General features: G+C 44.7%; 1 protein-coding gene and 1 long non-coding RNA gene across 2 annotated transcripts; both read right to left on the reverse strand.

The window, feature by feature from the left end:
* Window positions 1-831: 831 nt before the first annotated feature.
* NINJ1 (ninjurin 1) lies at window positions 832-31582 on the reverse strand. Its single transcript, XM_073574197.1, has 4 exons — window positions 31412-31582; window positions 4239-4458; window positions 3800-3966; window positions 832-1583 (listed from the first exon to the last, which is right to left on the reverse strand). Exons 1-3 carry the CDS (start codon window positions 31475-31477, stop codon window positions 3815-3817), a joined length of 438 nt encoding a protein of 145 aa, XP_073430298.1. The 5' UTR covers window positions 31478-31582; the 3' UTR covers window positions 832-1583; window positions 3800-3814.
* Window positions 31583-68099: 36517 nt separating this feature from the next.
* LOC141088344 (uncharacterized) lies at window positions 68100-69464 on the reverse strand. Its single transcript, XR_012231909.1, has 3 exons — window positions 69292-69464; window positions 68989-69039; window positions 68100-68724 (listed from the first exon to the last, which is right to left on the reverse strand). It is a non-coding gene; the product is annotated as an uncharacterized lncRNA (long non-coding RNA).
* Window positions 69465-72089: the final 2625 nt, after the last annotated feature.

Consider the following 72089-nt stretch of genomic DNA (forward strand, 5'->3'; position numbering starts at 1 on the left):
TATGGCACATGTGCCCATATTTCACAGATGGGTGTAAAAAGACAAATGACCTACTATGAGAAAATGGAAACGGTCTTAGGAGCGCAGGAAAGAGACTCAGACAAGAGATGGGGTTAAACCACAACGCGTTTCGACGGAGGATCCGTCTTCATCAGGTGAAACTTCCTCCGTCGAAACGCGTTGTGGTTTAACCCCATCTCTTGTCTGAGTCTCTTTCCTGTGCTCCTAAGACCGTTTCCATTTTCTCATTGCTCCTATCCTCCATTGGAGGTTTTCGGCTGGAGCTGCGGTGGAGACCTGACATTTTTGTCTGCCCCTGGGTTGCTTCTTAAGCACTCCTCTATAACCGCTTATCACTGACTCTTAAATTACCTACTATGACTTCATTCTGACTAGAGTCGGCCATCTTAGGCTAGTTTCACACTAGCGTTTATGAGCGCAGCGACGGCCTGCGCACGGCCGCCGCCAAGCCCCGCCCCCTGCCGCGCCCCCGCCGGTAGCTCCGCCCACCGGCGCATGACGCTGCATGCGCCCTGCGTCCCCTATCTTTATCACAGGGGGCGCAGGCCGTGCGCAGTATGCGTTTGGCGGCGCATGCGTCCTTTTGACGGTGCGCCGACCTGCGCCAAACGCAACCTGCTGCAGTTTGGTTGCGTCGGCGCACCGTCAAAAAGGCGCATGCGCCGCCAAACACATACTGCGCACAGCCTGCGCCCCCGTGATAAATATAGGGGACGCAGGGCACATGCAGCGTCATGCGCCGGTGGGCGGAGCTACCGGCGGGGGCACGGCAGGGGCGGGGCTTAGCGGCGGCCGTGCGCAGGCCGTCGCTGCGCTCATAAACGCTAGCGTGAAACTAGCCTTATCCGCACATTCGCTGTTAAATGTGGATGTAAAACTAATTTTGCAAACTGATGAAATCGTGAAATTTTCACCAATAATTTTGCTCGTAATTAGCTCCGTCTATGTTCTGGAATAAGAATTATTATCTCACCCTGTACCTGAATAACCATGGAAATTTTGCATATTTACTTCTCTACTTTTACCTGAATTTAACTACTCAGAAACAGCATTGTTCTTCAGTACAAAATGATAAAGAAAATTAAAAAAATAAAAGTTTAAAAAGAAATCCTCAAACTGACGTATTAACATCCCGCTGGTATAACGGCTACAGCACAGTGGATAGCGGTATTGTAGTATTTCCGGTCACATGGTCCATCCCGTGTCATCTCCCGTAGAGTTACACTATTCACAGATGAAAAGTGTTTGGTTTTTTGATTCCGCTTGATCGGTATTCCAAAAAAAATCCAGTCTTCTTACTTTACAGACCTCTGTATCTTCAGAAAGGACACAAAGCCTCATACATTACGCCGACAGCAAAAACTAAAGAACTTCCATTTGTCTTACAGTCTATCCAGAGAAGCATCAAAACTTTCTAGATTTTAGTCCACATTTTATATCCAGGGGAAGAAGGTAAATGGGAAACTGAAATGCCTCGGCGACCGTAATCTTCATGACAAATATATCTACAGTGCGGTATATGGGTGCGATAACTAAATCTTCTCCTTTTAGCCCTTAAATATCTGGAAACAGAAGGATAAAGTATGATGAATGCAGGGGACTTAAAATATGCAAAAAAAATGTTTTATATGATTAATCTGCTGTCAAAAAGTATCAGCCTGACACCTGATTTCCTACATTTTTGCCAATTTATCACAATTACAGAATAAGTAACCTTTATTTATTTTTTTTTTTTTAACAGCTGGAAAGTTATAAAACTTTGCAAATCACTTTACACTAGGGGATTTGTCTTCATTCCTGTAAAAATATTGAGTCTGAATGGCTTCCAAACCTCTGCTTTTCCTCACTCTATTCACCAGCCTTCAGCTGCACTGATATCAGATCGTACTCATGTGGAGTACAGATGATGGCAGTGATGGGTCAGCTCTAGTCATGAGCGAACATGCTTGGATAAGGTGTTATCCGCCCATACTCAGGTGCTAACCAAATGACTTCGGCGAGCTCAAAAAAGATGTTCGAGTCCCCACGGCTGCATGTCTCGTGACTGCCTGACAGCCACAACACATGCAAGGCTAGCCTAACAAACAGACAATCCCTGAATGTGTTGCGGCTGTCCAACAGCGACAAGACATGCAGCCGTGGGGACTTGAACATATTTTTCGAGCACACCGAAGACACTCAGGTTAGCATCCGAACATACTCACATAACACCTTATCCCAGCACGCTCGCTCATCACTAGTGATCACCTGTCTCCTCCTCATTAGTATTGTGCTTATCAGGACACAGGAGCTGATCTGACCCTTCACTGCCATCATCTGTACTCCAAATGAGGATGTTCTGATATCAGTGCAGCTAAAGGCAAGAAAATAGACTGGGGAAAAGCAGCGGATTGAAAGCCGCTTACATGCATTTTTTTTTTTTACAGGAATAAAGACAAAATCCCCTAATAAAGTGATTTGCAAAATGTCACAACTTTCCACGCTTGCCAAAATTATAAAAAAAAAAAAAAAAGTACTCTTTACATATTTCAGATCATCAAACTAATATATTATAACTTGCTGATTGGTGGTTCAATAGCTAGGATCCTCACATATCAAAAGAACAGGGCTCTGAAATGCCCCATCTGACTAGGGATGGCCAAGCATGCGAGCCTATGCTCCATTCCCTGTCTATGGGACATCTGAAGGTGACAGAGTCCCAGCACATGGCTTTCTCCGACACTCCCATAGACAATGACGTAGTAGCACATATCCCATATACAGTATGTGGTGACCGTTCTATTTACATGTGCATTTTGGGATCAAAGGACAACCAAGCAGTCGGTCCTCCACCCATCTGCAAGATAGCACCTATCGCTAATAACATGTAATGGTGGGAATAAGCCTTTAACCTGTAAATTGGATTTAAGGTGCACGAAGAGGATCTGCCCGCTCACCGGATGACTAACATTCCTTAAAGGGAATCTGTCGCCCCTTTTTTGAGATATCATATAATGATATCATTCAGTTGTGTGTCACATAAGGATTCTCTTAGTACTTTTGCTTCCCCCTGACCCCGCACCTTTCATGCATAAATACCTTTTTTATATCGGTTCAGATGTATGTAAACTGCCGCGGTCCAGTCCAATGGGCGGGGCTTATTCACCTGCTCCCCCCCTGTCTTGCTCTACGCATTTCTTCTCATGTAGAGCAAGACGGGGGGAAGCAGTTGAATTAGCCCCGCCCATCGGACCGGACCGCGGCAGTTTACATACATCTGAACCGATATAAAAAAGGTATTTATGCATGAAAGGTGCGGGGTCAGGGGGAAGAAAAAGTACTAAGAGAATCCTTATGTGACACACAATTGTATGATATCATTATATGATATCTCAAAAAAGGGGTGACAGATTCCCTTTAAGTCAGGTATTTATAGGGTTTACTAAAGCAGACATAACAATGTTACTCCCACTGCATCTAAAAAGAAAAATGGGATGGTGTCAGCGCTAATCCGACAGTGAGGGAACATGTTGAGTCTCAGCCCTTCCGCGAGAGGACTGGTAACATTCCTCCTTTTTATTAAAAACGGCACCAAATCTGCCCACAAGTTGGTACTGCGGCACAGTCTGATGGCAGACTGATGTGAAGGTGAACCCCTTCACCATTTGCCAAGCACTCTATATCTTTCAGAACAACGACCGGCTATCCAGCCCTCCATACATGGAGCCTGTAGACCATGCGTCTTCATACGACCTATAGACTACGTTGTGATGATGCATCGAGTAGCGCTCCCGTTTACCTCTTTTCTTTAGTCCTATACATTTGTAGGTCCCACCATTGGTTTCTGCACCCCAAACGACGTAATGAAGACGTTGACCACCACGATGATGAACACAAGTCCAGTAGCAGTGTTATTAAGGTTGTCCAGTTTGGCGTGTTTCTCTCGATTATTAAGGTCATACTTTACTGAAGGAAAAAGAAAAAAAAAAAAGTTAATTTCTAAACTTATTAGAAACTCAAAAACAATCAGTTCTGTGGCACGAGAAATGATGAGGTTATTATAGATATCATCAGTCTTACAAGCTTATTGACCATTTTAGAAAGCCAGGGAAAAAAGGTTCATATCTGAATAATAAGCAAAATGGAAGGAATTCAATGGGCTGTGCATATAGCAATGGTCAAGAAATATAGAAAAAGAAACAACAAATTGTGCTAAAAAAAATCACAATCATACAAACCAATGAAGATGAGGAGCACCCCGACCACAATCTGGAGGATGAGGGATATGGAGATCAGGATGATGAGTGGGATGTAGTAAGTGAACGAGGGTCCCTGGTCAATTACGGCCTTCAGCTGTGACGAGTTGGCCATCAGCAGGGCAATATCCAGCATGCTCTCGGCAGCACTCTTCTTATTGGCATAATGATTTATATTCAGCTTCTTTCTGCCACGTCCATTCTGTAGAGAAAATTCGCAGGAGGTTGGTTACTTTGCGTATTTAATTTCCTAGAAGAACATGCATGGCTTATAAGTCTCCTCACTCTGACACGCCAGGCTTGGCTTGTCACCTTGCACAAGGTGAAACGTTACCTCTTAGATCCCAGTCCAGAGCCTCTCACCTAGCCAAATCAGATCTCATACTTTGCACTGATGCGGGGCAGCAAAGTGGCTGCAAATTGAGATTCTGGTTTGACTTTTATCCTAAGTCATGTGACAAGGCTCGCTAAAGAGTCGATATTGGCTTGAAGGATCACTGCTTACAATAGGTGGCGCTACAGTTTCTAGTTCTCTTCATCTCTGAAGACACAATTTGCATATTTAATTTCCTAGAGAAGCATAAGTCTCCTCACTCTGACATGCCAGGCTTAACTTGTCACTCTTCACAATTAGAAACGTTACCCCTTAGGCCTCTTTCACACTTCAGTTATTTGCATCAGTTACAATCCGCCAAAAAGGCAGACAAGCGGATCCGTTCTCAACTGATGTGAACGGATGGCACAGGATCCGTTTTTAGACGGATCCTGAAAATGAGGAAATTTAAAGGAATCGCTGGCCACGAGAGAGAGAGAGAGAGAGAATTTTTTTTTGTCCGGCACCCAGAAAGAATTTCGGGTTAAATGAGTGTCTGGAGGATCCACCACAGAAAAAAATGTTGCAAGCTCCGTTTTCAAATGTTTGAGGATGGTGACGGACAGGAACTTTTGGCGGATACGCAAAAAAAACGGATGCAACGGACAGCAATCCGTCACAATCCGCCAATAATGGAAGTCAATGGGGAAAAAAACGGATCCTCAAAAGAAAATTGCGGATCCGTTTTTTTCAAAACCTGGCGGATTGTGACTGCTTGTAAAAAACAAAAGTGTGAAAGAGGCCTTAGACTAAAAGGTTGGTTGAAATGTATAACAGTATTTGTTGTCTTATATTGGTAACATATTCAGGCATACACATATACCAGACTTAAGAGACTCAACTCAATATGCAGACCTAATTTCAAGGCAAGGCTCAATGAGAAAAAAAAACATTTATACAAGGTAACTCACACCTTAGAAAGCACTGTTCAGGGTTTTTTGCCCCTCATCAATACAGATCTGAGTAATAATTGGGTTAATGAGTTTATTCAGGGGAATACTCTCCTATAAGAGGCTTATTTTCAAAACAAAAAAATATTATGCAAAGTAGCTCAAACATTAAAAACATTGTTTAGGGTTTTTTACCCATCATCAGTACACAGCAGAGTTTTAGTTGGCTGAATGAGATTTCTTAGATGTAGCTCAGAGGATAACTGACACTCATTTAAGAGACTTATTTACCGTAAACAAAAATTATGCAAAGTAGCTCAAACCTGAGAAAGCACTGTTTCTGAGTTTTTGTCCCTCATCAGTACATAGCATATTGCTAGTTGGCTGAATGAGATGCCTTAGATGTAGCTTTGGGCAATAAAGAACCTCATTGAAGAGGCTTATTTTGAAAAATAAAATGATGCAGTGTAGCTCATATCAGCCAAACCTGCTTCTAAGATGCATCTCTGTTAGCTAACTAGTACCCCGTTTTGTGCTGATGAGGGGCAAGAACCTTGAAACAGCACTGTCCACAGATGTGTACCTTGTTTAACTAGTATGAGTTTCTTTGCATAACCTTTGTAATTTACAAAAAGACCAGTGTGCAGGGTCACGTCTGATTGTCACTGGGAGAAGGAGAAGTTTCAAAATATGAAGACTAAGTCCTAATTGCGTAAATGCTTCTGCTATTATGACACAGACTGGGCAACGCTGGACAACCCAAGCTAGTCATGAACAAATGGCCCATGTATTTTGTATAACACTGAAGAAGCTATATGACCTGAACATACATAGCCATGCAAGGATGGGGGTCATTTCATATACTGTAAAATGAATATTCTAGACCAAACCACACTTTCTGATAATGTTCAGTGGTTTATCCAACTTATTGTTATTTGACGTGGTTCAAAGTAGAGCGATACGTCATACAAGGCTGCATCTGATCACCATTTCTCTTCAAGTTATATGAAGAATTTATTTTCAGGAAGGCTGGACTTGCCAAAAAAGAAGGAATCAAAATTGCTGGATGACTCATCAGCAATCTTAAATGGGTGTCGGTGTTTTCCTATGTCAAAATAAAAACACCGACACCTCCCGTGTGGGCGCAGTTCCAGCCATGTTGGCACTTGCTATCCCGGGGCACACGTGCGGTGTTTAGCTCACGTGAGCCCCGCACCCAAGCAGCGCCGGCTACTCTTTCCCCACCGACGGACGACTAAGTAATTGACCGGATGTGAGCAGCAGGTATAAGTTGTTTTTATTTTGACGGGGAAGACACTTAGATTGAGAAAAGGTTTTCCTAGTAGTAGACTACCCCTTTAAATACACAGATGATACAACATTGATAGCAACAAGTGTAGATGGAATGAAGGACTCATAACGGGGTGTCAAGATGGAAAGTTAAAACATGGGACCTCTACTCATTACAAAGGAGACAAAGATATTAACTACCGCCAGGTATGACCAGGACACATTTTAGATGGACGACAGCAAACTGGAAATTGTAAAAGGACTTCAACCTTCTAGGATTAATGATCAGTCAAGATGCAGCCATGACACCAGAAGTCAATAGGAGAATAGCTATGGGCAAATCAACAATGAAGTCACTGGACAAGGTCTTCAAATCGAGGAACATTTCACTGGCGAAAAAGATATGGCTCGTACATAGTTCAGTCTTTTCCATAGTAATATATGGATGCGAAAACTGGACTATAAAGAAACAAGATAGAAGAAGAATTGACGCCTTCTAAATATGGTGCTGGAGAAGGATGTTATCAATTCCACTAATGGCAAGAAGAACAAACAAATCAATCTTGGAAGAAATCAAGCCAGACACGTCACGGAAAGCAAAGATCAACACAATAAGACTTGCCTGCTTTGTATGCAAACTGCCTCTTCAGACACAAAAAGGACTAGAACTCTAGTGCCACCTATTGGAAGTACTTTGGACACATCATACGAAGAGCACAATCACTGAAGAAGGACATCATGGTCAGAAAAATAGAAGGAACAAGGCGAGGATGAAGACCAGCAACCCGATGGCTTGATACTATCAAGAGAATGATGGAGAAGACCCTAGTGGACCTATCTAGGCTTGCACAAGATCTATATTCCTACAGATTGTTCTACCATTAAGTCACCATGGCTCGAGATTGAGCCAAGGGAGTTCAATAAAATAAATCGTTATTTGACCAGATGTGTTGGGGACATGATTTTACAGTACTTACTACTATATAAATATTACAGTAACTCCTCCTTTTCAGAAAAGTCTTAATTAGTGAAACCTTTCTCACACACGGCGCAGCTCTCCCGCTCACGGAATTTTGGCTGATGAAGGATCATGTGACCAGACCTGCCCATCAGCCTCCTCCAATTGAAAAACAACTTTGCATGCATAGTGGTTTTTATTGGAGAAGGCTGATGGGCAGGTCTGGTCACATGATCCTCCATCAACTTTTATTCCGTGAACAGGAGAGCTGGGCAGGGTGTGATGAAGGAAGCATTAATGAGCAGGCATCACAATCGATAAAACAAAGCTAAAGTGTACTATGCCTTTAGTGTGACAATAAAATCTTCCATTGTATGGTGGGGTTTCCAATATTGTACAAGGATGACAATTTATCACTTTTCACAGAGTTTTTACTTAAAAGTATTGAGCAATTATGTGGAAATCTCTACAATATTTTCTTCTCTGTTCCTGTTTAAACTGAGAATTCTGCTGGTTTCCAGTTAGAGAGACTTGCATTATGGAAGCACAAATAAGCAGCTTAAAGGGTACGTTCATAATGGGTTTTTGTTAATGCAGATCTCTGTACAGAAAATCTGCTGAGTATTACAGAATATGTTAACTGAGAAAAGCTTGAAAAGTAGATGGTGGGCAAGTGGCCGCAAGTAGGAAAATCACACATAGTGTCAAGTAATGACAGCTTGAACCTCCCAGCAGAGCCAAATCTCTAAAGTGTGTTCACACCGTTAAGATTCGGCTTGCTGAAAATTTTCTGTCGGCCTGGAAAACCCCTTTCAGTAAGGAGCACTTGTTTTAGGAACACTGATCTCAGTATTTCTTGAGGGGAACGCCCATACAGAACTGAAAGTCCAGTTTTGTGGGGAATCTTTCTCTTTTTCCAGAGAGGAATTTCTTAGATCATCTAACAGATCTGGAAGCTAAAGACTGGCTCCACACGTCGTACCCGGTAATGGGGCGGCATTTCAGGGAAAGTATACCTTGAGAAGCCGGTTGGAGACTATGGGGGTGATTCTCTTTCCAGTCATGATGAGGGGGTACTTTGGGGCACATGCCTCTTAATGAATCGGTCAAGGCTCGGAGTGGGGTACGTCCCTATGTGGGTCCCACCACAAATCTCACAGAGGCTTTGCTGCAGTAAGATTTGTGGTGTAGTGAACGCCGTCACTCGTCTTGAATTTGATGAGTAGGGGTCGCCACGCCCCAGCACTGCCTACCTTGTCGGAGCTGGGGCGACAATGGTATGAAAATACCAGAAGTCACATCTGTTGCACAACCTCAAGTTGTGGGGGGAAAAAAAAGTGAGTTTTCAAAGGGTTTTTTTTGCCAGAAAGCTTTGATGAATCGCCCCCTGTGTGTGTCGGCTGACTAGTCCAAGAAAGGTCCTCAGCAACTTCTCTCAGCCCAGATCTCTTTGACTCACAGGTCTCACCCTAAGTATATTGGGAAAGACCTGTCAGTGAAAGGAATCTGGGCTGGGAGAAGCTGCGTACAGACAGAGAGAGACCCGTCAGTCAACTGGAACGGTCAAGGAGAAGCCACCGGGAGCCTACTTTGGACTAGCCAGCCAAGACCCATATATTGAGAGCTCCCCATCTAAAGCAGAAATTTGGCCAGGGCTTATCTTCTGAACAAAGGACAAAGGGCGACCGGATATTTAGGGCATTGCCTGCCCTTATGAACTATATTATGTCCGATTTAGGTGTATACACTGTATAATGCATAGGAACACATAATGTAACCGTACACATGTCAGGCACACCGCTAGTGAAATATTAACGTGGACACTGGATCTCTGTACATGTGAGTATTTATAGAAGTCTAGGCTGTGGTTTCTGCTCTCCTATCAGTAGTCACACATTGTTTAGGCACAGGAGGCCCCTCGCTGCAGGCCGGGCCTGAAAGGACAAGGCGAAATGCGACAGGAAAAAAAGGCTCATATTACAAGTACGGTAGTCTGCCGTGAAGACGAAATGCAGAATCGCACATAGCAAAGTACAAAAACTCCAAAAATGTCTTACAAGGGAATAGCTACTTAAAGGGATTGTCTAGTTTATAGAAGACTTTTACATATACAGAATTCTCAGTTAAAACAGACTTTGAATAACCCCCCCCCCCCCAATTCCCGGTTCAAAAATAAAGAACTACCATTAGTATTATTATTGTGATTATTAATGAATAATAATAAAACTATATATATTTGGTACTTCCGTATCCATAAAAGTTTGAGCTATGAGATTATAAAGTTATTTAACCCTCATTAGAAACTGTAAAGACGTGAAAAAAAGGTTGAAATAAGCCAAAATTGCTGTATTGTGGTGGCCGCACTTCCCCAGAAAAATGCAACATAAAGTGATGGAAACAAGCACTTATATGGCTACCTCAATGGAGGAATAAAATAAAATGGATCTTGGAAGAAGAAAAAAAAAAAAGAAAGAAATTGCAGAAAACACAAATTGCCTGCATCATCAAGGGGTAAACCTTTTTTTTTTCCAATATTTATATTTATTTATTTTTTGTCACCTTAGGAGACCAGTCAATCATTTATACTAAATACTGCAATAATACCACAAAACAAAAAAAAATAAAAATTGCCCCATCGTGAACGATTTGAGGTCGATATTGACTTATAGGGCTCCTGCTTCCACAGGTGTCATCGTATACTGTGCTCCCTTCCCCCATGAATAGGCGATTTCCATAGATTACATGGTGCAGCAGAGCACTCCGTTGTGCACAGCATCCGCCCTTATTCTTTACTTCATTTCTTCCAGTTCTTCATTTACTCAGCAGCCGCCACCAGTGGATCAGTGACGGATTCTCCTCACTTGAGGCCTTCAGTAAATGAGCCCTGCCTGGGAAATGTGAGTGTCCGGGGATTAGAGGAATCGGATAGTGGAAGGAGGGAGAGGTGGGCATGTGACTGGTTCCTGCACCGGCCCCGTCTATTCAGGAGCCTCTGTACTAGAAAAACCTGTCTAGACGGATTAATAACACAGGTTTAATGTCTGGACAGGTTTTCGTGAAGCCTGACTGTATTGTAGGACCTTGTAGACACTTATAGAGGTGACATAGAATTTGCACAGTCAAATACATCATACACTCCATTAGGCGGAATTCAGACCTCCATGTATTTCTATCCAAGTAGGGGCTGGCCAAGGGTCTCCCGATTCAAAGTTGACAGCTTCATAAACATATAGGTGGATGTCGAGATCAAGTCAGAAGACCCACACCTAGTCTACACATCACTGTTACACAGCTGTCCCCGGGCTTTGCTCTCTTCCCCTGGCTCCGTTGCCTTCTGTTGCCTTCTGTTGTGCTCCACATCGGGTTTTGCAGGTTGCCCAATGTAGATCAATGACATATTCTCCCTAGACCTATTTAAGACCCATTGACACACACCTGTGTCTTAGTAATGAGACTCTAGACCTCTATGTTTGGTGTGCGCCACCATCTGTGCCTTACCTGTTCCACTTCATCCTTTCTGCTGCTCCTGAGATTCCTGTGTGAGCCTAGTCCTCGCTGCCTACGTGCCTTCTAGCTGCTTCAATGCCCGTTGTCCGTGTGCTCATCCAAACCGGGGGCTTAGAGGATCCACCTCACCTGGTGAGGCTTAACAATCACATTCTGTTTTCGGACAGCAATACACGAACCTCTGAACTGGGCATTACTAGGACCTGGATTGTATATAAGAATTCCTCTATCATATACATAGTGACTATATTAGGATTAGCACATCTCTAGAATTGGAGTAAATCAAGTTTGAAGGACCTGATCCATCAACAATGTCAGTAATCTGTAGCTGTTGGATGGTAGCCCGGAGAACCACCTCCTGTCTCCCGGCATCTGCAGTTCTTTTTTAGTAGACGCCTGAGAAATACTTTCATAAGAAAATTACGAGTGACACCTATAATATAATTTGCACGACACGTGATTAGAGCATTTTCCTGACAATTAGGTTTCTAACCTCCATTAAAAGGTCAGTCTTTATAAAATTCTGACATGTCATGTGCACGTGATCAAAGTTTTCATTGGTGCGTACAAAGGACCTTGCTGTTGGGTCAGAGCTGAAAGTTAGCTACATATTGACTTTGGTCACCAAGGAAAGCCAACTGGACATTAAATGGGTTCTTCAGCATTAGAAAATAAAAAAGTAAATGTAATTAGAAATAAATTCCAAAAATACCTTTAATTAGCAAATGATTACCATTTGTCTTGGGAGGGTATTACTATAGACAGGCCGCAGTCTTGTTATACTTACACTGACAGAAACATGGCCACTGTGATAATTTGGAGATGCTAAGGGTACAGAGGTAGGAAGAGACCGCTCACACTGCTGTCCACCCTCTCTATCTGATCTAATAATGGAAATACTAGGGGTGCTGAGGTAAGAAGAGGCTGCTCACACTGCTGTCCACCCTGGCTATCTGATCTAATACTGGAGATACCAGGGGGCTGAGGTAAGAAGAGACTGCTCACTCGGCTGTCTACCATGTCTATCTGATCTAATACTGGAAATACCAGAGGTGCTGAGGTAAGAAGAAGCTGCTCACACTGCTGTCCACCATGTCTATCTGATCTAATGCTAGATATACAAGGGGTACTGATGTAACAAGAGGCTGCATCCACCCTGTCTATCTAATCTAATACTGGGGATACCTAACAGGGGAACTGAGATAAGAAGAGGCTGCTAACATTGCTGTGCACCCTGGCGACCTGATCTAATATTGGAGATACCAGGGGTAATGAGGTAACAAGAGGCTGCATCCACTGCTGTCCACCCTATCTATCTGATCTAATACTGGAGATACCTGACAGGGGAACTGATATAAGAAGAGGCTGCTCACACTGCTGTCCACCCTGTGTATCTGATCTAATACTGGAGATACCAGGGGTGCTGAGGTAACAAGAGGCTGCTCACACTGCTGTCTATCTGATCTATTACTGGAGATACCAGGGGTGCTGAGGTAAGAGGAGGCTGCTAAAACTGCTGTGCAACCTATCTCTGGATATAATAACAGACATAGAAGCAACAATGTCCTTCCTTGACGATAAAACCCTTTGACGCAAAGAAATGATGAATGCACGTGTTTCCTTGGTGGTAATCATGGATAACAGAAGACATAGGCCCCAATTCAAAGCTTTTATCCCAGAATTTGAGTGTAAAAAGCTGTAACATTTTAGCACAATGCGAGTCTGCGCTAAAATTTTGTGACAATGGAGGTCTCATGCAATTTTGTCCCAGTTCAGACACATTGGGTGTACCTAGGGCCAGACGAACAGGCGTAAAATTAACGACGAATGGTGCAGTTCCTTACGTCAGTCCCCAATTGGAGTAAGATTTGTGGAAAAGCAAATGCCACTTTTCAGATTCACTGGATTCATTAAGAGGCGTGCACCTTTTAATGAATCAAGGGCGTCTGACTCCAGTACGCCTCTTCATCAAGACCAGTGTGAAAAATGCAGATCTCTATGAATTGGGGCCAATGATTTTAAGAATCAGTTTTCTTTTAAAGTACTCAAGTCTGCTCTTACCACTCTGTCTTGCTGACTGAATTAGATCAGCTGCCTTGATCCGACTAAGGGCGCAGTCACATGGCCGTATAAATCGGACCAAGATCGGAATGCAATGCCAAAACTGGCCGGTGGGTCTTCTGACCCAAGTGTGACAGTTTCATATAGTTCTATGCAAATGTCACCCTCGGGTGAGGAGAGCCGCCGGCCAGTCCATGCACTGCGTTCTGACCTTGGTCCGATTTATACGGCCATGTGACTGCGCCCCAACACTTTCGCTTGAACTAACGAGATCGCTGAAATTATGTAAGCGGGTCAATTTTTTGTAAAAGCTGAAATTTAGTGGAAATTAGTTTTTTTGTGATTGCATGTCATTTAATGGAAAAACATGACACTACAATATTTTGCAATTCATCATGTAGTCGAGGAGAAATGTCCTCATTCCTCATAGGGAGTTTTTATTTTATGACTCTGCAATTCATCTATTAGTTTGGGTGGGGGTTTTCCTGAAAACCTTCAATCTGAACTTTTACTCTCTAAATAAGAGGTTAGAATTGGCTCTGCTCCAATCTGCTGAAATCACTTGTATGTGAGTCACACAGCAGCGTGTGAGCATTACAGGAAATGGTTATAAACAGCATCGTGGTTGTTGCCGCCCGCACCTCCAGCTTCTGCACATCCGAGAAGTACAGTATATGCATCCTCATTCATACAGAAAACCTAGTTATTGTAGAACAGCTGCTTATACATTTTAGTTATTAACTTTCCTTTTTGAAAATAAATATTTGCTTGCTCTAATTAACAATATGAAACCCCATCTACTTTGGATATAAAAAGTCTACACACCCCTGTTAACGTACCAGGTTTTTGTCATATTATAAAAAATGAAAAAAAAAAAATCACACCAAGAATCATTTCAGAACTTTTTCCACCTTTAAAGGGAATCTGTCACCGGAAGTTGGGGGGGCTATGTAAATGCCCTGTGTTCGGTCCGATGGGCGGAGTTTCTTCTTTTTTTCTCCACCCCATCCGTGGCCCTTGTCCACGATTTTTTCCGGAATTAGTCGTTCTCCTCCATAGTTCGCTCGTGCGCAAAACAATCATGCCTCGCGCACGCGCAGTATGCTTTGCCCAACTGCGGGCACAGCCGAAAATCATTACTGCGCATGCGCCAGTACACTATGTCCCGGAACACAGCGAAATACTTCCGGGACATAGTGTTCCAGCGCATGCGCAGTAATGATCTGGAGGAGAACGACTCTAATTCCGGAAAAGATTGCGGACGGGGGCCATGGATGGGGTGGAGAAAAAAAGAAGAAACACCGCCCATCAGACTGGACACAGGGCATTTACATAGCCCGCCAACTTCCGGTGACAGATTCCCTTTAATGTACCCCACAATCTGTAAAATTCAATTGAAAAAAATAAACAGAAACCTTTTCAGGTGAAAAAAGAAAAATAAAGTAATAAAATAATGTGGTTACTTAAATATACACACCCTTTATCTAATAGCTTGTTGAAGTACCCTTTGAATTTAGGACAGCAAGGAGTCTTTTTGGGTCAGAGTCTATCAGCATGGCACATCTAGAATTGGCAAATGTTGCCCACTCTTCCCTGGAGTTGCGCCAAATCTGATCGATGCGTCTGACCAGGACACTTCCTGTGTATAGCACCCTCTTGTATTCAAGTTTAGGCAGGGCCATTCCAAAACTGTGATCTTCTTCTGGCAAAGCCATTCTTTTGCTTGTTTGATGGTATGGTTAGGGTGGTTGTCGTATTGAAAGGTAAAACTCATCTTCGGCCTAAAAAGTTTTGTTGTCAAATTTACTGATATTTTGAAATATTCATAACTAGTTCCACCTTAACTAAAACCCCAGTTTTAGCTGCTCAAAAGAAGCTCCCAAAGCACAATGTAGCCTCCACCATGCTTCACTGTGGGTATGGTGTTCTTTTGGGGTTGGCTTTGAGCTAAACATACGTTTTGGAATTATGACCAAAAAGTTCAACCTTTAGGACGGAGAATAGAAAGAATCGCTTTCTTATTAGTATGTAAGAAGGAAAGCCAATAGTATCTAACTAGGCCCCCCCAACGACTAATATTATTGCACCTCCTTTGATGTTGCCATGGGCCTCCTGGACCAACTGTCTCCTTGTCTTTTCAACAATTCTTGAGGGACGTCCAGTTCTGGGTAATGTTACTGTTTTGTCAAACTTAAGCCACTTTTTTATGACGATCTTCACAGAGTTTCATTGTATATCTAATGCCTTGGAATGGCTTTTGTACTCTTCTCCTGACTGAGGACTCTTAGCAATGAGATCCTTTGCTGGCTTGTAAGCTGTTTACGGACCTCGGCTTTTGTTGTAAAATGACAGGAAAATCCTACTAAAACAGCCAAACTTTATAACTACTATTTAACATGAGCTTAAATGTGATTGGCTAATTTTGAACACAACCACATCCCCAATTATTAAGGGTGTTCACACTTATGCAGTCACATTATTTTAATTTTATTTTACCCTCAAAATGATGATTTCTATGTGTTTCTCAATGGATTTTTTCAGATCATGGTTGACATTAAAGATGAAAAAATTTCTGAAATGATTATTTTATAAAAAAAAATCTGCCATTTTAACATGGGTGTGTAGACTTTTTATATCCACTGCAGAGCTAGTAGTGAGAAATCCTTACAACTGTATCAGTTCTAGACAATCCATTTATATGTGTTAACTTTTTTCCTGTCTTTTCACTATTCGGGATTCTACAGGTATTTGACCGCTACATGTGGACTCATCCTATGAAGCTAGGAGCGAACAATATGCAGCACTTGCCATTACTTCAGATAGTATATAAATAAGGGAAAACAATTACCAGTCATAGCAAAAAAAAAAAAAATTAAGTGACAAAGCCAAGCTCAGAGACAACAAGCCGCCAGATATTAGATTGCTAATTTGTTATAGTTAAAAGGAAACGCTGTGAAATAATGAGGTCGTTGTTGGAGGAGAAGCTAAACACAACACAAAAGGGAGACTTGTTCTCCACTGACATCACTCAAGTATTACACCACAACAGGAACCGAAAAGGCTAATGCCACCTAGACATAAATACAATTTTCTGGGTGTAGTTCCATAATAATGCTTAAAAAACTTACTTTCTACGCCCTTGTCCTTTAGCTTTGTTTTCCTGAAAACACGATCCATCAGAGCACAGATTAATTATTTATTCTTATATTACAACAATTTTGTATGAGTCATCAATGTCAGACTTAAAGGGGTTCTCTAGAAATAAAAAAAAAAATTAATAAATGTCATTATAAATAAATTGTGAGGGCTGCTGATCACCTGACAAAGCAACAGAATGAAATAATTATTTTAGCTTGCTTAAAAAAAAAAATCATAATTCTCGGCAGCACATCATCCTGTGTTATCAGGGCAAGTGCTGCCGAGAACAATGACAATCTGTGTGGGCAAGGAAAGAGCCATTACTGATCCTCTTACTGAAAGGGTCTCATCATTACAAGTTATGACCTATCCACAGTGTTGGTGATAATGTATGATCACTGGGGCTCCTAAAGCTGGCTCCTCTACAAATCATGGTAAAAGAGGTCCTTACCATGGGTGGTCACAATGGTAGTATCCAAGCTGCTGCGTTTTTTTATAGTCTACGGGACAGAAGGGAAAAGCTAAGTCCAGCCCTATGCATGACCACTACACTACTCCATTCAAGTAGGGGACAAAGGAGCCCGATACTCATAATAAGTGGAGGACCCACCAACGATCATACCCTTATCTGCCAACGTGCAGTTGGAATTGTGAGAAAACCAATTTACTCGCCAGCAAGTGGATGGGACAAGCGTCAGTACTCGCCATAGCCACCCGAACCGATGAGCAGCTGAGCCAGTGTAAACCGCGACAGTGGGCTTACTTCACTGTCCCGATCGGCAGGGTCTGGACCCCTAACCAAAGACTGTTGGTCATAAACGTTAAAGTCCTGGAGATTCAGGGACATTTTCTATCTAATGGTCAGATGAAGATGGGACAAGTAGAAATTTACTACTATTAGAGTTTGTTTTTATGTTTTTAAACATTTTTTCTTCTCGAGTCACAAATGTTCTTTGAGTTCTCGATCTAAGCCAAAATCCACAGGAAATTGTTTATCTCTAAGCATCCTGCCTCTGGAGCTTCATCATTTCCCATGGACAGGAGCAAAAAAAACTTCCCGCTCGCCAGCAGCCTCCGTCCCATGATCGGAGATTTAACTGACAGACTAAATAAGAAAAAGGCCAAGTGTAAAACCCCCCATAACCAAGAGGTAGCTGGCCTATCGTATGGCTGACACCTATCTCTGCCGAATCTTTTGATGGCTACCTATACAACCAAGAACAAAAGGCTCAGCAATCCAAAATTGGATATCCCGTTCCTTGTCTCCCCCGACATCATCTGATACGGAAGAGTCAGGAGATCCCATACACATTAGACTTCTACCGACACCGAGATGTCTGAAACAACAAGTCTCCAGACCAGAACTTAAGACGTTGGCCACTATTTTTTTTTTTTACTTATGGACTATGCTTAGGATAACCTATCAATATTTGAGAGTTGTGGGTGTGACTCCCGGCACTCTTGCCCGTCATCTGTTACCAGCATCGGCAACAGACAGTAATTCTCGGCTACTACCGGATCACGTCAATTCAGTCAAAACCATAGCAACCGGATGCTACAGATTCCACCCCAATTCATGGATCTGCAGGACCCACAGGTAACAGCTGATTGGCAGGAGTGATGGGTGTCGCACCCACCACAGATCAGATATTGGTGACCTATCCCAGGAAACCAACTGATCTGTTTCTGGAATCAGTGTCTCTGACCTTACATCATGATGCTTTCAGATTACATAGCAAGACTGCTCACAGATTCCCTCTAAGAACTAGAGAAAAAGGCTAAAGTTTGTTTGAAACCGGTAACTGTGGACACACATAATTCGGCCTATGAGCTGTATACTCAAAAACAGTAGCATTTTCTGGATTCCACAATATTTGTAATGTTGCTTCATTCTTTAAATTTAGATGCAAAGGACCAAAAATATTATAATAATATTGTTGCTTCAATTCTTTAAGCCGCAAAACATCCGCTAAAACAGGAGGCTGCATAATTGATGTCTACGAGGAAAACACAACCACAAGTGCCACGGCGTGCTGCATTCCAAGTACACTGACAAACATTAGCTCCTTTCATGTACGGTATATAACTAAGATTGACATGAAACACATGTAATGGAGGCTTTACAGGCAACGTGTCAGCAGGATGTACCCTTATACAAGCCTCTTCCAGCATTGTTTGTCTCCTGAAAAAATCCATCAGTCAACCGTAGATCTGCATACCGTAGGGTCCTTCGGAAAATTTCTGCAAAATATTCCAATAAAGGCAGAAGTGTTGACCGAATGTAATCTAATAGGACCACTCGGCTCTAAAACGACAGCAGATTGACTAAATACAAGTCAAGCCACACTTATTTGTAAAAAAAAAAAAAAAAAAAGCAAAATAAAAAAATGACTCTGGTGCCGAGACATTTAGACTGGAGTCTTAAACTCCAATGTTTTACAGATAGTGCTGGAGTAAAGGTGCGATGAAATAGTGAGTCTCTTTAGTGTTTCACGCTTTTCAGCTACCGTCACTATTTGTGACATAAATTTTGATGAATCTGTCGGCCGTGATTGCCCATGACCTGTCCGAACTCCACCCACTGTGCAAAAAGTTGGGTCGATTGTAAAAATGCCAAAAGTCACAATATTTCAAGAATTCTGGATAAAACTGTCAATACGTGTCACTATCTGGTTTGCATTACTAAAAGAGAATTTAAGTGATACATTCTCTTTAAAGGGGTTGTCTTCTTTTTCAAAGCATTCTTTCATATGCTAATATACAGTGGGGAAAAAAAGTATTTAGTCAGTCAGCAATAGTGCAAGTTCCACCACTTAAAAAGATGAGAGGCGTCTGTAATTTACATCATAGGTAGACCTCAACTATGGGAGACAAACTGAGAAAAAAAAATCCAGAAAATCACATTGTCTGTTTTTTTTTTCATTTTATTTGCATATTATGGTGGAAAATAAGTATTTGGTCAGAAACAAAATTTCATCTCAATACTTTGTGATATATCCTTTGTTGGCAATGACAGAGGTCAAACGTTTTCTGTAAGTCTTCACAAGGTTGCCACACACTGTTGTTGGTATGTTGGCCCATTCCTCCATGCAGATCTCCTCTAGAGCAGTGATGTTTTTGGCTTTTCGCTTGGCAACACGGACTTTCAACTCCCTCCAAAGGTTTTCTATAGGGTTGAGATCTGGAGACTGGCTAGGCCACTCCAGGACCTTGAAATGCTTCTTACGAAGCCACTCCTTCGTTGCCCTGGCGGTGTGCTTTGGATCATTGTCATGTTGAAAGACCCAGCCACGTTTCATCTTCAATGCCCTTGCTGATGGAAGGAGGTTTGCACTCAAAATCTCACGATACATGGCCCCATTCATTCTTTCATGTGTCCGGATCAGTCGTCCTGGCCCCTTTGCAGAGAAACAGCCCCAAAGCATGATGTTTCCACCACCATGCTTTACAGTAGGTATGGTGTTTGATGGATGCAACTCAGTATTCTTTTTCCTCCAAACACGACAAGTTGTGTTTCTACCAAACAGTTCCAGTTTGGTTTCATCAGACCATAGGACATTCTCCCAAAACTCCTCTGGATCATCCAAATGCTCTCTAGCAAACTTCAGACAGGCCCGGACATGTACAGGCTTAAGCAGTGGGACACGTCTGGCACTGCAGGATCTGAGTCCATGGTGGCGTAGTGTGTTACTTATGGTAGGCCTTGTTACATTGGTCCCAGCTCTCTGCAGTTCATTCACTAGGTCCCCCCGCGTGGTTCTGGGATTTTTGCTCACCGTTCTTGTGATCATTCTGACCCCACGGGGTGGGATTTTGCGTGGAGCACCAGATCGAGGGAGTTTATCAGTGGTCTTGTATGTCTTCCATTTTCTAATTATTGCTCCCACAGTTGATTTCTTCACTCCAAGCTGGTTGGCTATTGCAGATTCAGTCTTCCCAGCCTGGTGCAGGGCTACAATTTTGTTTCTGGTGTCCTTTGACAGCTCTTTGGTCTTCACCATAGTGGAGTTTGGAGTCAGACTGTTTGAGGGTGTGCACAGGTGTCTTTTTATACTGATAACAAGTTTAAACAGGTGCCATTACTACAGGTAATGAGTGGAGGAAAGAGGAGACTCTTAAAGAAGAAGTTACAGGTCTGTGAGAGCCAGAAATCTTGATTGCTTGTTTCTGACTAAATACTTATTTTCCACCATAATATGCAAATAAAATGAAAAAAAAAACAGACAATGTGATTTTCTGGATTTTTTTTCTCAGTTTGTCTCCCATAGTTGAGGTCTACCTATGATGTAAATTACAGACGCCTCTCATCTTTTTAAGTGGTGGAACTTGCACTATTGCTGACTGACTAAATACTTTTTTTCCCCACTGTAGCTATAAAAAAAAAATAAATTGAGTCTTATCCCGGATTCACCCTTCCAAGGGTCCTGGTCCAAGTATGGACTACAACGCATGGGCTGGGCATGGATCTTATAGCCTCATACACTATATGTCTACAAAATGGTTGAGTTTGGGTCCGGAGAGTGTGAAGCACAGACATGACACACGGATGTATGAATGTGGCCTTACTTACCCTCCCTGGGTCTTTTGGAGAGCAGTGGTGGAGCAGAAGAAGAGCCTTCAACCCTGGACCCAAAGAGGGAGAGTAAAGAATGAAAAACGGACCTGGGTCATGCAAATAGATTCACTCATCGATCCTACCGGTGATTTTTGCCCTAGAGCTGCACAGAATACACATTCTAGACTTCTGCTATCCTTTTTCCCCCTTTTTTTTTTTGATCCCGCTCCAACATGAGAAATCATTCTCTTATACATGGGTTGCTGAGCTGACCCACCACCAATCCTCATGTGCATCTGAAGACCCTCAATACGGAAATCACATTCAAAATGCACAAAAAAATTTGAAACGGAAATCGAAAAAAAAAAATATTTATGTCACATGCTAGGTCAAGTGGGGAAAGTTTATCAATCTATTAAAAAAAAAATCTCTATTTTTTTATGAAGTGCTGCCACAATAGGAATTCATCCTAGGTAATACAATTGTGCAAGTCCCAAAAACAGGAACAAAATTATTCACATTTCTCGTTGAAAACACCTAGCGCGGGCAAAGTACGATTTTTAAGTAATAATAATTTAAAATGGCCCCAATGACCATTGTGTGGGGGTCTCAAGTCCCTCATTTTGCCTGTATGTCCACAGTGAGAAAGCGAGCAGCCGTGGAGCAAGTGCGCTCTGCTTGATAGACCTCTAGCGGGGGTCTTAGCAGTGGGCCCCCCCAGTATGTGATATTTCAGGTTTAGCTGATAAATGTGGCTTGTGGCAAAATTTAAATAATAAGTTTTGAAACCAGGCAATCGTAAGTCGTCCAAACCGATCTGGTATTTAATTCCACAATACTCATTTTCTTAAGAATTTTTTGGGGGGCCTGGAAGAAATTACAATAAGGGAGACAAAATGGGGCAGGTCCTGACCTGATGCTCAGATTCTTGTCTAAAACTACAAGTGACCTCTCTGCCGGGCAATGAAATGTCAAAATCAAGAATGGAAGCCCCAAATCGGGGGGGGGGGGCGTATCAGCGAAACAGAACAATGCCAACATTGTGATCCAAGGGCAAAACTAAAGTGTTTGCCGTCACTCACTTCAAAATAAAAATTAGGTCAAATCTTTTCTGATCTTGACCATTACTGAATGTTCACAAGAGCAAAGGTGCAATTTAAATAAAAACGATGTAAGGAAAGCTGACATGTGGATTATATCTGGTATTGCAGCCGCATCCCATTTATTTAAGTGTTGCCATACTAGATATGTCCTTTTTGGGGCTGTTGCTGGACGAAATTGAGTTTCAGCTCCCTTCAAAGATTTTCTATTGGGCTCAGGTCTGGAGACTGGCTAGGCCTCTCCAGGACCTTGAAATGCTTCTTACGGAGCCACTCCTTAGTTGCTCTGGCTTTGTGTTTTGGGTAATTTTCATGTTGGAAGACCCAGCCACGACCCATCTTCAATGCTCTTACTGAGGGAAGGACGTTGTTGGCCAAAATCTAACGATACATGACCCCATCCGTCCTCCCTTCAATACGGTGCAATCGTCCTGTCCCTTTTGCAGAAAAGCACCCTCAAAGTATGATATTTCCCCCACCATGCTTCACGGTTGGGACAATGTTCTTGGGGTTGTACTCATCTTTCTTCCTCCAAACACGGCAAGTGGAGTTGATACCAAAAAGTTCTATTTTGGTCTCATCTAACCACAAGACCTTCTCCCATGCCTCCACTGGACAAATTAAGATGGTTATTGGTAAACTTCAAATGGGCTTGGACATGTGCTGGTGTGAACATGTGGACCCTGCAGGAGTTTAATCCATGACGGTGTAGTGTGTTACTAACGGTAATGTTTGAGGCTGTGGTCCCAGCTCTCTTCAGGTCATTGACCAGGTCCTCCCGTGTAGTTCTGGGCTGATTCCCATTATCCCCGCTGAGGGTAGTGATTGGCTGCAGCAGACACAACACATAGGACCACTGGAGTGGCTGCAGATTATCAGGTTATTTTTATTTTATCATTTAACCATAATTCATAGTTTGCAGCAATTTTAATAAAAACTTGGATAACACCTTTAAATTATCACGGGACCATACGTTCTAATCACAAGATGCAATCACAGCTAACAGGTACTTCTTAGGAGGGGAGAATTATGTTTTTGGAAATGTGGGTTCCAGCCATAGCAAGTTATGCAATAAGGCTACAAGGGAAAAAAAACACAAGGAAAAAAAAAGGTCTCAGGCACTGAAGCATTGCAGTACCTGCACGCGGTGCTTTGAAGGTTGAAAAAAGAAAATTCCCGAACCCCAACGATAGTGATCACAAAGCGATGGCAAATCAAACCCAAACAATCGTCATTGGCTTTGCTTGGATGGCAGGTACAGGAATTACTTTCCAGGCAGGGAACATCCCAGTAGCAAATTGCTGCTGGAAATTCTGATTATATATTGGCAACTGTGTGCAAAATCCACAGGAAACTGGAAAATCCAAGCCAAGGGGTGATGTCAGGTCGAGCTGAAGGAACCGTCAGAAGCGATCACTTCAACTCCTTGCTCGTAGGTCTCAAAGCATTACTAATGAAAAGGGCGAAACAACAAACTCGTCATCACGTAAGACCATAAGCGGCTGAAGCGCCGACAGCTTGGCATATGCCCGGAAACTGCAGCTGAAAGGGTTCTTTTGTACGTTCACATCACAGTGTTAGAAACTTGGGTCACGTTCACGGAAAACGGACTTGTGACAAATGTAGGAGATGTTCTCCTGTAGACAATGTTCTTTTGGGAATGGTTCCTTGAGGTTACCATGGAGGTGACTATTTTTCCGAGATGCTGCTCTATAGACCAGTCTACTGTCCAGATTGGACACGCTTGGCCTCGTTGTGGCTAATTTATCCTAATGGACAGATTTGGGGCTAAGCGCACATCGCTAAGGAAATGTGAACATGGCCTCAAACTAAGAGACCACTTTGGACTTTTAACACTTGTTACTGCGATCCGTCATCATCCATTTACAAGCTCTTCTCTCGTGAAAGCTGCAGTCCGATTTCGAAGAATTCAACGAGAAGGAATGCGGGGAATGCGACCTTCGGACCACCGATTACAGCAATCCCCTCGAAAAACTACAGCAGCCTTCTCACACAGAAAACAGTTACAAGGGTACATCGGAAATTGTGCAAAGAAAAAAAAAAGTGGACGGAGTAACGATAGACCCCATTACAATGGAAAATAAATAACCATCATCAACAGCGCCACCCTTGTCCACAGTCTGTGTCAGGTACTAAAGATCACAACATTTTAAGGGTGTTGTGTCATCAGAAAGTTAGCTTCAATATTTTTAACATTAAAAAAATCTGATTTCATTTCCGGTTACTTTTTGTTCTTCAATTATAATTTTTCATTACTAAAATAACATCTTTTCATTCTCACTCTGGCCACTAAGCATCATAATGGAGTGAAAAGTCCTGCTCTGTGCAGAAGTCTTTTCAGCAGTCTCATTATCGTGACGACAGGCACAGATAAGGCAGGATCCACCATTCATAATAAATAATGGTCACAGCTCAACTCCTCTCACTCCCTGCACAGATCCCTGAGCATGCCTAGAAAACACTCCCAATGGAAGTCAAAGAACATCTCCGGACTATCGTTACCCAAGATCCATGTAACTGCTGTAAAGACGATCTCTAAATGCTGGTAATGGAAGCTCAGACAAGATAATCGCCTACGAGTCCAGTAGATATTTGATCTTCTGATATTAAATGGGGCCAATCCTAAGATTGCTGTCTTGCGCTCTATTGTTGCTGAAAAGGTTTCTCACTTTATGGCACATCATTTATCCCTAACAATGCACAATGTCACAAGACCTAAGTCCAGATAGGACAGATGACACCTCCCGCATGCGGTACAGCTGCTCCGTTACTTAATCAGGGGCGGATGGCAAACACTGATATTTCCATAGTGATCTATGTGTTCTATTCACATCTGTGTGCAATATGTAAGGAAAGAAATAATGCCCACACTCTGCGCAGCTGCAGCCCCTGCGCCCCGGAATACTGCCCACACCCTGTGCAGCTGCAGCCCCTGCGCCCCGGAATACTGCCCACACCCTGCGCAGCTGCAGCCCCCGCGCCCCGGAATACTGCCCACACCCTGCGCAGCTGCAGCCCCCGCGCCCCGGAATACTGCCCACACCCTGCGCAGCTGCAGCCCCTGCGCCCAGGAATACTGCCCACACCCTGCGCAGCTGAAGCCCCGGAATACTGCCCACACCCTGTGCAGCTGCAGCCCCGGAATACTGCCCACACCCTGCGCAGCTGCAGCCCCGGAATACTGCCCACACCCTGCGCAGCTGCAGCCCCCGCGCCCCGGAATACTGCCCACACCCTGCGCAGCTGCAGCCCCCGCGCCACGGAATACTGCCCACACCCTGCGCAGCTGCAGCCCCCGCTCCCCGGAATACTGCCCACACCCTGCGCAGCTGCAGCCCCTGCGCCCAGGAATACTGCCCACACCCTGCGCAGCTGCAGCCCCGGAATACTGCCCACACCCTGCGCAGCTGCAGCCCCGGAATACTGCCCACACCCTGCGCAGCTGCAGCCCCGGAATACTGCCCACACCCTGCGCAGCTGCAGCCCCGGAATACTGCCCACACCCTGCGCAGCTGCAGCCCCGGAATACTGCCCACACCCTGCGCAGCTGCAGCCCCCGCGCCCCGGAATACTGCCCACACCCTGCGCAGCTGCAGCCCCCGTGCCCCAGAATACTGCCCACACCCTGCGCAGCTGCAGCCCCCGCACCCCGGAATACTGCCCACACCCTGCGCAGCTGCAGCCCCCGCGCCCCGGAATACTGCCCACACCCTGCGCAGCTGCAGCCCCCGCGCCCCGGAATACTGCCCACACCCTGCGCAGCTGCAGCCCCCGCGCCCCGGAATACTGCCCACACCCTGCGCAGCTGCAGCCCCCGCGCCCCGGAATACTGCCCACACCCTGCGCAGCTGCAGCCCCGGAATACTGCCCACACCCTGCGCAGCTGCAGCTCCTGCTCCCCGGGGCCTAAGCCTAACAATTAGTATATTAACTATGACGTACATAGCTCTCAGTTAATTCCATCTTACATATTCTGGAAGGAATAACACATAAGTGGACCATTACGGATGGCTGGAGCCGTAAAGAGGCGCCGTGATCAGTAAGGGACATTTTTCTTCACTTTCTCTGTATCTTTGTCTAGTGGAATAAATAAACAAACAATAAATAGTCCATGTTCACACTTGCAGGAAAAAAAAAAAGCAGCATTTTTGCAAGTTGCTGCACCAAAATATGCAAAGCCAACCTGCTCTGATTATTGTGTTTTTTATGCTTTTTTTCGGTCTTTTTTTATGTTGTTTTTTTTTTGTTTTGTTTTTTTTACTTTCAGACACACTGGAATTTTACCCTAAAAAATACAATTGTTTTTTACATGAATTTTTCAGACTCAAAAGAAACGCACAGCTCAACAGTCTTTAAAAGTACAGTGGAGTTTTCATGAAATCTGCACAAAAAAAATGCATAAAAATAAAAACACCGAGTGTATTGACGGATAATACCTCCAAAATATGGCAGACGTGCTCTAACTTTTTTTATTTTTAGATTTTTTTTTATAGATTCCTTTCAGATTTTTTTAGATTTTAGATTGGAGAAAAAAACAACCTTGTGTGACCGTATATGAAATCAGATGTGAGCGGAGATACATAGCCTAGGACAGCGATGGCGAACCTATGGCACGCAGAGCCCTCTCAGGTGGAACGCGGCATCGCCTGATCCTTGTTCCAGAGCTGCATCTTCCTGCCTCACACACTGAGCGGCGCGGCCGCGGCTGCATGACATCATCATTCAACTCCGCGGCCGCTGTGCCAGTAAGAGGAAGGAAGCTGCCGGCGCGCGGAGATGTGAGTGTGGCCGCTGTGCCAGTGAAGCTGCTGTGGTGTGTGGGTGTCAATGATGGGGAGAGGGCCAGTGATGGGAGTGATGGGGAGAGGACCAGTGATGGGAGTGATGGGGAGAGGGCAAATGATAAAAGTGATGGGGAGTGGGCAAATGGAGTGATGAGGAGTGGGCCAGTGATGGGAGTGATGGGGAGAGGGCCAATGAAGGGAGTGATGGGGAGAGGGCCAGTGATGGGAGTGATGGGGAGAGGGCCAATGAAGGGAGTGATGGGGAGAGGGCAAATGATGGGAGTGATGGGGAGTGGGCCAATGAAGGGAGTGATGGGGAGAGGGCCAGTGATGGGAGTGATGGGGAGAGGGCAAATGATGGGAGTGATGGGGAGTGGGCCAATGAAGGGAGTGATGGGGAGAGGGCCAGTGATGGGAGTGATGGGGAGTGGGCCAATGAAGGGAGTGATGGGGAGAGGGCCAGTGATGGGAGTGATGGGGAGAGGGCCAGTGATGGAAGTGATGGGGAGAGGGCCAGTGATGGAAGTGATGGGGAGAGGGCCAGAGATGGCAGTGATGGGGAGAGGGCCAGAGATGGCAGTGATGGGGAGAGGGCCAGTGATGGGCGTGATGGGGAGAGGGCCAGTGATGGAAGTGATAGGGAGAGGGCCAGTGATGGAAGTGATGGGGAGAGGGCCAGAGATGGAAGTGATGGGGAGAGGGCCAGTGATGGGAGTGATGGGGAGAGGGCCAGTGATGGGCGTGATGGGGAGAGGGCCAATGAAGGGAGTGATGGGGAGAGGGCCAGTGATGGGCGTGATGGGGAGAGGGCCAGTGATGGAAGTGATAGGGAGAGGGCCAGTGATGGAAGTGATGGGGAGAGGGCCAGAGATGGAAGTGATGGGGAGAGGGCCAGTGATGGGAGTGATGGGGAGAGGGCCAGTGATGGGAGTGATGGGGAGAGGGCCAGTGATGGGAGTGGGCCAGTGATGGGAGTGATGGGGAGAGGGCAAATGATGGGAGTGATGGGGAGAGGGCCAGTGATGGGAGTGATGGGGAGAGGGCCAGTGATGGGAGTGGGCCAGTGATGGAAGTGATGGGGAGAGGGCCAGTGATGGGAGTGATGGGGAGAGGGCAAATGATGGGAGTGATGGGGAGAGGACCAGTGATGGGAGTGATGGGGAGAGGGCAAATGATGGGAGTGATGGGGAGAGGGCCAGTGATGGGAGTGATGGGGAGAGGGCCAGTGATGGGAGTGGGCCAGTAATGGAAGTGATGGGGAGAGGGCAAATGATGGGAGTGATGGGGAGAGGGCCAATGATGGAAGTGATGGGGAGAGGGCCAGAGATGGCAGTGATGGGGAGAGGGCCAATGATGGGAGTGATGGGGAGAGGGCCAATGATGGGAGTGATGGGGAGAGGGCCAATGATGGGAGTGATGGGGAGAGGGCCAGTGATGGGAGTGATGGGGAGAGGGCCAGTGATGGGAGTGATGGGGAGAGGGCCAGTGATGGGAGTGATGGGGAGAGGGCCAGTGATGGGAGTGATGGGGAGAGGGCCAGAGATGGCAGTGATGGGGAGAGGGCCAATGAAGGGAGTGATGGGGAGAGGGCCAGTGATGGCAGTGATGGGGAGAGGGCCAGTGATGGGACTGATGGGGAGAGGGCCAGTGATGGGAGTGATGGGGAGAGGGCCAGTGATGGGAGTGATGGGGAGAGGGCCAGTGATGGGAGTGGGCCAGTGATGGAAGTGATGGGGAGAGGGCAAATGATGGGAGTGATGGGGAGAGGGCCAGTGATGGAAGTGATGGGGAGAGGGCCAATGATGGGAGTGATGGGGAGAGGGCCAGTGATGGGAGTGGGCCAGTGATGGAAGTGATGGGGAGAGGGCAAATGATGGGAGTGATGGGGAGAGGGCCAGTGATGGAAGTGATGGGGAGAGGGCCAGTGATGGCAGTGATGGGGAGAGGGCCAGTGATGGCAGTGATGGGGAGAGGGCCAGTGATGGCAGTGATGGGGAGAGGGCCAGTGATGGGAGTGATGGGGAGAGGGCCAGTGATGGGAGTGGGCCAGTGATGGAAGTGATGGGGAGAGGGCAAATGATGGGAGTGATGGGGAGAGGGCCAGTGATGGAAGTGATGGGGAGAGGGCCAATGATGGGAGTGATGGGGAGAGGGCCAATGATGGAAGTGATGGGGAGAGGGCCAGAGATGGCAGTGATGGGGAGAGGGCCAATGATGGGAGTGATGGGGAGAGGGCCAATGATGGGAGTGATGGGGAGAGGGCCAATGATGGAAGTGATGGGGAGAGGGCCAGTGATGGGAGTGATGGGGAGAGGGCCAGTGATGGGAGTGATGGGGAGAGGGCCAGTGATGGAAGTGATGGGGAGAGGGCCAGAGATGGCAGTGATGGGGAGAGGGCCAATGAAGGGAGTGATGGGGAGAGGGCCAGTGATGGCAGTGATGGGGAGAGGGCCAGTGATGGGAGTGGGCCAGTGATGGGAGTGATGGGGAGAGGGCAAATGATGGGAGTGATGGGGAGAGGACCAGTGATGGGAGTGATGGGGAGAGGGCAAATGATGGGAGTGATGGGGAGAGGACCAGTGATGGGAGTGATGGGGAGAGGGCAAATTATGGGAGTGATGGGGAGAGGGCCAGTGATGGGAGTGATGGGGAGAGGGCAAATGATGGGAGTGATGGGGAGAGGGCCAATGATGGAAGTGATGGGGAGAGGGCCAGAGATGGCAGTGATGGGGAGAGGGCCAATGATGGGAGTGATGGGGAGAGGGCCAGTGATGGGAGTGATGGGGAGAGGGCCAGTGATGGGAGTGATGGGGAGAGGGCAAATGATGGGAGTGATGGGGAGAGGGCCAATAATGGAAGTGATGGGGAGAGGGCCAGTGATGGGAGTGATGGGGAGAGGGCCAGTGATGGGGAGAGGGCAATGATGGGGTGATGGGGAGGAAATGATGGAGGAGTGGAATGGGCAATTTCTATATTACTACAAGAAGGGGATCATGATGGGGCATATTACTACAAGAAGGGGATCATGATGGGGCATTTCTGCATGAAGGGAATTATGATGGGGCATTTGGCACGTGTTGGCACTTCGTCATAAATAATTGGGTTTTATGTTGCAGTTTGGGCACTCGGTTTCAGAAAGGTTCGCCATCACTGGCCTAGGATAAAAACAAGGAGAGCAAACACCCTGAAGCAAGTAAATACATAGAAATAGTGTATGTAAATAACATAGGTAATTTTGTTGACATTGTTTTGATCAAAAAAAGCATAAAACTCATCGCACAGCAACAATGTTCCATCTGAATCCTGTTTTACGGTAGAAACTCCTGACAGATTCTGGAATATTGGGTAAAACATGACATGCTCTCCCAGCCTGAGGCTCGGGTCACACTAGCCGAGAGAATTGCAGTGTGATCCGATTCTACATTCAGTCAGTCCTTGGGAAGTGAACTGCACTCAGATGTCATCAGAGTGCAGCCAGATGGTCTCCACGCACTCACTGATTTGCATGGCGGAGCGTGATATGAATATCAGATCAAACAAGGGCACGATGCGGTTTTTTTTTCCCCAGACCGCATCTGTATGGGAAAAAAGAAAATCAGACGCGCACGATAGGCAAACATTGATCGAATCGCACTCGCACCGAAAATACACTCATCTGCACCTGCCCTTAAGAACACTCTTTTCCGGTCTAAAGCGCGTCTAAAGCCTGTCTAAACAAGCTGCCGATCGCCTGACAAACGAGCCAAACATTCGTTCGCTGGAAGAAATGATTTTTGAGCTTGCTAAAAAAAAAATAAATAAATAATCGTTCACTGTAAACAGGACCCTGCTGCCCAGAACACGATAGTCTTTGTGCACTCTGATCTGTGTGGAGTCCAAGGTGCAAATTAACCACAGGATCAGCGGAAGTTAGATGATTAATGACAATAACTGATCCATTGTATTGTCTGCACCAACACAGGCAGCTTCTACATTGTGAGCCGCGGGGACTGGGACAGAATGTGGGGCGCTCGGTTAGGACTCGAGCATGCTCAGATAACACCTTATCCCAGCACGATCGCTCACGTATCGTGTATCTTTCAGCGGTGGGATTCTGGAGGACACGGAACTCACGGAGTCACTTTTATCATCTATTCTTGCGGCAAGAGAAGCGGTATCGGGACCATGTAAAAAAGTAGGAAAAATATGGAAGTGGTAGAAATAAAAAGTCTAAAAAGTCAGGTAACAGTGGGGGCAGACATGATTTATTCTCACTGGGCCCAATGAGTTCTACGCTGGCGCTGGGGTCAATGTTTGGGTCACATCATCCACAACCTGCTGGTGGCGCTATGGAGCAGATCACTGTGAACAGGTGACATCTGGATCGGAGCTGTCACAATGGCAGAAAGTTGTGTCTGCGGCAGCTGTCACTGCACTGATTATCGGGCACACAGCACTGGATATGGGGGCAGAGACCCCCGTCAGTCCCCTCCCGTTACCTCCTCCTCCTCTGGATGCTCCCCGAGGCCGCCGTTCATCTCTAGCTCCTCAGCTCGGGTCCCCATGACTCTGGATGCGCCCTGCACCGGGAGCTGACGAGCCGCTGGATGGGGCAGCTCGGCCGGGACGTGGTGGCAGGATCTCTGCCTCCTGGAAGTGAGAGCGGGGGAAGTGCGCCGCCGCGGATAACGGCAAGGATGCGGCTCCTCCCCCTGGCGGCCGACACTGGAAGTGAAAGGGACAAAGCGGCGGCTCCAACTTTGCACAATGTCAACTCATCATCAGCAACAGAATCTCATCATCATCCACCATTGTCATCAGTCTCATCAATCATCATCAGTCATTATCATCTATATTATCATCATCCACCATTGTCATCAGTCTCATCAATCATCATCAGTCATTATCATCTATATTATCATCATCCATCATCACCATCATTCATTATTATATATATTATAATCATCAATTATTATCAATCTTATCATCATCACCATCAATCATGAATCTTATCAATCATTATCATCGCTCATTAATATCAATCTCATCATCATCCATCAATCATGATTATCAATCAATATCATCAATCATGATCAATTGTCATCATCATTATCCATCTTATCAATTATTATCCAATTAATGATCATCCATCATCATTATTATCAATCATCAAATTCATCATTGTCAATGATCGTCATCAAGCATTATCCATTTTTATGAATTATCTGTTATCATTATCCATCTTATTGATTATCATCAATCATTAAACCAATCATCCTCCTCATTATCAATGTTACCATTCATCCATCATTATCAATCAACAATTATCAAGTTCATCATTATCAATCATCGTCAGTCTTATCAATTATCAATCACCATCATTATCAATTTGTTTAAAATATTGTCAATCTTATCAATTTACATCCCAATCCTCAGATCATCATCATCATTATCATCAGTCTTATCAATCAATCTGCACTCAGATGTCATCCGAGTGCAGTCCGATTTTGTCACGGACCCATTGACTTGCATGGTCGATATTAATCCAACACTAAGATCAAAATCGGACGTGTCTCCACAATTTTCAGCAGGCCTCTCGATCTAAAGATAAAATCAGACATGGACATGTGAATGAGCCCAGGCACGAGGGTTATTTGTGAAAATCTCAGCTAGCGCTCGTATGCGGAAATCAGACAAGTGAATGACGCGTCAATCTTATCAATACATACCATCATCATCATCGCCGTCCTATGAGCCTAGAGACAAGTGTGTCATAAATATGAAGTCCTACCAATCCCTGGATTCCATGTTGTGGTATAGTTGGATCCACACCGTGCTGCCCCAACGCGCGTTTCGCATTGACTTCATCAGGGGGCGGAGGTATGTTCAGAGAGGACACACAACTGCTGAAAAACCACAATAAAAAATTCTGCTGCAGTTTATTTTTATTATTATTATACATTTATATAGCGCCATTTATTCCATGGCGCTTTACATGTGAAAAGGGGAAATATAGACAAGTATAATAAACATGTGTAAGACAAGGGACACACAAGTACATAAGGAGAGGGGACCCTGCCCGCGAGGACTCACAGTCTGCAGGGATGGGTGAGGATACAGTAGGAGAGGGTAGAGCTGGTTGTGCGGTGGTTCAGCAGACCGAGGATCAGTGCAGGCTGTAGGCTTGTCGGAACAGGTGGGTCTTCAGGTTCTTCTTGAAGGTTTCCGTTGATGGTGAGAGTCTGATGTGTTGGGGTAGAGAGTTCCAGAGTATGGGGGAAGCACGGGAGAAGTCTTGTATGCGGTTGTGGGAAGAAGAGATAAGGGGAGAGTAGAGAAGGAGATCTTGAGAGGATTGAAGCTTGCATGCTGGTAGGTACCGGGAGACCATGTCACAGATGTATGGAGGAGACAGGTTGTTGATGGCTTTGTATGTCATGGTTAGGGTTTTGAATTGGAGCCTCTGGGCAATAGGAAGCCAGTGAAGGGCCTGGCATAGAGGGGAGGCTGGGGAATAGCGGGGAGACAGGTGGATTAGTCGGGCAGCAGAGTGTAGGATGGACTGGAGCGGAGCCAGAGTGCTAGAGGGGAGGCCATAGAGTAGGAGGTTGCAGTAGTCGAGGCGGGAGATGATAAGAGCATGCACTAGTGTTTTTGTGGTTTCGTGGTTGAGGAATGAGCGGATCCGATTAGAGGCAATTTTGCAGCAATAAAGGGCAATATGACGGCTAGTTCTGAACAGACCCCAGGCTGAGAGGATACGTTCATGTATTGTGTCTTATGGACAAAAACAGCATTCTAAAACCACAGAAACTCACAGCAAAACGTATGCAGCTTTGCCAAGGGGCAATAGGTTACACATTGATGGGATGCTTTAACCCAGCTACAGCACTTTTTTAGGGGGGAGGGAGTGTTAAAAGGGGTAGTCGAGGTTTCTCATGAAAGTCTGGAGTCGCTAAACGTGGCTGCAGACTTGTGAATCCTCACAGAATTTTCGGGTGCATTCAGAGGGACAAAGCAATCATGTGAGCGATATTCATACTCCCGGCCACATTCAGACTAGACGTGCTCAGTCTCACTCAGTTCACCTATATTGAATGAGGCTGTGCATGTCTAGTAGGAATGTGTCTGGGAAGATGCACATTGCACAGCTGCCGTCACGTGACTGCTCGTTCTTGCTGCCGCCACTGGAAAATCCTAATAGTGCGTGATGTGATGATTCGCAAGTCTGCAGTCATATAGAGTTTCGTGATAAACCTAGACTACCCCTTTAAAGGGAACCTCACCAGGATTGGCCGATATCACTTATGGCCACCACCAGGCCCGGATTGATAATCTGCCCAGGCGGGCATTTGCCCGGTGGGCCGGCGTCTCCGAATTGCAAAGTGGCCGCGGACCCTTTAAAACTTTTGAAGAAGCCGGTCAGCGCGCGCTGTCTCGCGTGCACCCGCTGACAAGGCCGTGCGGCGGCCCCCCTAAAGTGTGCGCAGCAGCCGCGGCGGCCCCTGTTGATAAAGCGCGCACGGCAGCTGTGGCGGCACTTATCGTGACGTGTGTACGGCTGCCGCGACGGCACGACACTCAGTGGGGATGGCGCACACAGGGGCTTTATGCAAAAGGGTTTTTTCCTGCTCACCGTCACCGGCAAAATTCAGGATCCGCTCCAGCCTTATCTCCTCTGCATGTCTGGCGCTGCACCTGCTCCAATATCTTATCGCTTTACCCCTCAGCACAAGGATCTGGGTAAGTCCCAGCCAAGATCAATGTGTCCATGTACATACTATATGTAATGCTGCTAGTGCTGTATATATGTTATGTAGGTGATGCTGTAGTAGCAGTGTAACCTATATAATGTATATACAGCAGTATCACCTATATATTGTATATAGAGCAGCCTGTATACAATATGTAGGTGATATTGCTGCTGATTTATATAACTGCAGTATCACCTATATATTGTATATACTGTATGACCGTTGCAGTATCACCTATATGATGTATACAGACTGCTCTCTATACATTATGCAGGTGATACTGCACAGTATTTCCTATGTATTATATATACAAAACGGATCTGCATACACAGGGGTAGCTATACATAAAGTATATGGTATGTTAGGGATCATCTTTTAGAAGTAATTAAAATTCTTTGTATATAAAGCATGAAAAGGTGGTAAAAATGAGCAAAAAAGTACTTCCTATATGTGAATTTAACATATATTCATTACATCAAGAAAAGGGGTTAGACTCTCTCAGGACATATACGGTATTTGCATGGTTAGTGCTTGTGAGAGTCAACGTTCCAAAGCCAGATACAAGAAAAAAAACAGATTTTCTGAGAGTAGTGAGTCCAAGTATAATTAGACCCATTTATTTAGGCTGGATTAAATTTTTAGGGCCTTATAGCAGTCATTGGAAGTCCAAAGATTGCTATATGTTGAACAGCAAGTAGTATAAATCCAAATGGACACAAATTGAGTGCAATAATGTAGGCGGAGGTCTAATTTAGAGAGGACATTAGTGTGGAATTCAACACCGGGAAATAAAAATGGATATTCAATCAGACATTTGATATCACGGTTAGTCCTCATAAAATTGATGTATAGAGCAACCTACTCCTCACTGAAAGTAATGTACACAGACCTTACACATCCAATAGGTAAAGTATACTAGAAGGTACAATTTACAATGCTCAAAGATTCCAAGTGAAGTTAATGACAGTAAGTAGCATCTGGAATGAGTCCCATGGTATCAAGAGTATACATAGTGCCAAGGTGCATGGTCACGACCACTGACCCTCAATGGAAGAAGCTAATGCGAAACGCGCGTCGGGGCGCTACTCTGCAACCAGGTCATGTATACCTTTTGTTTCTAAGAGCTTTCCTCTCTCCCTTATCTACCTAACCGGCTAACAGTTATAGGAGCTGGAACATTTTCCTTTGTTTTCAAGAATACTCACGTCTGATCGACACAGTGAGCTGGCTTTGCTTCCTTTTGTGTCTATAGCAAAAATTCACTGGTCGGGGCTGATGAGTGTTATAGTATGTGTGCTGGTGGGGTTTCTGTGTCAGGGCTGCTTTTTTGTCCCAATCCGGCCCTGGCCATCACCTTCCAGGGCTGATATACAGCATTCCATAACGCTGTATCTCTGCCCCCATCCTGACCTGTAAGACAAGAAAAATAACTCTTTAATCTAAATAAGATTTATTTTGCATCCTCATATTTTGAGAGCTATAATTTTTCTATATTTCAGCAGAGTAACACGATGGCTTGTTTTTTTGCGGGACAAGTTGACGTTTTTTATTTATTACCATTTTTTGGCACATGGCATTTTATGATCGCTTTCTATTCCGATTTTTGGGAGACAGAATGAACAAAAACCAGCAATTTAGGAATTATTTTTTGGGGATTTTTTTAAATGCCGTTTCGTATGTGATAAAATTGATAGCGCAGCTTTATTCTTCGGGTCAGTACGATTACAGCGATAGCACATTTATGTCTTTTTTATGCCTTGGTACTTTTACTCAATAAAAACCTTTATAGAGGAAAAAAATAATTTTGCCTTGTTATATTCTGAGAGCTATAACTTTTTAATTTTTCCGCTGATGGAGCTTTATGGCGGCTCGTTTTTTGCAGGGCAAGATGACATTTCCAGCTATACCATTTTTATGAACATTTGTCTTTTTGATCTCATTTTATTTAACTTTTTTCCAGCGGTATCATGAAAAAGCATAGTTTGTCAAGTTTTCTTTTTCTTTTTTTTTACGGCATTCACTGAAGGGGTTAACTAGTGTGACACTTTTATATATCTGATCGTTCCAGACGTGGTGATACCAAATATGTGTAGTTTTTTGTTTCTTTACATCAAAATGTGTATTTATTAGTGTAATTTTTTATTATTATTTTAAAAACATATATAAATATTTTAACAATTTCTTTTTTACTTTTTTTTTTTTTACTTTGATCACAAGTATAATGTATGTACAGAAGCTTCTTAGACCATTCTCTGAGCATGGTCTAAGAAGCTTTCCGTAGCTTGGTGACCCCCAGGGGATGTCAGGACGACTCTGGGCCACATGGCACCGATCAGTCCCCCACGATGATGTCACGGGTGTGCCGATCTGAAGGCCTCCTAAATATTGCGATCACTCTCGATCGCAGCATCTAGGGGGTTAAACAGCCGAGGCGGAGCTGGCACCATCCCTGGTTGTTATAGTGCAGGAGCTCAGCCACTAGAATCTCTGAGCTCCTGCTGTGATCGGGTGGGAGGTGCTGATATTTCAGTGCCTCCTGAGAGATCACGGCGTCCTTAGTGCAGGGTCCAACGACACAGGTCATGACGTGCTATGTCCGTCACTGGGCATTAAGGGGTTAAAAAAGTGCAATAAAAATGTAATATTGCATATCCTTAGTTTTTCTAGATTTCTTACGCATTTGTTATGTCCCAATTTGCAGCGAATATTATTTATGTTGTTTTAATGGCGACATGAGATGTTTATACAACTATTGAATTAAATCAAACTATAATAAATGGGGAAAAAAAAAAGAAGTTGTGCTCATGGCAGCCAAAAATTGACTTGGAATATTGTGCAGCGCTCATCATAATTGATGGAGAGTGAAGTAATACTGAAAATTACATTACATGAAAAAGGGAAGAAACTTAAAAAAAAAAAAAAAAAGATTTTAACCATGGCCAATCTTTCCAAGAAAACACTTGAAAATGCTTAGAACGTAAATAAGAAAGGGCATATGACGATGACCACAGTGTGAACCTGCACATACACATTGCACTTGTACCAACATGTATTCCGGCTCATTTCTTTGGTCTTGCTTTAGTCTTTTACATTTTGTACATACAGGGATGTGGCTCCCTTTTTTTGGGCTGTGCATTTAATCTATATAGCTTTCCCACGGGCAGGTTGGGGCCTGCTCTGCTCCCATCTATATTGAGGTCTGCTGACACACGGTGAGGCTTATTACTAAGATAGGACCATCCGGATTGCGTACAACTTGTCGCGGTGGGATGGCTTTTATGCTTTTTTTTTAACAAAATAGTGTCAACTAAGTCCACTTTGTTAATAAAACCCAGGAAAAAAAGAAATGGAGTAGCCACAAACCACCAACAAAATAATTAAAATAGCATTTTATTCATAGATATTTAAAATTACTGTAAAAAATATACATAGAGGTCTAATAAAGAGGAAATAGTAGGGATAGCATCAATATCCAAAAAAATTTCACATAGCAACTACCAGCATGAATCATATAAACGGTCCACGCTGCCCCGACGCGCGTTTCTCATAATGCTTTTTCAAGGGAAGAGAAAGCATAACACTAAAAGCACGTCGGCATTGTATGGTGGGCTCATCTATCCTCCCTCATCATGGGTAAGTGAAAAATTTTACACTAAGCAGTTACTTTAGGTCATTTTCACTTTAATACTGCATGCTTTAAGGACTTTACATATGGACTGTTTATATGATTCATGCTGGTAGTTGCTATGTGGAATTTTTGTGTATATTTTGTGTATATTGATGCTGTCCCTACAGTTTCCTCCTTATTAGACCTGTATGCATATTTTTGAAAGTCATTTTTAATATCTATAAAGAAAATGGTGTTTTAGTTATTTTGCTGGTGGTTTGTGGCTACTCCATTTATTATTTTCTGCATTTCATTCACTTATAGGAGTACTCCATCCATTATCCAAATATGATTTTTTTTACATTATATACCTGGGACTATGTACCTTTGTTCCCAACTTGGATATGTAACAGGTGCTTGATGAATATTTTTGCAGTGATAAGTCCTCTGTATTATTTACATGTAAGAATAATATTAACTCCTTCATGACCAAGCCGATTTTGACCTTAATGACCTGGCCATTTTTTGCAATTCTGACCAGTGTCCCATTATGAGGTAATAACTCAAGAACGCTTCAACGGATCCTAGCGATTCTGAGAATATTTTTTCATGACATATTGGGCTTCATATTAGTGGAAAATATAGGTTGATCATTTTTGCATTTATTTGTGAAAAAAATGGAAATTTGGCAAAAATTTAGAAAATTTTGCAATTTTCAAATTTTGAATTTTTATTCTGTTAAACCAGAGAATTTTGTGACACAAAATAGTTAATTAATAACATTTCCCACATGTCTACTTTACATCAGCACAATTTTGGAAACAAATTTTTTTTTGTTAGGAAGTTATAAGGGTTAAAATTTGACCAGCAATTTCTAATTTTTACAACAAAATTTACAAAACCAATTTTTTAGGGACCACCTCACATTTGAAGTCACTTTGAGTGGTCTATATGGCAGAAAATACCCAAAAGTGACACCATTCTAAAAACTGCACCCCTCTAGCTACTAAAAACTACGGTACATTCAAGAAGATTATTAACCCTTCAGGTGCTTCACAGGAACTAAAGCAACGTGGAAGGAAAAAATGGACATTTTAATTTTTCCAACAAAAATTTTCTTTTAGCATCAATTTTTTCATTTTCACATGGGCAACAGGATAAAATGGATCATAAAATTTGTTGGGCAATTTCTCCTGAGTACACTGATACATAGTAACATAGTAACATAGTAATTAAGGTTGAAGGGAGACTTTAAGTCCATCTAGTTCAACCCATATCCTATCCTAACTTGCCCTAACATGTTGATCCAGAGGAAGGCAAAAAAAACCCATGTGGCAACAGTAAGCTTCACATTGGGGAAAAAAATTCCTTCCCGACTCCACATACGGCAATCAGACTAGCTCCCTGGATCAACGCAATATTAAGGAGACTAGTGTATATACCCTGTAATATTATACTTTTCAAGAAAGGCATCCAGTCCCTTCTTAAATTTTAGTAGTGAATCACTCATTACAACATCATATGGCAGAGAGTTCCATAGTCTCACTGCTCTTACAGTAAAGAATCCGCGTCTGTGAGTATGCTTAAACCTTCTTTCCTCCAGACGTAGAGGATGCCCCCTTGTCCCCGTCACAGGTCTAAGAGTAAAAAGATCATTAGAAAGGTCTTTGTATTGTCCCCACATATATTTATACATTGTAATAAGATCACCCCTAAGCCTTCGATTCTCCAAACTAAATAACCCCAAGTGTAATAACCTGTCTTGGTATTGCAGACCCCCTAGTTCCCTAATAACCTTGGTCGCTCTTCTCTGCACCCGCTCCAGTTCAGCTATGTCTTTCTTATACACCGGAGACCAGAACTGTACACAGTATTCTAAGTGTGGTCGCACTAGTGACTTATATAGAGGTAAAATTATGTTCTCCTCATGAGCATCTATGCCTCTTTTAATGCATCCCATTATTTTATTTGCCTTTGCAGCAGCTGCTTGACTCTGGCCACTAAATGTGAGTTTGTCGTCCACCCATACACCCAGGTCTTTTTCAGTGACTGTTTTGCCCAGTGTTTTACAATTAAGCACATAATTATACAACTTGTTCGTTCTACCCAAGTGCATGACCTTACATTTATCCCCATTAAAGCTCATTTGCCATTTATCAGCCCAAGCTTCTAGTTTACATAAATCCTCCTGTAATATAAAATTGTCCTCCTCTGTATTAATTACCCTGCAGAGTTTAGTGTCATCTGCAAATATTGAAATTCTACTTTCTATGCCCCCTACAAGGTCATTAATAAATATTTTAAAAAGAAGCGGGCCCAAAACTGACCCCTGTGGTACCCCACTGCTAACCGTGACCCAGTCCGAGTGTGCTCCATTAATAACCACCCTTTGTTTCCTATCCCTGAGCCAGCTCTTAACCCACCTACACATATTTTCCCCTATCCCCATTGTTCTCATTTTATGTATCAACCTTTTGTGTGGCACCGTATCAAAAGTTTTTGAAAAGTCCATGTACACCACGTCCACTGCATTCCCTTGGTCCAGTCCGGAACTTACCTCTTCATAAAAGCTTATCAGATTAGTCTGACAGGAACGGTCCCTTGTAAACCCATGTTGATATTGGGTCATAAGGTTATTCTTCTCCAGATACTCCAGTATAGTATCTCTTAGAAAACCCTCCAGGATTTTACCCACAGTTGAGGTTAAACTTACAGGCCTATAATTTCCAAGTTCAGTTTTTGTCCCCTTTTTGAATATTGGCACCACATTTGCTATACGCCAGTCCTGTGGTACAGACCCTGTTATTATGGAATCTTTAAAGATTAAAAATAGTGGTCTATCTATGACTGTGCTTAATTCCTGCAGTACTCGGGGGTGTATCCCATCCGGGCCCGGGGATTTGTCAATTTTAGTGATTTGTAGACGCCGCCGTACTTCCTGCTGGGTTAAGCAGGTGACATTTAATGGAGAATTTTTATCCCTGATCATGTTATCCATCATGGGATTTTCTTGTGTAAATACTGTTGAAAAAAAGTCATTTAGCATATTGGCTTTTTCCTCATCCTCATCCACCATTTCACCCAGACTATTTTTAAGGGGACCAACACTATCATTTTTTAGCTTCTTACTATTTATGTAGTTAAAGAATATTTTGGGATTATTTTTACTTTCTCTGGCAATGAGTCTCTCTGTCTCAATCTTTGCTGTCTTGATTTGCTTTTTACAGAATTTATTTAATCCTCTGTATTTATTTAATGCCTCATCACTACCTACTTGCTTTAATTCTCTAAATGCTTTATTTTTATCTCTTATTGCGCCCCTTACAGCTCTATTTAGCCATAGTGGTTTCCTCCTATTTCTCGCATGTTTATTCCCATACGGTATATATTGTGCACAGGTCCTATTCAGGATGCTAATAAACGTCTCCCATTTTCTTTGTGTATTTTTATGTCTCAGGATATCGTCCCAGTTAATTGCACCAAGATCATCTCTCATCCGTTGGAAATTTGCCTTCCTGAAGTTTAGTGTCCTTGTAACCCCTCTACTACACATCTTATTAAAGGATACATGAAAACTTATTAATTTGTGATCACTATTACCCAAGTGACCCCCAACCCTTACATTTGATATGCGGTCTGGCCTGTTGGATAATATTAGGTCTAGCAGTGCCCCCCCTCTTGTTGGGTCCTGAACCAGTTGTGAAAGGTAATGGTCTCTCATAGTAGTCAAAAACCTATTACCTTTGCTGGAACTGCAGGTTTCGGTTCCCCAATGTATTTCAGGGTAGTTGAATTCCCCCATAATAATGACTTCTCCTTGAGTCGCTGCTTCATCTATTTGCTTTATGAGGATATTCTCTGTAGCTTCCATTATTTTTGGAGATTTATAACAAACCCCTATCAGTAATTTATTATTTTTCCCCCCTCCCCTTATCTCTACCCACAGGGACTCTACATTTTCATTAGATTCATATATATTATCACGAAGGATGGGTTTTAAGGATGATTTTACATATAAACACACGCCTCCCCCTCGCTTATTTGTTCGGTCATTTCTGAACAGACGATAGCCCTGTAAAATAACTTCCCAGTCATGGCTCTCGTCCAGCCATGTCTCAGATATCCCCACCATGTCATAATTATGTTCCAACAACATTAACTCCAATTCCTCCATTTTGTTGGCGAGACTTCTGGCATTAGTATACATGCACTTTATGTATCTCTCTGTACCTCTATTCTTTCTTAAATTATTAACTGTTCTAACCCCACCCCCCATGCCACCCCCACCCCCAATGTCATTATTTGTGCCCAGGTCTCTATCTGCACTGTCTTCCCCTCCTATAAAAGGAATACCCTCCCCCCCGTCCCTAGTTTAAACACTCCTCCAACCTTCTAGCCATTTTCTCCCCCAGCACAGCTGCACCCTCCCCATTGAGGTGCAGCCCGTCCCTAGCGTAGAACCTGTAGCCAACTGTATATGTACTGTTTATGTAGTCATAAACCACTGTTTGGGCGCACGGCAGGGCCCAGAAAGAAAGGAGCGCCATTTGACTTTTTGAATGGAAAATTAGCTCCAATTGTTAGCGGTTGCCATGTCGCATTTGGAGAGTCCCTGTGTGCCTAAACATTGGAGCACCCCCACAAGTGACCCCATTTTGGAAACTAGACCCTCCAAGGAACTTATTTAGATGCATACTGAGCACTCTGAACCCCCAGGAGTTTCACAAATTGATCCGTAAAAATGAAAAAGTACTTTTTTTTTCACAAAAATTTTATTTTAGCCACAATTTTTTCATTTTCACATGGGCAACAGGATAAAATGGATCCTAAAATTTGTTGGGCAATTTCTCCTGAGTACACCGATACCTCATATGTGGTCATAAACCACTGTTTGGGCGCACGGCAGGGCCCAGAAGGGAAGAAGCGCCATTTGACTTTTTGAATGGAAAATTAGCTCCAATCATTAGCGGACACCATGTCGCTTCTGGAAAGTATAATCAGGTTGGTGTGTCGTGTAGTGTAGGTCATGTTGGTGTTTGTGGTGTAGTATACACCACACACACACCAACCTGACGTACACTACGCCACACACACCAACCTGACACACTACGTCAGGTTGGTGTGTGGTGTGGTGTAGTGTACGTTAGGTTGGTGTGTGTGGTGTTGTGTATGTCAGGTTGGGGTGGGTGAGTTCTGTCGTGGAATGTCTGGATGTGTTTAGTCCCCGGACGTGTGATGAATTCTGAAGCATTCATTCAAACACAGTCCGGGTTTGTCAGGACACGTTTCACATTGGAAACGAGTTGTTTTTCTTGTCCCCCTTTTATAGCACACCTGGCACCTTTTTTTTTTTTCTCTCCTCACTGGGAAAATGTTGCCCTGGTACCATATGGGAAACTTGAGTTTCAGGGGTGCTGGGTCGCGCTCCGTCCTCCTCTCCAAAAATCACGGCCTTTATCACCGCCTCCTGGAACTGAAGGAAGGTGTGGGTCTGGCCTGCACATCGTGATAGCACGCATGCGTTATACAGTGCCATTTGTACGATGTGCACAGCCAGTTTTTTGTACCACACCTTCGCCTTCCGCATGGCACTATAGGGTTGGAGGACTTGACCAGAAAGATCAACTCCCCCCATGTGATGGTTGTACTCCAGGACACAGTCCAGTTTGTGGACCTGTGCTGAGGTACCTCGAACGGTGGTGGCCGTGGTGCTGGGACCATGGATTGTTGTCAAGAGAAAGACTTCACTTTTGTCCTTGAACTTGACCACAAGCATGTTGCCGCTACATTGGGCTCGGCTCTCACCCTTTGGGAGAACCTGCTCAATTAGCGACAAAGAGAGACCCCTCTATTTTTTGTGCATGGTACCACAAGCGACGGTAGCTCTGGCAGAGAGGGATTGAAAGAGTGGGATGCTTGTATAAAAGTTATCAACGTACAGATGGTAACCTTTATCAAACAGAGGGTGGACCAAATCCCACACTATTTTCCCACTCACCCCCAGAGCAGGTGGACATTCTGGGGGCTGGATCTTGGTGTCCTTTCCTTGGTAAACTCTAACTCTAAAGCTGAGAGTGTACCCTGAGGTACTCTCACACAGCTTGTAGAGTTTTATCCCGTATCTCGCCCTTTTGCTGGGCAGGTACTGACGGAACTGAAGCCTCCCTTTGAAGTGGACGAGGGATTCATCCACACAAATTTCCCTTTCGGGAATGTACACTTCAGCAAACTTGTTGCTGAAGTGTTCGATGACTGGCCAAATTTAGAACAGTCTATCAAAATTCGGGTCATCGCGGGGAAGGATTTCAGTGTTGTCCCTGAAATGGAGAAATTTATGAATCGCCTCAAAACGTCTGCGACTCATTACTATGCCAAATACTGGAGTTTGATATAAAATATCGGTACTCCAGTATTGGCGAATTTCCGGTTTCTTCACAATTCCCATGTGAAGGACCAGTCCCCAATATTTCATCATTTCTACAGAGTCAACGGGACTCCAAGTAGAGAATGAAGAAATTGGGTGTTTGCAAAAAAATAGCCTGGCATGCAAGTTAGTTTGCTCCACCATGAGACTGACAAGTGACTCCCAGAAAAAGACTTTGAAAAAGTCTATTTCCCTGAAGTTGGCAGTCTCGTACTGGATTCCTGATTGGGGAACGAAATCAGGAATCCGTGGAGCAAAATTTTCAGGAACGAGGGTCCAGGAGGGAGATCTAGTGCTAGGTTGGGCGTGACTAGAACTAGGTTGGGGGAAACTCACACTTGGCTGTGGGACTTCCTCCAATGACTCCGACTCTTCCTCCCTGGGCTCCGGACGATTTCTCGTCCTGCGACATCTTGATGGCGGTAAGTCTGTGTTGGTGGAGGAGGAAGAGTGGGAGGAATAGAGAAAGGTGGGGTCCTCTTTCTCACTATCAGTTTCGGAGGCAATAATGTCATATGCCTCCTCTACTGAGTAGACCCTTTGGGACTGGGATGACTGGGATGAGCGGGACATTGTGCGTATGGTGTGTGTGCATGTGTGTGTAAAAAATCTAAACTTTATTATAGTGTGCGTGTGTTTGTGCGAGTGTTTGGTGAAACTTTCTACTGTGGGGGGCTGTCAGGTGTGGGGGGGGCTGTCAGGCGCACGGGGGGCTGTCAGGCGTGGAGCAGAGGAGGAGATGCAGATGGAGCCGGCAGCAAGTGATCAGGGGGAAAGGGGGTGATCAGGGGAGCAGGGGGTGATTGGGGTGATCACTGGAGGGGGTGAACAACAGGGGAGGATGGGGCTATCAGGCACGGGGGGCAGGAGGGGAGCAGAGGAAGAGGTGTAGATGGAGGCGGCGGCAGTAGCAGGTGATCAGCGGGTGATCACTGGGGGGTGATCAGGGGGTGATCACTGGTGGGTGATCAACAGGGGAGGATAGGGCTATCAGGCCTGGGGGGCAGGAGGGAAGCAGAGGAAGAGCAGATGAAGAGGTGCAGATGGAGGCGGCGGCAGCAGCAGGTGATCAGCGAGTGATCAGGGGGTGATCACTGTGGGGGTGATCACTGTGGGGGTGATCAGGGGCTGATCACTGTGGGGTTGATCAGGGGGTGATTACTGTGGGGTTGATCAGGGGGTGATCACTGTGGGGTTGATCAGGGGGTGATCAACAGAGGAGGATGGGGATATCAGGCGCGGGGTGGCAGGAGGGGAGCAGAGGAAGAGCAGAGGAAGAGCTGCAGATGAAGGCGGCAGCAGCAGCAGGTGATCAGGGGGGCAGGGGATGTCAGGTGTGGGGGGGCAGGAGGGGAGAAAATAGAGCCGCAGCAGGAGATCGGGGGGGGGGCAGGGGGAGATCAGAGAGGCTGGATAGTGATCAGGGGGTTAGGTAGTAATCAGGGGTCTAGGTAGTAATCAGGGGGGCTAGGTAGTGATCAGGGGGGCTAGGTAGTGATCAGGGCGGCTGGGTAGTAATCAGGGGGGCTAGGTAGTGATCAGGGGGGCTAGGTAGTGATCAGGGCGGGTGGGTAGTGATCACTGGTGGGGGGTGATCAGCAGGGGAGAAGGGAGCTGTCAGGCACGGGGGAAGAGGGCAGGAGGGAAGACAATAGAGCCGGCAGCAGCAGGTGATGAAAGGGGGCAGGAGGAGATCGCCGGAGCTGGGAGTGATCAGGGAGGCAAGGGGGAGGGATTGGAGGTCGGAGGAGTGGAGGGCAGCAGAGGGGAGTACCGGGTATGGTCCTGTCCTCGGCGGCAGCAGCAGGAGCAACGGCAGCGGCGGCGGCGGCAGTAGCGGTGATCGCGGTCTCTGTGGGGCAGGTCAGCGGTCAGGCACCTCGCTCCTCAGCTTCCACAAACGGGATGAAGCTGAAGAGCGAGGCAGCCATTGCTTTACCCCGCCCCTCCACATCTGATTGTAGGGCTAGCGTCACATGGACGCAAGCTCCAATTAGATCTGAGGGTTGTGACAAAAAGGTCACTAGGAGTGATCGTATCCCCGGGGGGGTGAAGCCACCCCCCCTGGGGTCAAGTGTAGATCCCCCTGTACCTGCGGGTCGGGTGACCTTTCATTGAACCCGGTCACCCGACCCGCAGGAGGGAGATCTATTCATGACACAGGGTATGGGTCACTGGTCGGATTGGCACCGACTTTCATGACGCATACGCTGTTACTGGTCCGGAAGGGGTTAATAGCTGACAACCAGCTATAACTGACAAGCAGCATGGATTCATGATGAATAAGTTGTGTCTAACCAACATGTTGGGTTTCTATTAGGAGGTAAGTGCAAATCTGGATGTAGGTAATGCAGATGATGGGATATATCTAGACTTTGCAAAGGCATTTGATGCTGTGCCACATAACAGCCTTATTCTGGTTTTACACGTCCTGATATTTACGGTACCGGAAAAACCGTAACCGGAGATATCAAGTGTCTGTGTGTGTAGTACGTGCGGCACACGTGTGGCAATCGTGTGCCACCAGTGTGCCGCATCAGGAGCACACAGACGGCAGGCGGGGAAGTAACATAGTAACATAGTTTTGAAGGCTGAAGGAAGACCTTATGTCCATCTAGTTCGGCCTATTTTTAGTGCAGCTGTTCTGCATTGTTGATCCTGGGGAAGGCAAAAAACCCACAGAGTAGAAGCCAATTTTCTCCATAGGGAAAAAAATTCCTTCCCCTAAGCTGGGTCAACCATCTACCTATAATATTCTGTTATTCGTAACCTTCTATACTGTTACTCACAAGAAAAGCATCCATTCCTTTCTTAAATTCATTCAGTGAGTTGGCCATCACCACTTCCTCAGGAAGAGAATTCCAGAGCCTAACTGCTCTTACCGTGAAGAACCCTCTTCTATGCTGGTGCAGAAATTGTCTTTCCTCCACACGAAGAGAATGCCCCCTTGTTCTTGTCACAGTCCTTTGTACAAACAGTTCATTGGAGAGATCTCCGTATTGCCCTCTGATATACTTGTACATATATATTAAGTCTCCCCTAAGTCTTCTCTTTTCTAGAGTAAATAGACCTAATTTTGATAACCTTTCTGGGTATTGTAGTGAACCAACTCCATTTATCATTTTAGTAGCCCGGCTTTGAACCCTTTCAAGTTCAGTAATGTCTTTCTTGAGCACTGGCATCCAAAATTGCACACAATACTCCAAGTGTGGTCTGACGAGTGATTTGTACAGAGGGAGAATTATGTTTTCATCTCGTGTCCCCAGACCTCTTCTAATGCATCCCATGACCCTAATTGCTTTGGTGGCAGCTGCCTGACACTGGGCACTCCAATTTAGCTTCTTATTGACTAAGATGCCTAAGTCTTTTTCCATGTCTGATTTCCCCAGCAGTTTCCCATTTAGTAAGTAATTGTAGCATCTGTTTCTCCTTCCTATGTGCATAACCTTACACTTATATGTGTTAAACCTCATTTGCCATTTTTCAGCCCAATTCTCCAATTTACTCAAATCTGTCTGTAGTTGCAAACTGTCCTCCTTTGTGTTAACTACCTTACATAGCATTGTATCATCTGCAAATACTGATATTTTACTGTGTAAGCCATCCACTAGATCATTACTAAATATATTAAATAGTAGGGGCCCAATACAGAACCCTGTGGTACCCCACTAGTAACCCTGGCCCAATCTGAGTATGCACTACTATAAGCCGCTGTCCCCCGGCGGCTGGTGCTGAAGCCAGCTGTCATCCATTCTCCCCTGCTCTGCAGCGATCAGCATGAGCAGAGGAGAATGAATGAAAAACTGACCTGCTGTGACCTCTGGACCATTGGAGAATGCAAGTGATGAGGTCACTGTGTCAGAGCTTGAACAGCCGTGACCTCATCACTTGCATTCTTCCACGGTCCAGAGGTCACAGCAGGTCAGTTTTTCCACGCTTTCATTCTCCTCTGCTCGCCGGCAGAGCAGGGGAGAATGGATGACAGCCGCGTTCAGCTCCTGCCGCTGGGGAACAGCGACTTACAGTAGCGCTACTTCCCCGGCACCCATCCGTGTACACAGAGGACAATGTGCACTGTTCTCCGTGTGCGGCACGTTTTGCGGGTTAAAACGGACATGTCTGCGGGTTTTGCACACGGACACACGGTCCATTAAAAGTGCTGACATGTACATAGACTCATTCATTTGAATGGGTCTTTGTGTGTCAGTGTCTCCGGTAAGTGAGAAAACTGTCCCCACACGTACCGGAGACAATAACATACGAAACCGGCCTTATACTGAAGCTCCAGAAGCCGGGACTAGGGGAAACTACCTGCAGATGGGTGAGGAATTGGCTAAATGACAGGAAACAAAGTCATCATAAATGATACGTTCTGTAAATGGGATATAGTCAGCAGTGGGGGCCGCAGGGATATGTTCTATGACCGATTCTTTTTAACCTCTTTATTAATGATCTTGTGGATGGGATTGAGAATAAATTGTCAGTCTTTACTGAAAAATTTGGAAAACGAACTGGACTGAATGGGCAAACACTTGGCAAATGAGGTTATACATTTATCAACATTAAGAGTAATGCACTTCGGAAGAAGTAATCCTATTGCTGCATATACATTAAATGGGAGAATACTCGGGACTACAGAACAGAAGGATATGGGTATTCTGGTTACAAGTAAGCTGAGCAGCAGCACTCAATGTCAGGCAGCAGCCGCAAAAGCAAACAAGATATAGGGTGTAAAAAATAGATCAAATCCGGTGATCTCAACGTATTATTACCCCTTTATAAATCACTGGTGAGGCCAAATCTAGAATATGGGATCCAGTTTTGGGCTCCACATTTAAAAAAGGACATTCAGAAATTAGAGTCAGTTCAAAGGCAGTCAACTAGATTTTTACACAGGATGGAAGGCCGCTCATTTGAGGAGAGGATGGGAAAGTTTGGCTTGTTTAGCTTAGAAAAAAAGACATCTCAGAAGAGATCTCATTTACATGCATAAATATATGTGTGGCCAGTACAAAGGACTGGTACATGACATTCCTTCCAAAGACCATACTGAGGACTAGGGGGTGCTCATTACAGGTGGAAGAAAGGCGATTCCGGCAGCTAAATAGGAAAGGGTTCTTTACTATTAGAGCAGTTAGACTGTGGAATGCCCGACCATAAGAGGTAGTAATGGCAGTGTTCCATTTACTACCTCTGTGTGCAGCCGAGTTAGCCGATCTACCACACCTTATATGTTGACATCATTTTGACATTAGTAAGGCTGTGTTTGCGTTAAAGAACTTAATAGGGAATGGATACAGTCCTAGGAGATCTAAGAGTGTTAAACACATCTTTTCAGGCCATTGGATTACTTGTGATTCATGGTGAACGAACTTCTCTCAAATTGAATTTTGGAGAAAAACTCTGCAAACCTGGCGAGTATGAATTTCTTTTATAGGGTCACCACCTCACCAATATCTATGCACTTTGTCTACTGCTTTGATTATAAACTTTTTGATTTTTGATTATGTTTTTTTTTTTAAATGTGAGCAAATGCTGTGCAATGCCAAACCGGTTTTAATATTAAAACTATTTTCGAATTCAAATCTTTAATTTGCACATTGTTCTTCAAACTGGAGTTCCATAAGAGCTCTCCCGGAAAGGCGGGTTTACACTCTCCGACTGTAGAGGTTGTGCTACATGCTTGCCGATTGGCGGTCATTTAATAGCCTGTTTAGACCGGCAGGACAGCCCTAACCATACAGACAGAATAATCAGTAATGGTTCTGTGTGCATAAACTGTCATCATCCTCGGCAGCACAGGCCCTGTTTACGTAAGACTACGTGCTGCCGAGAACATTGGTTTTTACGCAAGCTTAACAAACAGTTAACCCAAAGATCAAGTGTTTTGTTCATTCGTCAGCTGAGTGGAAGCATGTGATTATCAGGAAATAAATGTTCCTAGGAACGCTCGTTTACGATAATCAGCCAGTGTCAATGTACTCTTAATTAGTGTTGAGTGAATATGTTCCGAATCGGTCACCGAATCTGAATTTGCCATATTCGTGCCATATTGTTACCCTATTTGTGCCAAATTTTATGTTTGATGATCGGTTCCAAAAATATTTGGTCATTTCTACTCCCATTGACTCCTATGACATTGGGCGAATTTTGCAAAAACGATATTCGCCGCCGATCGTAATCAGATCCGAATTTTCAAAAATTCGCTCATCTCTACTCTTAATATAACCTTTGTGGTCTCGCTGAATGCTGAGACCGCACCTTATAAACCGCGATATTGGCTGTAGTGGATTTTACAGGATTGTGGGGGGGTTTTTCAACTGTTTTCTATTCCTGGCACTTTTTTATCAACCAACACAATAAGCAAATCTTATAAATGTACCCTCGTCACTGTCTCTTTTTTTTTTTTTTTTGACAAACAGCTGCTTACTACTTTTTAATATTGAGTGCTACTTTGTAGATTACTACCAGTTTATTCAGGATTACCTGGCCAATCTCGGGGTCATATTTTACTACCTCCCAATTGTTTTCAAGTAGCTAGGAAGAATTTCTGCTACAGTTCAGGAGAAAAGCATTCTTGTATTTTCCTTCTTCGCTTTCATCATAGTTTTAATATTTTGGCTTTGCTCATCCACTTCTCTAAGGCTACTTTCACACATCAGGTTTTCGGCGTCAGGCGCGATCCGGCGTCGTGCCGGAACGCCGGATCCGGCAAATGTTTAGTAAAACCGGATGTGACGGATCCGGTTTTCTGCCGGATCCGTCTTTTTCTTGACAGACAAAACCGGATCCGTCTCATCCGGTTCATCCGTTTTTCTATCCGTTTTTCGACGGATTACGCCGGATCCGGTTTTTAAAATTGACCCTTGTGGCCTTCCGAACGGGATTGGCTACTGGAAAACTATATATAGCGTGTTCCTACAGCCCTTCTTTGACAGGTTGTAGAGGAGAAAGTGCAGGTTGGAGAGAAGAGCAAGTTACTGGCGAAGATGGATGTTGTCATTGGAAATATTTTGAAGAATTTGGCGGATTTTACAGCGGAGGCGAATCGTTTGAGGGTGAATGTTCTGGAGAAGGAGAGAGCGAGACAGCAGCGCATCAGGCATCGTAGACGACGTTTGTGGATCCACCCCATCACAGCCAAGAGAATGACGCGTGGGGTCTATTCTACACTCTGCATGGACCTTCGACGAAACCCGGATAAATTTTTTGGATATGTTAGGATGAAAATGGAGAATTTTGATTACTTGGTGGAGCGCATTGCACACCTCATAAGAAAAGCGGACACCTATTGCCGCTTCTCCGTTTCACCCGCAGAGCGTCTGATGGTGACTTTAAGGTAAGCCACATTTATTGGATGTGATCGCATCAGAGCACACTTTCACTGCAATCTTGTTGGTGGTAGTTTGTATCTCCAAGTGTTATAGCTGAGTTTTGGTATGTAATGCTGTGATTTAAAACTAATTTATTGTTTGTTAATTCCCCACAGATTTCTTGCAACTGGAGAATCCCTTTCGTCACTGCATTTCCAGTACAGACTCGGGATTTCCACCATATCTGGAATTGTGAAGTACACATGCCGTGCACTGTGGGACTCCTTACCTGAAGAGTTTTTACCAGAGCCCACAACAGAGAGGTGGATTGAAATTGCTGACAAGTTTCAACAGCTATGTCAGTTTCCAAACTGCTTGGGCGCTGTGGACGGGAAACATATCCGCATTGTAAAGCCAGCCGGATCGGGATCGGAATATTTCAATTACAAGAAATATTTTTCAATTGTCCTCATGGCCATCGCTGACGCGGAATACAAATTTATTGCGGTTGATATTGGGGCCTATGGCCGCTCCAATGACTCTCAAGTTTTCAAACTGTCTGCCATGGGGCGTAAACTGTATGGAAACACCTTCCAGTTCCCACCACCTAGACCGCTGCCGCAAACATCTGGTCCACCTATGCCATTTGTCTGTGTAGGGGATGAAGCCTTCCAGCTGTCAGAACACCTTTTGAAACCGTACGCTAGCAGAGGATTGACAAGACCAAAACGCATTTTTAATTACCGCCTCACAAGAGCAAGAAGAATGGTTGAATGTACCTTTGGTATTCTGACAGCCAAATGGCGGGTCCTATTGACTGCGATCAACCTCAAGACAGAAACTGTGGACGAGGTGATCAAAGCGTGTGTGGTACTCCACAATTTTGTTATATGCAAGGAACCCATTTCCATTGAGGACACCTCTGAAGAAACCACCTTGCAAGATTACCATGACATTACCACTAGAAGTTCTGTGACGGTTTCAGTAATGAGGGACAATTTTGCACTATACTTTATGTCACCTCAAGGCAGAGTACACTGGCAGGATGACAGAGTGTGAAAGATTTGTGCCCTAACCAAACTTGTGTACCTTCTGTACCAACAGTATATACCTTTGCCAACCAAAGTTGGCTATCTTGTCATGGTCTCTATTTTTAGCTTTAGGCCACAGGTGTGTACCTGGTTGTGTTTTATGCAAAGTATTTCACCTTTACAAAAGTTGTGTACATTGTTAGGAAATCACCAACAATAAACACAACTTTTTAGGTGAAATACTTTGCTTCAAACACAACCAGGAACACAACTGTGGCAAAAAGCTAAAATTTACCCACAGTTATATACCTGGTTTTGAATACCATTTCACCTTTTAAATACCCTGTATTTAACGTTTTTCGCCGCAGAAAGAAATGACAGACAACCAGTGTAAAATAATTTAACTTTTATTGAAAAATGTTTTTTTTAGTAAACTTTTTTAAAATTTTAATAAACATGTTTAATAAAAATTTGAAACTATAAAACTGAAACCATAAAACTGGTCATTTTTATTTAAATACACACATTATAATTCTGTGTAGTGTGTGGTGGAAATACTGCTGTAGGGGCTGCGGGACACTTCGACACTGGGAGTGTGGAGAGAGGACTGGGATCGTGGTGGGGAAGGAACAGTTAGAGGTGAAGGTGTGGAAAAAAACTACAGAATGGGTGGACATGTGGGAAGCAGAAGAGGTGGTGGGTGGTGGAGTGGAGGGTTGGGCAGGGACTGTAGGAGCAGATGATGTTGATGGCAAGTTGTATGGGGAAGGAGTTTGGTACGGGGCAGGTTGCTGGAAGTGGGGAGATGTCTGGTACGGGGCAGGTTGCTGGAAGTGGGGAGATGTCTGGTACGGGGCAGGTTGCTGGAAGTGGGGAGATGTCTGGTACTGGGGAGGTTGCTGGTACTGGGGAGTTTGCAGGTACTGTGGAGGTTGCTGGTACTGGTGAGGTTGCTGGTGCTGGGGAGGTTGCTGGTGCTGGGGAGGTGGCTGGTGCTGGGGAGGTGGCTGGTGCCGGGGAGGTGGATGGTGCTGGGGAGGTGGATGGTGCTGGGGAGGTGGATGGTATGTAATAGGAGGGGGAGGATGGAAAGTGGCTGGAGGTGGATGGTATGTAATAGGAGGGGGAGGATGGAAAGTGGCTGGAGGGGGTGTAGATGTAATAGGAGGGGGAGGATGGAAAGTGGCTGGAGGGGGTGCAGATGTAATAGGAGGGGGAGGATGGAAAGTGGCTGGAGGGGGTGCAGGTGGAGGAACTACTGTGGTGGGAGGAGGAGGAGGTTGGGAGGTAACTTGCTGGAGAGCAGCGTGGCATGAATGCATTACATGCATCTGCTGGGCAGGAGAGAGCGTTTCCATGCGCTCCACAACAGACCTGAAAAAGGTGTTGTTTGGCGAAGATCTTGCTTCTGAATGCATGGTTTGCAGAAGTGTCTTCACCTCCAGAATGCTGGAGTTGATCTGCTGATAGCCTGCGGATATTTGCTCTGACAAGACTTTTAGACAGTTCTGGAAAGATGCATTCAGATGCAAGAACTCTGGCGCATAAGTCTTTTCCTGACCCCTCTGCCGCTGCCGCCCAGTACCCGCAGGTGTACTAGAGGTGGCAGGGGCAGAAGGGTGGGGTAAAGGGAAAGCGATCTCCTCACCAGCAGTTTCATGTAATGTAGGCGGCCACGATGCTCCTGTGCTGGTGGATGGGACAGATGGGTCGAATGTGTTGGAAGGCTGGGAAGGTGCAGATGTACCGGGGCGGTCGAAGTGTCCCTCGGTGCCGGTCTCCTCAGGGATCGCCTCAGAAGGGTCCAATCGTGCCGGCTCCCGAGTGCTGCTCACCGTGCTGTGGAATAAAGAGAAAAAAAAACAATTAAAATACTGACATGGTATGGCCCTGGCTGAAAAAAAAATTTACATCTAACATTTTTTTTCACATGTGGTGTGTAATATTTACCTTCTGGTGACCATTGTTTCCCGGAGGAACGACAGGGCTTATGCGTACTTGTACTTGCTCCTGCGTCCTCCAGATCCACTCGGGGCCCGCATCTCTTTATTGAACTCCTTCTTGAAACGATCTCTCACAGACCGCCACCGATTCACAATTCTGTTCCCTGAAACGAGAAAGGAGTGGTTAGTATACAACATCAGTGTTTCCCAAACTCCAGTCCTCATGGTCCCCAGGGGTCATGTTTTCAGGATTTCCATAGTAAATAGAAATCCTGAACACATGATCCGTGGGGACCACGAGGACTGGAGTTCGGGAAACACTGGTTTAAATCAAGCAACCGGTACTGTATATACTTACGCTCTGTAATCTGGGCCCGAACATCGAGGTCCTCCCAGCGGCCCACAAGGAGCGAACAGATTTCCTCCCAGAGTCGTCGGGTAACGATCAGGTCAGCGTGGCGGCGGTCAGCCATATTCCAGAGCGGCTCCCTTTCTCTGACGAGATCGATGAGGCGGTCCACATCAATCCCTCCATCCTCAACGTCAGAGTCGGGAGCACGCTGTGAAGGCTGTTAAAGAAAAAGACAAAAATAACATAATTAGCCTCCACAAAAGAAATGAAATAAAAAGTGCAAAAAAACAAAGCAAAAATATTTATACTTACACGCTGGTGACCGCCGCGTTGCTGTCGCCGACGACCCTGGGAGGCACTGCGAGCACCTCTTGGCCAAGCACCAGATTGGGAAGACTAGAGAAGAAAACAAAAAAAGTTATGTCTTTGGATGTAGGCATTTGTTTGCTGTGTGTGGTCTGCAGAACATTGTTTTCTATGTGTTGTGTGTAGTGTGATGTTGTGTTTCTGCGTTTGATGCAAAAAACTTACCAATTGTGAGCCCACTCCAGGTGTCTGGCCACCCCTTCCTTCTTCTTCTGGGAGCTCCTCTTCATCTTGTGATTCCTGTTTTGAAATAAAAGGGCATGAATAGACATATATTACAGAGAAGATGGATTTTGGAAATAAAAACTTACCGTCAAACGCTGACGATGCGAGGGAGGGCTCCCAGAAGATGATGTGCTGTCTTCCTGGTGGCCACACTCCATGCCTGTGGGTGGTGTTCCAGCTGCTGCCATTGCTGCTGCTGCATCTATTGGGCGGCTGTTGAATAAAGAGAAACAAAGGGCCAATGAATATCTTGATATTCAATAGCCCTAGTTTGGAGGAATGGGTGATTTGCTGCTGGACTCCCCTCCCGTTGTTCAGCATGCTGCTCCAATTGGGGTGGTGCTGATGGTGCTGCTGCAGATGTCTCCTGCCTTCTCCTGCGCCTGGTTGCTGTCTTGGGTGGCATGTTGGGTGTGGCTGTGGGTCCCACTGTCTTGCTTTTATATATGTCTTGTGGGCAGAGCTACTGAGCATGCTCAGACCAAAAAACCGGATCCGGCCGCCGGATCAGGCTTTCGCCGGATCCGGCGCATTGCGGCGCTCATAGGCTTTCATTGTGTGAAAAAGCCGGACGCGCCGGATCCGGCGTGTCCGGCTTTTTCGCCGGAGACAAAAAACGTTACAGTAGATGTTTTTTCCAGACGCCGGATCGCGACACATTGCGACACATTGCCGGATCCGGCGAAAACCGGATGAAACGCATGGCCATCCGGCGCGATCCGGCACAAATGCAAGTCAATGGGGGGGAAACCGGATCCGGCATTGCATTTCGCCGGATCCGGTTTCTGTCAAAAGCGCCGGATCGCGCCTGACGGCGAAAACCTGATGTGTGAAAGAGGCCTAAAAGCTTTTCCTACTTCCTCTTTATTATATTGTTTCTCCAAGAATCGGCTTGGGTCCGGTATTCTCAGTTATAGAGAAGTATGGAGCTGAAGATGTGGTGTATTAAAACTGGGCTGAGGTAGGTAGAGAATGAATACGGTGGCACCCTGTACACGCTAGGATGAACATATAGCAGCTTGCACCTGTTCACACATGCTTTATTCTGCGCCGAGGTGCTGGTCAGTTTTTTTTTTTTTTTTGGGGGGGGTGGAGTTTGCAGGAAGAGAAGGCTTGCAGTGTATTAAATGACCAAAATTAAATAGATTGTACCAGAAGTTTGTATCTACAGTATGTCCTGGCAACTATTACAGTACAACCAACAAAAGGAAAAACCATGAACGAAGGAAATTTCCAAAACAGGAAACACTGCAAGAACGGTGTCTAAGATCAGATCCACTGGAGGGTAGCAGAGTCTTCCTCTCTGCCATTCAAAAGGCTACAGACTGTACACAAGAGCCAAATCAACATATGTGACCCCTAACTCGGTACCCCACTATCAGCAAATTTCAACTGGAACAGACAATTACTCAGCGTGAGGCAAACAGTTTTGTGGTTACAGTCTCTCGGTGAGGTCGCAATGTTGGGAGTTACACATTACATCTAAGGACGGCGTCACACTAGAGAGGAATACGGATGAGTGAGAGGCGTTAAAAGCATGCATTACACACGGACAAATGATTCTCTATGGGGTAGCTCCTATCAGCCGTATTTTTGTCGCATATTTTTTACAGGCCGAGCCAATCGCAGCATGCTGCGGTTTAGTAAAATCACACTGACAGGTTTAATAAAGAAACGAAAGGATATATACACCTAGAATGCATATTATATATATATACACATACATACATACGTCATTGAGACATATATATATATATATATATATATTTATTTATGTTTCTTAGAGTTCTACATAGCAGAATTTCGTTTCATGGTTTTTTTTTATATGTCTTTCACTAGTAATTAGATGAGTACTTGTGTGTAAAATTTGGGAGGTGTAGGTGTTAATTTAAGGGGTTAATTCGTTGTCAAAAAATGCGTGGGCTCCCTCGGTAATTTGTCAACCCGCTGGGCGGGGCTTATTCACCTGCTCCCCCCCTCCCTGTCTTGCTCTACGCATTTCTTCTTGTGTAGAGCAAGACAGGGAGGGGGGAGCAGGTGAATAAGCCCCGCCCATCGGACGGACCGTGGCAGTTTACACACATCTGAACCGATATAAAAAAGGTATTTATGCATGAAAGGTGCGGGGTCAGGGGGAAGCAAAAGTACTAAGAGAACCCTTATGTGACACACAATTGAATGATATCATTACATGATATCTCAAAAAAGGGGCGACAGATTCCCTTTAAAGTCAGCTTACGGCTATACAAACTGCTTAGTCATGGGGGGGCGGGGAGATAGGAACCCAGGAGGGAAATTCCCAGTGAGAGAGAGGATAAATAGGACTGGTTGGGGTTCCAGAGGCTAGGCTAGTCCCGGAAGGAGCTCATAAGAGGAGGACTCAGGACAGAAGACGGAGAACGGTGAAGAGCTCAACCAGGGGACTGACAAGAGAAGACAGTCAGGGGGGTGGCCCTGACACAGCGGACCACAGGACAGACGAGGCCCCTGGGGTACCGATTGGACGACGACCTCGGGCAGGTGAAGCGCTGGTGGTAGATGGGTCTAGGACAGCCCCAGCGAAAGATCTGCGAGGGACGTCATCACGACTGAAGGAAAGGTGAAGGTACCCGGGCCTGGAAACAGAGAGCTGTAAAAATGCTGCGGTGTATGGCTACGGTCGTCAGGAGGACGGCCAATCAACTCGGACCTGTTACAATTGGAATCTGCCTCCGTCTCGTCTTTGCATCGTCTGGTCGTGGTAAGCAGTGGACCACCGCCCCAATCCGGCCCCCTACCACATTTGTACAGGGCCCCTGTACACAGACTGGTGACCGAACCCATCAATACCATCATCTTCCCCCTGACGTTAGTCTAATGTGTATGAGGGCTTTTAAGGGAACCCGTCACCAGGTTTTCCCCATATAAAGTATGGCCAGCACTTGTAAGCCCTCTGTTACAGCATTCTAGAATGCCCAATCCTCTCTGAAAGGTACAAAAAGAGCTTATTATACTCGGACTTACAGACGACACCATCCTGTCTGATGGACGCCGCTAGTCTTCATCCAGAGCCTCCTTTTTGCGATAACCATCCTCCTTCCCTGCTTTGTGTGCATGTTGCATCCTATGTCATCCACACAGTGCCTTATATCGTGCACATGCGCAGGCGTACTTCTTTCTGCCCTGCCGAGAGCACAGTAAAGTATTGTAGTGTGCATGCACCAGTCCTCTTTGGCCGATCCCTATTCCTGCGAATTACAGTAATTTTCTCAGCCCTCACCGTTTGGCTTCCAGTCAAAGGGGTGGCACTGGTGAAGTTTCATTGACCATAGTAACATAGTAACATAGTTAGTATGGCCGAAAAAAGACTTTTGTCCATCCAGTTCAGCCTATAAAATTCTGTCAGAATAAATCCCCAGATCTACGTCCTTCTAAAGAACCTAACAATAACTGTAAGATACAATATCGTTACGCTCCAGTTAGACATCCAGGGTTCTCTTGAACCCTTTGACTGAGTTCACCATCACCACCACCTCCTCAGGCAGGGAATTCCAGATTCTCACTGCCCTAACTGTAAAGAATCCTCTTCTATGTTGTTGGAAAAACCTTTTCTCCTCCAGACGCAGAGAATGCCCCCTTGTGACCGTCACCTTCTTTGGTATAAACAGATCCTTGGAGAGATATTTGTATTGTCCCCTTAAAAACGTATACATGGTTATTAGATCGCCCCTCAGTCGTCTTTTTTCTAGACTACATAATCCTAATTTTGCTAATCCCTCTGGGTATTGTAGTTCCCCCATCCCCTTTATTAATTTTGTTGCCCTCCTTTGTACCCGCTCTAGTTCCATTATATCCTTCCTGAGCACCGGTGCCCAAAACTGTACACAGTACTCCATGTGCGGTCTAACCAGAGATTTGTACAGAGGCAGTATAATGCTCTCATCATGTGTATCCAGACCTCTTTTAATGCACCCCATGATCCTGTTTGCCTTGGCAGCCGCTGCCTGGCACTGGCTGCTCCAGATAAGTTTATCATTAACTCGGATCCCCAAGTCCTTCTCCATGTCAGATTTACCCAGTGGTTTCCCTTTCAGTGTGTAATGGTGATATTGATTCCTTCTTCCCATGTGTATATCCTTACATTTATCATTGTTAAACTGCATCTGCCACCTTTCGGCCCAAGTTCCCAATTTATCCAGATCCATCTGTAGCAGAATACTATCTTCTCTTGTACTGACTGCTTTACATAGTTTTGTATCATCTGCAAATGTCGATATTTTACCGTGCAAACCTTCTACCAGATCGTTAATAAATATGTTGAACAGAATAGGTCCCAACACCGACCCCTGCGGTCCCCACTGGTCACAGCGACCCAGTTAGAGAATATACCATTTATAACCACCCTCTGCTTTCTATCACTAAGCCAGTTACTTACCCATTTACACACATTTTCCCCCAGACCCAGCATTTTCAGTTTGTGTACCAACCTCTTGTGTGGCACGGTATCAAACGCTTTGGAAAAATCAAGATATACCACATCCAATGACTCACCTTGGTCTAGTCTATAGCTTACCTCTTCATAAAAGCTGATTAGATTGGTTTGACAGGAGCGATTCCTCATAAACCCATGATGACATGGAGTTATACAGTTATTCTCATTGAGATAATCCAGAATAACATCCCTCAGAAACCCTTCACATATTTTACCAACAATAGAGGTTAGACTTACTGGCCTATAATTTCCAGGTTCACTTTTAGAGCCCTTTTTGAATATTGGTACCACATTTGCGAAGGCACCAGTCCTGTGGAACAGACTCCGTCGCTATAGTCTCTAAATATAAGAAATAATGGTTTGTCTATTACATTACTTAGTTCTCTGAGGCTATGTGCACACGTTGCAGATTCTGCTGCGTTTCCGCTGCGGTTTTGGCCCTGCGGAAACGCAGCAGTTCGCAGACATGGTACAGTACCATGTTATCCTATGGCATTTCAAAACCGCTGTGGTCACGCTGTGGTTTTTTCCACACGGTTTTGCTGCGGTTTACAAACCACAGCATGTCAATTGCTTGTGCAGATTCCGCAGCGGTTTCACACCTTTAACAAAGCAGAGGTGTGAAACCGCAGGGCAAAACCGCAGGCTAATCCGCAGGAAAACCACAGGTCACTTTACCTGCGCATCCGCGCAGAAAAACCCGCAGGTGAATCCGCAGCGTGTGCACATAGCCTTAGTACTCGTGGGTGTATGCCATCCGGACCCGGAAATTTTTTCTATTTTAATCTTATTTAGCCGGATTTACACCTCTTCATCAATTAGAGCCAGCCGCCAGTCAGTGCCAGGGCGCAGTTACAGCCGGCGCTCACTGTATACTGAGCTGAGACTTAAACCACAACAGCACCACCTATGACTAGAAGATGTATACTTCTGGGAAGAATAAAGTTAATTTTCTCCCGACAGCAGGGCTCTAAGTGCGGGTGCCTGAAAGGTTCAGAATGCACAAGGGAAATCATTACCCCACTAGACTTACAGCCTCAAAGGAATCTTACATGCAGTAATTTATAGCTAGATATTAAAAGGTACAATAACTACAATAAAATGGCATTCATCACCGACCACATAGTCATACGCGTTACATAGCACGGCATCACCAGGGGTAACTTAGCATATGGCAGGACCACCATCTACTTACAAGGCAGCCAACTGGATGCATTATGTAAGAAGGGTGTGGACCAGTCCTTACGGACACTTCCTTCTTACAGGCACTTTGTGATTGACCTTAGTGTTCAGGAAGCAGCTGTCAGTAAAAGTCAATTCTCAACCATCAGAAACCAGAGATACTGTTACCGATCCCTGTTATAGAGGTTAGAGCAGGAAAAGGAATCTTCGTGAGATTAGCCTATCAATGCCCACCAAGTATATCCTGTCACATTTTACATGTACGAGGATCATTCCTAGCAGCATTTTCAAAACAAGACAAGTAATTATAATACAATAATGCCCAGACCCTACAGAAAACCTGCACTCTCTGACTTTCATCTTGGCCTATGCAGAGAATTCTGCTCATGGACCAAAACTTCCTCCTTCACAAGTTTAGTTATGATTCCATATAAAAATAAAACAGGATCATTTATTAAATGAATGATGAGATAATGCCCTAGTGTCTACATTGTGAAACAAATGCATTATGCTAGTTCTTTTATAGGTGGAGTGGGGCCCACCAGGGGATTCTCCTGTTCTCCTGTGGGCCAGTCCGAGCCTGTTGATGCACATATGTGGCCACCAATTCTATAAACACTTTATGAAGCTGATGTCACACACACTCACAACTGCCTCATTCACGCAGGGTACTTTGGTACCCCCTTTCTTGGGATCTGTGGGGGGTTCTTGGTGGTTGGACACCAGTTCTTAAATTTATCATCTATCATGTGGAAATATTGTTTAGAAGATAACCACTATGGCGTATGATAACATTTCATTTTTTCTACGTGGATTCTTCTGTCGTAAAAATCCACATCAATAAAACTCCATTCAGGGTGCATTTTTTATGCACTTTTTGTGTAAAGTGCCTCTTATTCTACTTTAATCATTTTGAATGTAAAATTTGGAATATTTTTTAAGCAGAAATTTCTCAAGAAATTGCTTCTTTTTCCAACGGGAAAAAAAGCAGCATCATGTGCACTTATGGGCGTGTTTTCCCGTAGAAATGCGTGGGAAGCTTATACAAGCACATTGAGGCAATTCATCAAAGCTTTTCACCTTATTTCTGCTGAAAAAAGTCGTACTTCTTTTGCAACGTAAGGTTGCACAAGAAAAATGTAGATTCAGGCCATTTTTGCCCAAGCTCCTACAAAGTCGGTAAAGTTAAGGTGGGATAGGAGGCGTGGTGACACCCGCTTGTCAAATTCATGAGGCTGATGCAGAGAGAAACGTCACTTCCCTCCTCTTAATGAATCAGGAGTGTCTAGACAAAACACCCCTCAACAAGAACTGTGAGGAAATCCCTCGTCTTGATGAATGGAGAACATTGAATATTTGAAGAGTTTCTTTTTCTCTAGTTTGAAAACAGAATCCGCTCCAAAATTCACATAAAAAACTCATTGTGAACAAAATGTTAAACAGTTTTGGGGGTTTCAGAAAAGACTTGTCTTAAGAAAATCACCCGTCTTGAGGAGTCAAACCCATTGAATATTTGAGGCTTTTCTTTCTGTGTGTTTTGATACGGAATCAGCTCCAAAATCTAAAAGGCTCTTGTGAACAGACTGTTAAATGGGTTTGGTGGTTTCAAAAAAATCAACTGCGTTTGGCCGGTGTCAGACTTTAATACCAGGCACTGCCGCCGGCACTCGGATCGGAGCGTTCTTGCAGCTGAACGCTCCAATCCGAGCGTTGGCGGCAGTGCCGGGTATTGACGTGCTAGACTCATCCGAGTTTCTCGCAAGTCTGACCCCGGCCTTTTACTCATGCTCAAGATGCTCTGCTGATGGTTCTGGAATCTATTATTGTCTGCAGCGCTAATGTCACTTCAACAGCGCTGCAGCCACTCAGTGAGCTCATCAGCTTGGATTGGCTCATGCGATCTGCTCAGGCACACCTACTGAGCGCAGCGATTGGTTGCAGCACTGTCAATGTGACTCCAGATCTGCCAATAATAGACACTTGGAGCCGCGGCAAAAATCTCAATGTTGGACCAGGGAAGGATGAGTAAGGCAAATTTTGTTTGTGATTTTTTTTTTTTTAACAAAGTGCAGCCTAGGGACAAGGTTTTTCTAAAACTGGAAAATCTCTTAAGGATTAAGTGGAATATGAATCAGAGTTCTGTTGATTTATTACATTTAATTATATTTGAAAAAAATTGTCAAAGTCTGAATAAAAAAAAAGAAAAAAATAAGAGCTGTCATTTTTTTCTAGAATTCATTTCCGGTGTCTAAATAAATACCCTTTCAAAGTGCAGTGTGCAATATTGCATAAAAGAATGAGAAGAATTATCCTCTGGACATGTTTGACATGGTTATGGAAAAAGTCAGAGAATTTAAAGGGGTTTCCTAGAAACTTTTTTCTTTTGTCAAACTCCTTACAGCCTTCTAACCGCTGTAAAGAAACCCGACCCTGTCTTCAGATTCTCACTGCTTAGTTTCTAACATCTTTTTCTGGCTTCAGCTACTCCATATTTGTGTCTCTGCTCAGTGTGAGGTGGGCGGTCCTTCAGTGTTGCCCATGTGACCACTGTAAACTGCATTTCCCATAACCCTTTGCTCCCTCCATTAACACTATGATTTCTGTGGGGGAGGAGAGGAGGACTTTGCATCACACTGGAATCCCATTATCTTAAGGCTATGTTCACACGTTGTGTTTTTGCAGGGTAATGTTGCTGTGTTTTTCATGCAAATTGTGCAAGCTGTGTTGTGCAAGCTGTGTTTTACAGTACCTGCAAAATCTATGAGATTTCAGAAATATCATACACTGTTTGTTTTCCTGACTGCTTTGTCAAACTGCTACGTTTTTGCAAAATGCAGCATGTCACTACTTTCAGCGTTTTTTTTCAGCATTTTTCACCCATAGAAAGAAATGAGTAGTGCAAATGCACTGCAAAAAAGGCAGGAAGGTGAATCATGTTTTTTTTCCATGTGTAGGTGTAAGGGTATGTGCATACGTTGCAGATTTGCCGCGGATCCACAAGTGATTTACAGTACAATGTAAAACAATGTAGAAGATAAAATTGGTGTGCACATGCTGCGGAAAATTCCGCACGGAATCCGCAGCGGTTTATTTTAAGCATCATGTCAATTCTTTTTGCGGGTCCGCATGCGTTCTTACACCCATTCCATTAAAGAAATCCCCAGGGGTAAAAACGCATGCCAATCTGCAAAGAATCTGCAGTAAATCCACACAAAAAAGCACAAAATCCGCAAAAAAAGCGCGGATTTTGACCTGCGGATTTTGGCAAGATATGCAGATTCCGTGCAGAAAATTCGGCAGGCAAATCTGCAATGTGTGCACATGCCCTTACGGGTGCAGGGACTAGTTTAATGCCCTGCATGCCTTGCATATGTGCCTGGCAAAAGCGGTATATTTCATATGTTGTGTAATGTTGATATATTGTGTAATACATTTTATCTATGTTTATGTGTTGTGAAGATATAGGGATAGTGTATGACTTAGACCAGTAGGGAGAGCACAGTAGAATATGATAGGGATTAGTTAGAGCAATAGGATTTTGTTTGGTTAGGAGGGGCTTAGAAATTGTAATTGGGGGAGCTTCCTGCAGTTAGTCAACATGAGCCGGGAGCAAGGACAGGATAGTCGTGTCCGGGGGAACATTTAAGCAGAGGAGCCCAGCGGTCCAGGGCCTAAGAGCTGACAGTCACACAATGGTGGAGGAATATCAGGGCAGCATAAGAATGGTAGTAGCTAACTTCATGGGAACAGCCCTTAACGTCCGAGGTCTACGGCCTAGCAAGGAATGGAAGAGCCATCCTTCAACCTCACCTTCGGAGAGGGAAGCGGGTTAGTCTGATCAGTCGGGAAGCTGCGGTATCGGCGGATCCGGTGCAGAAATGTGATATTCCTGGAGCAGTGAGGGACAGTACAGGGAACGGTATGGTTATATTCTGCGAAGAATCTTGTGATGTTTCTGTGACTAAACTGGACAAGCTGAGTAAAATTGTTTTGTTGAAGATGAACTTGGACTCTGACTATCAATGTGTGGTGCTAAGAGAAAAGGAACCCCGGCAGCGTGGAAAAGACCTTGACTCACAAGTGAGTGGACTACAATGTGTTAATGTGGCGGAAAGCCAGGATGTGCCAGTACTGCCACCGTCAACTACGACTACCACCCTGGCCTCCGTTTCATAGTCGTGGTGGGGGCTGATGGTTAGTTCCTTGACACTGAGAGGTTCAAAGTATTTGATGTTCATGTATGTTATAGAAGGCTGACACTCACTGGAGCTGCAGTTAGCTTGGACAGGGTTAGCTGTAATGTCCGGCCCAGTTTGGGTGGGGGAACTGAGAGTTGGTGTCATGGATAGGAGGTGAAAGGGTCAGTGAGTGCTGAGCAGTGACAAGTGACAGGCTTAAGGCCCTTTTACATTTAGCGATGCACCAGCGATCCGACCAGCGATACGACCCGGTCAGGATCGCTGGTGCATCGCTAAATGATCGCTAGTGAGCTTTCATACAGAAAGATCTCACAGCGATGCAGCAGCGACGCAGCGCACGATACTCACCTTTCACACACGGCGATCCAGACGTCCTCCCGCCCGCGCCCAGCGTCGCTCGTCGTCACAGCAGGAAGTCTCAGCAGGAAGCGCCCGACGAGAAATGGAGCCGGACATTCTCGCGGGATCAGCGATGGACAGCAGGGGAGCCGGTCGTTGGTAAGTATCACACATAGCGATATCGCTAGCAATATCGCTATAACGTCACAAAACCAGTGACGTTTTAGCGATATTGCTAGCGATATCGCTTAGTGTAAAACCCCCTTTAGGATGGGGCTGCTAGGGACAGCGTGAGCCCAGAACCTTGGGGTATTGGATTACCAGAGAATCCCTCCGCACGAGTCCCCTTTGCCAGCCTGGGAACCTCGGGATAGATGTCGGGGGCCAGAGGGCACACTTCTTCTGCAAACCTTTAGAGGCGAAGCAAAATGGAATCCAGATACACTGCTAGAAAAGAAGATCCCCTAGAACCAGAAGAAATCTATACACACAATAAATGACATTAAATGTGAAGCAAATTATTACTTACTGCAGGGTGATGAGCAGCCTTTCCTCAGCAGTGATCGCCTTTCTCATCACTGTATCGAAATAGCTCAGTTCTTGGGATAGTACCGCATTTTTCGGATTAGAAGACGCACCGGACTCCAAATTTTCAGAAAGAAAATGGGGGAAAAAAAATTAATGCGTCAAATGAGGGTCCATCTTACAGTCCTGAATTCATCTTACCCGGGGGGGGGGGGGGGAATCGGCAGTGCTGGTGGCAGCAAGAGTCGGGCAATTCTTCCGGTGGTCTGACGCTGCAGAGCGGCGATCTCACTCCCATCCCAGCTTGTTTCCACAATGCTCGGTGCTGCGGGGGGCTCTGGCGACATGTTGCGGCAAGGTCGGGGTTGCAAATTGCTGCGGGGGGGCTCGGGCGACATTATGTGAAAGCCTGAAGCCCCCGCAGTTCTATTGCCTTGCCTTGATGCTGTGGCCTGCGGTTAAATGGCCGCCAGAGGCAGCGCATGCGCAGATTGAGATCTCAGCAACAAGATCTTGTCCCGTGATCTCGGATCCGAGATCTCATTTTGCATATGCGCCGCCTCCGGTGGCCATTTAACTGCAGGCCACAGCATCAAGGCAATAGTAATGCGGGGGGCTTCGGGCTTTCACATAATGTCACCAGAGCCCCCAGCAGCACCAAGCACCGCCGAAACTGCCGCACCATGTCTCCAGAGCCCCCCGCAGCACTGACCACTGCTGAAACTGCCGCACCACCTGCACTAGGCTGGAATGGGAGCGAGATCATCACTCTGCAGCGCCGGACCACCGGAAGTATCGCCCGACTCCTACTGCCACCATGCTAACTGTAAGTACATTCCGACTATAAGACACACCCCCATTTTCCCCAAAAAATTTTCGGGAGTGCATCTTATACTCTGAAAAATTCGGTATATTCAAAAGACGATCAAATCCGTTTATTGGAATGCGACAAAAGTGATGCAAATTAAAAATTATGCAGTGGCCAACATGGTGATGTTTTTTAGTGCATATTTGCAATTTTATAGCATGTTTATGGTTAACCAACCTCCTTAAATCCCTGTATAAAACATGGAAGTGCACCTTCTCACTGTGGTCCATTATAATTTGATGAACCCACATCTTTTTCTGTCTTCTGATCTGCTCCTATAAGATAAATAACTGGTTACTGTACATCACAGCAAAAAAATAGACATGTAAACTATACATATACTTTATATTACCTTGTTTTGGTTCTGCGACGACGCAGTACATCAATTACTGTGAGTAGTAATAGATTCAGATTTGTCCTGCATAGCCAGATCAGAGATTCTGTGCTCAGCATTTTCATGTCCAAATTTGAGAAAGAAAGAAGAAGGGATTGAAAAAAAGAAGTGACATCAAAACAGCTTTTTTTCCAACTAGCTTAATTTGTGTGTAAAAACTGCCTCTTTCACCCATCTCCCTTTTTATTATGAATGTTAATGTTTTTATGAACTTGTTAAATAAAGATTGTTTATTTTACTATTTGGGCTTGGTTTTCTTCTCCTCCTTTATTGGTTTCAGATGGTAAGGAAGTTGCCAGATGGTAAGGAAGTTGCCAGATGGTGCTGCCAGATGGTAGTGAAGTTATGAGATGTTGTCTGTCAGAGTTTGATCCGAGTGTCAGTGCACTGTGCTCAGATCCTCTCGCATAAGAGACTCACAACACAGGTGCGGAGGAGACGGAGAAAGTAGAAAAGTAATTTCTCCATCTCCTCCATTTGTGGTAATTGCATTGCACTCATATAACTTTCGAGTGCAGCCCGATGTTTCACTCGCACTCATAGACTTGTACGGGTGAGTGTGATCCAATCCTTGGATGCACTCACTGCACAATGAAACAGCGTGAGAAAATAATTACAGATCTGAGCAGCCCCACAGAATAACACTGGGACAAAGTGCTATGCATTGTTTTATCTCATAGCACATTTTTAAGCAAACCCTTTCCAAAATCCACTTAAAAAATGGCTTCAATTCCAGTTCGCTCCTATGGGAAATCCACTTTGCTGTTTAAGGAGGGGTTTTTAGCTTTTTTTCCTTCCCTGAAGAGGTTTAAAAAGAACCTGGTGGAAAAAAAATAAATTGCATGTCATTTATTTGAAAAGAATCTAAAAGGAAACCTGTGCAAACATGGTTCTGTCCAATCAGAAGGCAGCAAAGAAACCTGGGAAAAAAACTGTTCCAAAACCTCTTACAAATCAGGTATATAAGATGCATGAGTGATAACCATAAATGGCTGCCATCTGTGCAGTGAGATATATACAGTGGTAAGGAATCGGCTCTATCACTAACATCATCTAGGTTTTCTCTGTAATCTCTGCTCTTACCTGGTCTTGGGGGTGTCCTCCTCCTCTCCTTCATTTTCGGTGGTCTCCTCACTACAGTACATGAAACATATATCATACCAGGTAAATGGGCAAGTGACAGTGGGGATTAGGATTTGTAAAAGGTTCGTTTTCAGGAGCAGGACGGACAGTAAAATACTCAGTTTTCTCAGGATTTGTATAATTGAACCAAAATGGAGAAAATGTTGCAAAATAATAAAAATAATCAAACAAATTCAGAGTTGACAGATATATAGTATGTGCAAACAGGTTTTACATCATCTCTACCTGAAAAAAAGCACTTACAAAGTTTCCTCCATTACGTTCAGCTCTTTCTCCTTTTCTATTGTCTTTTGTCTCATTGCTTTGTTTTTCTTCCTGTTGCACATGGAGCATATATCATCATCTCATATGTAAATGTATAAATATCAGCAATCTGAAGAGCATTAGTGAACAAATTCCGCCCCTTGGCCTCCATCAGAAAGACGTTGCCAACATTTTCCATCTACATCATACAAATGTTACAATTTTGTCTATGCGGAGCTACCACTAGAGGGTGCTCACTGTATATGGACAGAAGAAACCTAGAAGGCTGGCGTCATAAATAGACCTCAAGGCCCATCTGCACTAATATTTTACTTTTGATTTACATTTATCCCAGACTTATTTAATGATATAATGACTGGGAAATTTTCCATTTTTGAGCCTTCATATTCTTTTATTTCTTGGTCTCCCTAGTCATTTGAGGACTTGACTTTTTGCAGATCAAGTTGTAGTTTTGAATTACACCATCTACTTTACAATATACTGTTGAAAAACAGAAAAAAAATTCCAAAAGTGGTAAAATGGTGAAAAAAAATGCAATTCCTTACTTTGCGCAGATACCCAATATGTGGGGAAAACCACTGTTTGGGCGCACGGCAGCGATTAAAAGGGAAGGAGCGCCGTTTGACTTTTTTAATGTAAAATATGCTGGAATAATTAGCGGTTGACATGTCCCGTTTGGAGAGCCCCTGATGTGCCTAAACAGTGGAAACCTCCCCCAAAAGTAACACCACTTTGGAAGCTAGACCCCTTATGGAACTTATCTAGATGTGTATTGAGCGCCTTGAACCCTCAGGTGATTCACAGAAGTTTATAATGTAAAGCCGTGGAAATAAAAAAAAAAAAAAAAAAAAAAAAAAAAAAAAAATCACATTTTTCCCACAAAAATCTTTTTAGCTACAAATTTTGTATTTCCACAAGGGCAAAAGGACAAAATGGACCCCAAAGTTTGTTGTGCAATTTCTCCTGAGTTCACCGATAACCCATATGTGGTCGAAAACTACTTTTGAGGCACAGTGCAAAGCTCAGAAGGGAAGAAGCGCCATATTGGGGGTTCAGATTCTGCTGTTATGGTTTGAGTGTGCCATGTCACATTGACAGAGCCCCTGAGATGCCTGAACAGCAGAACCCCCATAAGCGACCCCATTTTACCAATTAAACCTCTCAATGAATTCATCTAGGGGACCAGTGATTATATTGACACCACAGGTGTGTCACAGACTTTTATATCATTGGGCAGTATTGGACAGGGAAGAAAAAAATAATTTACATTTTTTAAAACAAAGATTGTATGTTAGCCCCAAGTTTTACATTTTCACACTGGGAAATGGGTAAAAATGGCACCAGAACTTGTCCCACAATTTCTGCTGAAATACCCCACATGTGGCTGTACAGTACTACTTAGCCATACGGAGAGACTCGGGATGGACAGAGCGCTATTTGCCTCCTGGAGCGCAGATTTTCCTAAACTAGTTTGCGGATTCCATATAAAGAGCCCCAAAGTGCTAGAAAAGCAGAATGCCCCTCAAGTGACGCCATTTTGGAAATCATAACCCTTTGGGAATTTATCCACAGGTGTAGTGACGATTTTGACTCCATGGGTGTTTTCCAGAAACAGGCAGCAGTGGATGTTAGTGAGTGAAAATTGCAAACTGCCATTGTAGTGACCTGTACGGTATGCCCAGCTCATGCTTCTGGAGACACGCACCTGTAAATTAGGCGGGCTCTCATCACTACAGAAATGACAAACATGTGAGGCCTACTGCCTGCCATTATGTGATCTTTGATTTTTTTGGACTTGATTTTATTGTAATAAATTGGACTTTGTGAAGCTGGACCTTTCCTCCCTTTTTTTTGTCTTGCAATTTGCGTGATGACTGCACACAACACAACACAAGCCTACAGGTGAGCTGGCTTTTCTCCTTATTTTTCCCAGTATATTATACTCACCCAGAGGCGGTCCGGTTCTGGTCCGGGTCCGATAGGAGTCGCGGTCCAGTCCGGTGCCTCCCATCTTCTAGCGATGACATCCTCTTCTTTGCTTCCAGTCGCGGCTCCGGCACAGGCGCACTGCTCTGCCTTGTTGAGGGCAGAGCAGAGTACTGCAGTGCGCAGGCGCCTGGAAAGGTCAGAGAGCTCCGGCACCTGCACACTGCAGTACTTTACTCTGCCCTCACCAGGACAGATATAGTACGCCTGCAACGGGAAGCAAAGAAGAGGACGTCATCGATAGAAGATGGGAGGCGCCGAACCGGACCACGACACCCACCGGACCCGGACCGCCCCTGGGTGACTATAATATAACTCGTTTTTCATCTCTTTCAGGTTACATCGGAGGCTTATCTACAGCATTACAGAATGTTCTAGATAAGCCCCTGATGGCGGTGGCCACAGCTTATAGTCAAAAAAATAGGTGACAGATTCCCTTTAAGGCTATGTTCATACGTTGTGTTTTTGCAGCGTAATGTTGCTGTGTTTTTCAAGCAAATTTTAAGCTGCGCTTTACAGTACCTGCAAAATCTATGAGATTTCAGAAATATCATGCACACACAGTTTTTTTTCCTGTTTTGTTAAGCTGCTACGTTTTTGCAAAATGCAGCATGTCACTTCTTTCAGCGCTTTTTTCAGCATTTTTCACCCATAGAAAGAAATGAGTAGTGCAAATGCACTGCAAAAAAGGCAGGAAGGTGAATCATGTTTTTTTTCCATGTGTAGGTGTAAGGGTATGTGCACATGTTGCAGATTTGCTGCGGATCAGCAAGTGATTTACAGTACAATGT

Source organism: Dendrobates tinctorius, unplaced genomic scaffold (genome assembly GCF_039654945.1).
Source record: "Dendrobates tinctorius isolate UK_male_01 unplaced genomic scaffold, ASM3965494v1 ptg000038l, whole genome shotgun sequence".
NCBI classification, from domain to species: domain Eukaryota; kingdom Metazoa; phylum Chordata; class Amphibia; order Anura; family Dendrobatidae; genus Dendrobates; species Dendrobates tinctorius.

What these genes read in the sequence shown, in the direction of transcription:
- NINJ1 (XM_073574197.1), bottom strand. Translation starts at nt 31,477, where the DNA reads ATGGGGACCCGAGCTGAGGAGCTAGAGATGAACGGCGGCCTCGGGGAG. An exon ending in AGCATCCAGAGGAGGAGGAG is followed by an intron (nt 4,459 to 31,411) that starts GTAACGGGAGGG and finishes TTTTCTCTACAG; the next exon opens with AATGGACGTGGCAGAAAGAA. An exon ending in GGTGCTCCTCATCTTCATTG is followed by an intron (nt 3,967 to 4,238) that starts GTTTGTATGATT and finishes TTTTTCCTTCAG; the next exon opens with TAAAGTATGACCTTAATAAT.